We start from the raw sequence: 70820 nt of genomic DNA on the forward strand, positions 1-70820 counted from the left end.
GCGCAGGGTATCCACAGTGCAAGAGCCCACAAGCACACAACCACAACAGGCATTTGCACACGAGCCCAGGATGTGTGGTGCCTGCAGGCATGTGCCCAGGACCCATGGTGTCCACAAACGTACCTATGCCTTTCACATGGACTCAGACACAGGGTGTCCGCGACGCAAGCATCCACGCACGTGCCCCATGCCACATGCACACAACCACGAAGGGTGTCCATACACAAGCCCGGGACACATTGTGCTTGCAGGCATGCGCCTGGGACTTTTGGTGTTCACGAACGCATCCACGCTCTTCACATGGACTCAGACGCAGGGTGCCATGACACACGTGTTCATGCGTGTCCTCCCGTGAAGCAGAGTGTCCATACATGAGCCCAGATACATGATGCCTGCAGGCATGTGCCCAGTACACATGGTGTGCACCCACGCCCATGCATGGCACCTCCTGCTACTGTTTTCAGAGTCCACAGCTGTAAACACACACATAGATCCCTTTTCTCTGCTCACAGACCAGGTGGGGAGCACATGCTCGTGCTCACAGTCACACGGCAGACAGGTTGGAGAGCACACTCACACCTGTCCAGGGGTCCACAAAAGCAACCTCCATGACACATCTACCCCCAGGCTTAGAGGGTGGGAGGCCTTGGGGACTTACGGAGGGGGATGGGGCACAGGGGCTGGGGCTGAGGCCAGGCTGCTGCAGGAGGGTGCCCCTAGACGCTGGGTTGGCTGGTGACTCAGAGTTAGCATGGCAGCCAGAGTCATCTACCCTTCCACTCACCCATCATACTGTCAGCCAGGACAGTAGCATTCCTGTTGCCACCAGATGGCCCATCAGCAGCATGGGGACATGGGGTCATCCCCTGAACTTGCTGCCATGCCCTCTGTGGGGAAAAAATTCCTCATGATGCGTGTTAACATCAGTGAGGAAGACTGCACCAAGGCACATCACGTGGGTGTGGGCCCCTGCCTTGGGGCCTTGGGGGAGATGGGGCTCAACCCCGACACAGCAGGGCAGTGGGTGGGGAAGCCGAGGAGCAGCATGGGGTCCGTGTGTGGGAATGACTGAGAGGAGACAGCAGGGCTGAGGGGGGGTCTGGCTAAACCCACCTCACAGGGTCCTTGCTGCAGGCAGGCAGGGTGATGGGGACGGTGGAGGATGAGGGACTCCATCGGATGTCATTGAGGGTGAGCAGATATCCAGGGTGTGGGGTTCTGCCTAAAAGGACTAAGTCAGGTTCTTTATAAAATTGGACCATGTAAGCCAGGTGCAGTGGCTCATGCCTATAATCCCAGCACTTTGGGAGGCTGAGGCAAGAGGATCTCTTGAGGCCAGGATGGGGAGACCAGGCTGGGCAACATAGCAAGACCCCATCTCTACAAAAATGAGAATAAAAATGAGCCATCAGACACAACTACAGAAGTGCAAAGGTCAGGCCTGGAGGCAGCGAGTTGGCAGCAGCCTGAGGGTAGGACTTGCGTCTGCTCACGTACCTGCCGCCTCCAAGTTCAGATGCACTGGCCGTTCTCGCTGGGGCCATGAGCCGGGCAGCTCCCGGGGCCCGGCACCCCAGGCCTGGACTCCTGGGCCTCTGCTCACTCCAGTCTCTGGCACCTTTCCCAGGAGGGGCTCTGGGTGAGTGCTGGCCCTGTAGGTCCCTCGGCCTGTCGGGAGAGCCACCCAGGACAGGGGCTTCAGACCCCCAGGCACTCTCAGCTCAGGAGGCCCAGCCTGGTTTCCTGCATTCCAGCAGAGGGCCAGATCTGACAGGGCAGCATTCCTCTCGCAGAGCATGCCCGGGGCGGCCGCTCAGCACCAGGCCCTGCTGGGAGTCTCACTGGGCAAAGGCGCCCAGCGTCCAGCTGCCTCCCCTGCAGGACCCCAGGAGCATGACCTGGGCTGCCAGGTGGCCTTGGGAGAGCACAAAGAGCTGTTTGTCTTCAGGCTCAGGTGAGGAGGGCCTGCCAGGAGGCTGGAGTCAGACTGACTCCTTCTGACCCTATGGCTCCCTCTTCCCAGCAGCTTCAGCTGGTGCCTGCCCTCTCTCAGCCTCAGCTTCCCCACTGCCATCCATCCGCTCAGTCAGTTTTTCCCAGAGTGGTCACTCATGGACTCTGTTATGCGGCAGGGGCTCGAGCCTCCACCCTGCCCGGGAGGGGCACACAGTCAGGAGGGAACTCGGGCAGGCAGCCGTGGGTGAGGCCCAGGACAGACGGTCCAGGGAGCTGTCAGCATCCAGAGCTGCAGTCAGGGAAGGGGACCCAGGTGAGGGGACCTCCGAGATGGGCTTTGCAGTGTGACTTAGAGTTCACAAAGTGAGAAGCGTGTTCCCTGCCGGAGGGTGGTCCTCAGGGGCCTGTGGTTCCAGGGTCCCATGACTAAAGCCTGTGCCCAGGAGAGATGAGCAGGGACAGGGTGAGGGCAGATGGGGCCAGGAGGCTTCCACAGGGTAGAAGCTTTGGTTACAATGACCTTTCCTCTTCCTGCAAAGCAGTGGCCCATGGGCCAGCCCTCCCACACTCCCTGTACCTGCCAGGCTTCGCAACAGCCCACAGAGACACACAGAGCCCCCTGCCCAGTATCTCAGCTCCTGTCGCCAGGTATCCCAGTGCATGGAGGCTTCAAGAGGCAGAAGCCCTGTGTTTGGGAGCAGGCCTGCTGGGGACCACTAAGGGTAGGGGTCCCTCATAAGCCTTGGGGGGCAGCCTCAGTGGCCCAGGCCACTCAAACATGGGAGCCAGGCTGGTGGACAGGGCCATGGCCCCACCCAGAGTCCCCCAGCACTGGGCTTGGGCCCCCGCTTCCTCCAGGGGAGACCACGTGGGTGACTGAGTCCCATTTGTCCCCTCCAGCTCCTCCCCTGCCCCATGGGTCCTCCCTCACCCCCCACAGCCTCAGTGTCCTCATCCGGGAGATGAGCTGCCAGCCCCTCACATGCAGGCTGCAAGCCATCTGCCACACTGTGGGAAATCTCTATTTCCTGGGTTCTGCAGTGTGGGGATGAGAGCAGGGAGACAGGACAAAGAGGAGGGGCCCTGAGACTGGCTCTCAGCCCTTGGTGCAGGCCACAGCTGGATTGGGGTATGGGGCTCAGGCCCAGTACTCTGTATCCAGCTGACCCCCACAGGACATTCTTGTAGCCTCCCCAGCAACAGAGAGCTCCCACCTCCAGGGACAGCCCATGGCTCTGGGGTCGCCATTCCACAAGTCAGCTGTGCCCAAGACGGAGGCCACCAGCTCCTGGCTGGGGATCGACCTGAGGTGGAAACAGCGCTGTCTCCTCCCTCCAGGCTGAGTGGCTCTGGATCTGGCTGTTTCCAGGGATAGAGCCCTGTTGCCTGGCTCAGCCAGCCTCATGGCTGTCTAGAGAATGCACGGATGAATGAACGAATGATTGACCAAACAAATGAATGAATAAATCAATGATTAACTGAACAAATGAGTGAATAAATGAACTAGTGATTAATCAAACAAATGAGTGAATGAACTAATGATTTACTCAACAAATTAATGAATGAATAAACTAATGATTGGACAAATGAACAAAGAAATGAATGGATAAGTGCACAAATAAACAAGTGACTGAACTGATTGAATGAATGAACAAAGGAATCAATGAATGAACAAATGATTGAACAAAGGAATGAATGAATGAACTAGTGATTAATCAAACAAATGCATGAATGAACTAATGATTTACTGGACAAAGTAATAAATGAATGAACACATGATTGAACAAAGGAACAAATGAATTGATAAATGAACTAAGGAGAAAATGAGTGAATGGCTGAATGAATGAACAAATGAATGAGGCACCTGGCCAGTGAGGAGTGAATGCATTTGTCCCTTCAGCAGATATCTGACCACCAGGGTCAGTGTTGCTGACAGGCCAGGGCCCAGCTCAAGCCCCCGTTTCCTTTTCTGAGGAGTATCCCCAGGTTCTCATCCTCCCAGTGATTCAAGGCCCCTGCCTGTGGCCCAGTCCCCCAGCCAGCACTGGGAGGGTCCCACCTGCCTCTTTCAGCCATAGCCCCATGTACACCCATGGGTCTCCTCCCTCACCTATTGACCCTGAGGTGGGTGGCAGGAGATAAGAGAGCTGACCACCACTGGCCCAGGGATCTCACACATTATAAAAAAAAAAAAAAAGTGCCTCAGTTTCCCCACCCCATTGCCCTCCTTTGGAATTTCTATGAAGCATACGTGGGGTGATGCACATGTGGCACACACACACGGACGGACACACACACAGTCACACAGCCACACACAGACCAGGAAGTCACGCACAGAACCTCGAAACCTCACGAGACCACTGAGGAGCCCGTGGCAGAGGATGCCCTGCCTGTGGGCAGCCCACACACTGACAGCTTCCTGGGGCCCACAGTGAACAAGGCCCAGGCCCCTAGGCAGACACACGCAGAGGATGAACAGGTGGATAGTGGCAGAGGAAGGAGTGGATCCCTGGATGGCTGCCTGGCGAGTCAGGCAGGTGGTGTGGGTGGGGTGGGGGTCATAATGGGAGGTGGGTGGATGAATCCTGGGAAGTTGATGGGGCTGGTTTCTACCATGGGGGACACCACAAAGCTCCAAGCTTGGCTCAGGAGGCTGGGCACAGAAGCCCATCCTTGTCCCAGCTCTGCAGACCCCACTGTCCTTGCCAGCCCCACCCTCTGCACCTCCCAGTCCTTTCAGATATTTCAGTCCCCAGGTGAGTGCTTCTGTCTCCTGACACAGGTGCTCCTGCCCACACATGTTCTCATGCAGCACACTCAAGTGCAGGCTTATGCACACAGGCCACCTCTCACAGCTAACACAGGTCAAGTGACAGTGGGCCAGGGGGTGCAGGTGGGAGAGCTGGAGAGGGGGGTCTCAGTGAACCACAGGGGAATGGCCAGAGCAGGGGGAGGGGCGAGGATGAGAGGAAGGGATGGGGTAGCTCCAACAGGCGTATGACAGCAGGGTCACAGGCTGTACCCCCCTGCCTGGCCGCTGACACAGGGGGCCGGAAAGGTGGCACGGGGCAGAAGTGCAGGGCACTGGGCCAGGCTGAGGACCTTCTGCTGCCCTGGGGAGAGCCGCCCCCAGCCAGCCCCTGGGTGACGGGCCCTTCCCTAGATGCCACTGGTTCACCCCTGCCCTCCCCAAAGTCACATCCTAGGCACCCCTGCCCTCTGTCACTTCTCCTTCCCTTGCGAAGTGTCAGGTGCAGGTGCTCACGCCAGGCTCGGCAGCCCCCAGTCTGCTTTCCGGCTTTCTCTTTTTCTGTCTCTCTGTTTCTGTCTCTCTGTCTCTGTCTCTACCTCTCTGCCACTCTCTGTCTCCCTCTGTCTCTGTCTCTCTGCTCCCCACCTCTGTCTCTATCTTCCCCCCTGTCTCTCACTTTCTCTCTCTCTCTGTCTCCCTCCATCTTTCTCTGTCTCTCTCCTTTCCTCTCCCTATCTCTTCCTCTCCCTGTCTCTGTCTGTCACCCGGCATGTGCCTCCCACTAGTGTCTATGTTCAGCTGTTTTCCTCTGGCTGTGTGAGGGCAGTGGTGGGTGCAGGGGCGTCCCATGCTGCTCTGCTGTTGACGTTCCTTCATCCAGGGCCGAGAATGTGCTTGGGCCAGGGGTAGAAGGTGGGGCGCAGGCAGCCTGCAGTCCCACAGGAACTCGTGCAAGAAAAACTCTCTGAAGCTGGAGGGCCCACACACCCACCTTGGCTGTGGGACGGAGAGAAGCCCCTCCAGGTTACACCTCCACCAGGCAGCCCAGCCTGAACCTCTTTTCCACGCACTTCCCCGACTTCCACAGCCTCCCCACAGCCCTAGGTCACTGGCCTATGCCCCACCATGCCGGGACCAGACCCCAGAACACCTCCCACCTGAAAGTGGCCTTGAAACACATGCCTCAGTCACACTCACAACAGACTGCAGGCAGGGCACCAGCCTGGTGCCACAGCCCACCAACAGCGTGTGGCCAGGCCAGAGCACAGACCCACAGGAGCCATGCTCAGTGTCCCTCCCTCAGTGTCAGCCCACAGAGGCTGGTGGCCATGGAAGCAGGAGAGACAGGACAGTGAGATAGACACATAGGGACAGACAATATCAGTGTCCCGGCTCCACAGGGTCTCCATGTCCGTGAGGTGACCTGGGCCATGTGTCCCCTCAGTGTTCTGTCTTTCCACAGTGTCCCCATGTCCACGGAGGGGGGCGGGACGTGGGCCACACATCCCCTCCACATCCCATCCCTCCACAGCATTCCCATGTCCACAGGGGGACCTGGGCCACGTGTCCCCTCCACGTCCCATCCCTCCACAATGTTCACGTGTCCATGATGGGACCTGGGCCACATGTCCCTCCACATCCCGTCCTTCCACAGCATTCCCATGTCCACAGGGGGACCTGGGCCACGCTTCCCCTCCACATCCCGTCCCTCCATGGCATTCCCGTGTCCATGGGGGGACCCGGGCCACATGTCCCCTCCACATCCTGTCTCTCCACAGCACTCCCGTGTCAATGCGGGCACCTAGGCCATGTGTCCCTTCCAGGTCCTGTCCTGTCCGTGCCCTGTGCTCCTGCCTTTGGGGCTGTAACTTTCCATTTCTTGGCCCAGTTCCAGGCTTGTCAACAGCCTCTGGCAGTCTGGAATTGGACATTCTCAGAAGAGGATCAGGCATGGTGCCCATTGGGTCTGTGCAGTTATGTTGTGCCAACTGTTTGCTTTTCCCGCCATTTAGGCTCATTCTTGTGTAAAAGATTCCCAATTGCACAAGAACCTGGCTGGTCTTTCAGGGTGGGTAACTGGGACTAGGAGGGCCCCAGCCCTTTTTCTTTCAGGCCTTTGAATTGGTAGAAGCTCAGGGTCAATAGGGAGGGATCTCCAAGTGACCTTGGAGCTCACAGACCCCAGCAGAGAACCCCCCTCCAGCCCTCCTGGTTACCTCCCCGGCCCAAAAGGTCCATCGGGGACTGGCCCTGGGAGTCAAGGAAGCTGCGATACCTCCCCCTGCAGAGCTCCCCTTCCTGGGGAGCCTGGACCAGACCCAGCCTCTCCCGAGCCGCTGGCCAGCTCTCCAGCTCTGATCCGGTGAGCTTGACGTCATGAATTCAGCAGCACTTCCATGAGTACCCCTCCTCCCCTGTCCCAGCGACCATGCTAGACCAAGCAGTCTGTGGGGCTGCCTGGCCTCTTCCTTGGCTGTACCCAGGGCACATCGGGCCTCCCGTCCACACCAAGCCCCTGCTGGGGACAGGCACTGGGACCTTCCGGGCAGCCCACCGGCCCTCAAAAAGCCCCTCTCCCATGGGCATCATCCCCGAAGGCACCTGGCCCAGGATAGACACGTTGTCTCTGAGAGTGGTACCTAGGCCTGGGCAGGCAATCCCGGGAAGCTGCCTGCAGGAGGAGGTGGCATACTTGAGTCATTTGTGATGGGAGTTCCACCTGCAGGTGAGAAGGCCAGGAGAGTCCAGGCAGAGTTCCTGGGCCTGGACAGCATGTGGGCCATAGGCAAGGCAGGGACACTGGCCTCAGGAGTCAGAATATTGTCAGGGGGACAGATGGAGGGGCAGACTTGGGTCAGGTGCCCGCCCGAGGAAACTGAAGTCCAGCCCTAGGTCCAGGTATTAGGGAGAAGGTGGGTAGGGACAAGACAATGGGGACCAGCCTCACGGTGGAGAAGCTTGGGAGGAGGGTGGGGGTGCCCACGACAGAGCCCTAGGACGGGCTCCTGAGAGGGCACAGCTCCACCCCCCACCCCCCAGGCTCAGCCCACTGCCCACTCCTGCATCCCCAGGGATGGGAGAGGAGACTCCCCTGATCTGAGGCTGCTCCCAGGGGAACAGGGACGGCTTACCCTGAGCCCTGATGGCCAGGCCAGGCGGGTCTCTGTCTCTCTATGTCTGTGTGTCTGCCTCTGCCTCTCTTTGTTTCATTCTGTCTTTGTCTCTATTTGTCTCTGTCTTTCTGACTTTGCATCTGTCTCTGTCTTATTCACTGTCTGTGAGTGTGTGTGTGTGTGTGTGTGTGTGTGTGTGTGTGTGTGTGTCTGTGTCTCTGGGTCTCCCTGGTCGCCTGGGGAGGTCCTGCGGGTGATGTGGCCTGGTTCAGCCTTGTTGGCCGTGGGGAGGGGCCTCTCCTGCTGGCCCCGGCCTCCTGGGCCTTGGTCTCCCCACCCGTGCATTGAGGAAAAGAATCATTGGTCTAGGATAACAGAACTCTTGCCGTCCAGAGGCTGGGGACCCAGGGCCATGTGTACAGGCAAGGACAGTGGGCAGAGGGCTCCATCCTGGAACTCTCGAGACAGCACCAAGCAGGGGGTGGGGCTGACCAGGGAGGGAGGTGGCCTCGCATTGCCTGGAACACCCAGCCTGAAAGAGCAACTGCTCCCCAAGCCGAGATCAGGGCAGCAGGGGCCAGGCAGGGCTCAGGAACCCGGGACATGCCAGCCTGGCCTGTCCTGTGGCGCCGCCAGTCCCCCATGCCAGGGCTGCCTCAGTGCTCCTGCCATCCTCTCCTCCAGCCCCACTGTGGGCACCAGTGGGGCGGGGATGCCTGATCATGAGCAAGGAGGGGCTCCCCAAACCCCAGGCTGAGGCTGGGGGCTCCAAGGAGATCCGAGACAGTGTGGGGCAGGGGGGGTACTGGGCAACCGGCATATCCCCACATCCTACAGCTCCAAGGGAGACCTGTCCTTCCCGCAGCCCTTGAAATTCGAGCCTAAGAGAATCTAGACCCAGGGCCTGGCCTCTGCAAACCCCAGGGTGGGACCCTGCCCACCTCACAGACCCACCCCACACACAGCTGGCTCTGGAGCCCCACCTGGGCTGTTCACAGACTAGCCAGGCCCCGGATGATGGCCGGAGAGGGGCGCCCCTCCTCCCACACAGCAGACCCCTCAGCCGAGAAGGTGCAGCCCCACGGGCACCACAGGGCACTCCTTGCCCAAAGGCCTCCGGGTGGAAAGGAAGCCAACACCTCATGGCAGGAGAGGAGCCCACGCCTGCCTGGGGTGTGGGGGATGCAGCCCCACCCTGGGATCTTGGAAACACAGCCCTACCCTCGGGTCTGGGGGACGTGGCACCACCCTGGGGTCTTAGGGATGTGGCCCCACCCTGGGGTCTGAGGGGCACAGCCTCACTCTGGGGTCTGGGGGACATGGCCCTACCCTGTGGTCTGGGGGATGTGGCCCTACCCTAGGGTCTGGGAAATGTGGCCCCACCCTGGGGTCTGGGGGACATGGCACTGCCCTGGGGTCTTAGGGATGTGGCCCCCCTAGGGTCTGGGGGACACAGCTTCACCCTCGGGTCTGGGGGACATGGTCCAGGGGATGTGACCCCACTCTGAGATCTGGGGAACACAGCTCTGCATTGGGGTCTGGGGGATGTGGCCTGGGGGATGTGGCCCCGCCCGGGGGCCTGGGGTACACAGCCTTACCCTGGGATCTGGGGGACATGGCCCCGACCTGGGGTCTGGGGGACGTGACCCTACCCTGGGGTCTGTGGGATGTGGCCCCGCTCAGGGGCCTGGGGTACACAGCCTCACCCTGAGGTCTGGAGGATGCAGCCCCACCTTGGCTCTGGAGACACAGCTGTGATCACAGGGCTGGCAGCTCCCAGAGACCTAGTTGAACCCAACCTTGGCTCTGCCCTGGTCCTCTCTGGGCTGTGACCTGGGCATGTCAGGTGGAGGGGTGGCCAGAAGCGCACAGCTGGCCAGGCGGGTCATTCCCCATTCCTGCTAGAGCATGCCCAGCCGAGCTCCAGTCTAGACCCAGCTGTTCATGAACCCTCTGCCAAGGCCAGGTAGCCCTGTGACATCCCGGCTCCCAGCTGCAGTCCTTCCCAGCCTGTCATGGGGACAAGGCAGTTGGGCCCTCCCTGACCAGGGAGGCCTCATGGGCCCCCCAGCCCTGCCCTGGGTCTGCCAAGGGGACTTTGTGCTCTGGGTGCAGACGGGGCGGGGGTGTGCATCCCCACCATGCCACTGGGGCTTGGCACTCGGCCAGTCACCCTCGGCTGGGGGCAGCAGGAGCCAGGGCAGCAGGGGGTTAGCCAGGTGTCAACCAGGGGATCTCCTGGGGTCAGTGGGCACCAGCTGAGGGCAACATCTCCATGGGATCCCGGGTGGCGGTGGTGTTCCCTGGAAGGTTCGCTGTGGCTCCCGTCTGTGCCTGAGCTCCCAAGAGCATCTGACCCTCACATTCCACCAGGGGGATAAGAGGGCAGCTCTCACAGGGCCCCAGCCCTGGACTGGGGAGGGTCATTGTCCCCTAAGCCTGGAGGTGCTGTTCAAGGTGGGTGGCTCTGCAGATGCCCCTGTCCGGCCCGGTGGGCAGCCACCCTTCCTGCTGTGAGCCTCAGGCACAGTGCCCACAGCCAGCCCTTCTGTGGGGACGGCAGCCAGAGGCTCAGGAGTGGGGCACAGTCCCTGGCAGCTCCTAGACCACTCAACATGGGGTGAGAGGCCCACAAGCCCCGTCATCTTCACACACAAGGCTGCAGGGACTGGTCTGGGGAGCTGGGCACCCCTCAGGGTCACTCCAAAAGCACCCTGGCTCCAGTCTCTGTGTACCTGGGAGCCTCAGTGCTCCTCCTGGGCTCTGCTCCCTCCTAGACTCGAAACTGCCAGGGCACCCGGGCCCCTCCTCCTAGGATCCCTGCCCCTGGGCAGCCCCTGCCTCACCTCTCCCTTCAGGGCCATCCCTGGGAGGGGTTTTCCCAGCAGCCCCTGGACAGAAGGAGTGGGCCTACTGTCTTCTTTCGTTCATATGGCATTTGAGCATGCATTGGGCCACATGCATTGGCCAGTGTGGAAAAGGAGCTGAGAGGCCAAGTCAGGATGGGGTCTCTGCGCCATGCCAGCAGGGTTCCAGCCTCCTCCCAACCCCATGGTTGCAGATTGGTGGGGTCCTCGAGGAACCAGCATTTCCCAGCTCCCCAGTTCAAGTCACACACTTCGCAGAGATCAGCCCCGCTTCCTCTGGGAGGGCAGTGAGGACTCCTGGGAATAGCCTGGCCTACCCCCACCCCAGGCTGCAAGGGCCCAGATGCCCCCATAAAACCTTCACGACCTCCACATGGGCCTGGGTTTCATATGCTTGTCCCCGATATGTAGGCCTTGTTATTTGGCACTGAGGACGCCCCTGGGGCCCCATAATGTCACTGGCCGCAGACATTCGGTGCCTATTTCCACCATTCAGAGCTGGCCACCCTGCCCAGGCCCTCGCTGTGGGCCAGGTCGGGGGCAGCTTGTTGCTCCTTCCCACTTCCTGTGTGATTCCAGGAGCTCTAGGCCTCTCTGGGCCTTCCAGTGGGCCCCGTGGAAAAAGCTCTGCTCCCAGCTGGCCAGGCCCAAGCTGAATGCCCCTGGAGGGACCCACGCCCACGTTGGAGGCAGGAGACTCGAGCGTTGGAAGTACAGGATCCAACTGCCTGGGGGTCTCCAGCTGCCCATAAAGGAGTCACAGTGACACCTTCTGGCTCCATGCCCGCTTCCCTGGGGAAGGGTCCTGTGGCCAGCATGGTGGGCACTGCCTGCCTGCCCTGGCCAAGCTGCACAGGGGACCCACGCCCAGGGAAGCTGACCACGCCATGGACTGAGGCGCAGGGCCCTACCCAGCACTGCCCCCGGAGGCTGCCAGGGGACTGAAGCTGGAGGAGCTTGGTCTCCATTGCTAGCCACAGAAGAGTCCACACCTCCAGCTCCCGCATTAACCGAGGCCGAGCAGACAGAAGGGAGGGGAGCCGCCAACTCCCAGTGCTAGAACTCCAAGTCCTGCCCAGGCATGGGCTGCCAAGCCTCCCACTGCAGTGGATCCCTTAGGAGGCACTCAGCTCAGCAGCTCACTGGGTTTCCTGTCCCTGTGGCCTGGCCCTGTCACCATTCTTCAGCCCCAAGGTCCTCCTGGCAACTCAGGTCCCTCACACTGGCTCCACACAGTGCCTCCCTGCCTTCCTGGCCTCCGCTCACCGTGCCCGCCACCCTCCTTCTCCTCCCTCCTCCTACTCCCTCCCTCTCCCTACTCCCTCCTCCTCCCACCCTCCCCATACTCCCTCCTCCTACCTCCTCCCACCCTCCTCCTCCTCCCACCCTCCTCCTCTCCCCCCTCTTCCTTCCTCCTCCCTCCTCCCTCCTCCTGCTCCATCCTTCTATTTCCTCCTCCTCCCTCCCTCCTCCTACTCCCTCCTCATCCCTTCTCTCTCCCTCCTCCTACTTCCTCCTCCCTTCCTGCTCCTCCCTCTCCCTTCCTTCTTATTCCTCCCTCTCCCTTCCTTCTTATTCCTCCCTTTCTCTCCCTCCCTCCCACTCTCCTTCTCCTCCTTTCCTGTTCCTGCCTCTCCCTCCCTCCTCCTCCCTCCTTTTTCCTCCTCCCTCCCTCTTCCTCTTCCCTCCCTCTTCCTCTTCCCTCCCTCTTCCTCATCCTCCTTCCTTGTTACTCCTCCCTCCCTCTCCCTTTCCCTTCTGCTTCTCCCTTGCCTCCCTCCCTCCTCCTACTTTCCTCCCTCTCCCCTCCCACTCTCTCCCTCCTTCCTAGAGGCTGCTGTCTTCTGCTGCTGTCCTGAGCAGCACAAGACATAACCAGGCCCATGCCCATTTGTCTTTTCACAATGGCAGGCTTTTACTGATGCTATTTCAATTATAAAAGCCACGAGCTGCAAGGAGTTCCCAGGGAGGCAGTGCTCCTTAGTACTTCCAGTTCACCGGGTTGTCAGGGCCGGCACCCAGGCTCAAGCCACCGCACAGGGCAGTAGTTACTGCATACCTCGCATCAAAGCACCTTAAGCCATGTGTAATGGTATAGATTAAGCATTCCACAACCAAGTGACACCTAACAGCAAGAGAAACGGGACAGGAAAAGGGGTCAACAATCTGGTCCAAGGAGAGCCACATGGACAAGGAGCACCCTGGCCTGACCCTAACGGATGTCAGCATCTTGCAAAGAAGAGGCCTTGATGTGGCAGAGACTCGGCCTGCGGATGCTGAGTCTGACCATGAGTGACAGCAGGATGGCATCTGTTACGAAGGCCGCCTCGAGCTGGTGAAGCCCTGCTCTTTTTATAGCCACAGAGTCCTTGGTGAGGACGGATGGTAAACAGTGTGCCTGGCTACGCCCTTATCTGGTGGGGGACAGCCTCTGGATTAGGCGAACGTCTGGTCCCTGCTGGCCTGATGCCCTCTCAAGTGCAGGAGGGAGTCTTTTCCTAAGAGGGAGTGACTATGTGAAGAGTGCTGTGCACACCTGTGCAGCTTGTCCCATGCCCCACCCATGCCCGAGCAAACCATGCCAGCCTCCACACGCGCATGCCAGGCCCGTCTTAGTGACCCTGGCACCTGGACTCCCAGCCAGGCCGAGAGAAGCCCACTCCTCCCGGCCCCTCGCCAAGGGGCTGCCTCACCCACAGCCCACAGCCACCTCACCAAGGGTGGCACCCTGCAGGTCCCTAGGCCTCCTTCTAGATGTGGCTAACACCTGTTCTGCCACCTTGGGGGCCACTGGCTCAGAGTTACAGGGACATCAAGGCTGCGCTGGCTGTGTGGGGGTCCCTGCCACTCTGTGTGGGCCAAGTGCTTAGAAAGTCCCCAAGGGGCTGGGCACAGTGGCTCATGCCTGTAATCCCAGCATTTTGGGATGCTGAGGCAGGAGGATTGCTTGAGCCCAGGAGTTCGAGAACAGCTTGGACAACATAGTGAGACCCCCATCTCTACAGAAAATTAAAAATTAACTAGGTGCAGTAGCACATGCCTGTGGTCCCATCTACTTGGTAGGCTGAAGTGGGAGGATTGCTTGAGCCCAGGAGTTTGAGGCTGCAGGGAGCTGTGATTACATCACAGCACTCCAGCCTGGGCGACAGAATGAGGCCCTGTCTCTAAAAAATTAAATAAATAAAATAACAGGACCTACGACCATGCCATGGGCCCCTACGCTTAAAGAATAAACTGTGTTCTAACTGTGCTACAAGGATTTTCTTTTGCTCCAGCAGCTAAACAAGCACTGGCCTCCAGCTAAGCAACGTTAAGACAATTGCAGCTTACCCAGCTCACAGAGGCTGACTCTCCGACCCCCTGCTCCACCAGCCATGACGGCAGCGTTCACTGGACAGGATACTAACTTCAGGAGCTTTCTCCTGGTGAGAGACCACGACCGTGGGCTGGTCCTGGCCAGTTTACAGAGGCTGTGCACTTGAGCACCTTTGAGTCCTGGAAAGACCTAACTGGGATACATTTACATGTGAAGCCTCCACCCCAAGGTAAGCATGCGTCACATGTCATGTGCATGTGTGTTCCATGAACATGTGTGAGGGCCACCCTCATGGATCTCCATAGCACTCCTGTAGCCTGTGGAATATGTGTGTTTGGCCCCTGGACTGCACAACCCTTCTCCATTCTCTGCTTCCTCCCAACCAGCTCCTCCCAACCAGCTCCTCCTCATGGTCTGTGCTGCCCCTGCACGGCTCCCTAGAAGCTGCTCTGGCCATACGCAGGCTGGCCAATGACCTCCAAGGCCCAGTCCACCTGCCAAGTTCTTCCTTCATAATGCTCACCGTCAGTCCCCTTGTCCACAGCCTCTTCCACCATTAGAATGACTTCCAGAAAACCAAAACTAAACAGTATTGATTGGTGTCATGTATTTGTAAAAAGCAAAATATAAATGCACCAATGAGAGTAAAACATGACCCCAGATTCCTTCCCTGAGAAGTAAACTGTGCTAATCCTATGTGAAATTTAATCCAGGCCTCCCTCGTGCATTCTATAGGATCCTGGGGTTAACATACAGGCCAAGAGAATTACAGTTTATTTAATTATAGGGCTCCCTTAAATGAATAGTGTTGACTGGAAATATGTTCTTTAAATTATGGGAAGGAAGTAAGGAGAAAAAGAAAGAGGAAAAAAGAAAAAAGAAAGGAAGAAGGGAGGGGGGAAAGAAGAGAAAGAGAGGAAGAAATAAAAGAAGGAAAAGAAAAAAGAGGTGGGGGAAGGAATAAAGGAGAAAAAGGAAATATGAAAGGAAAAATGAAAAAAAGGAAGGGAGGGAAGGAAAAAGAAAACAAGAAAGAAAAAAGAGAAAGAAGGGTGAGAGGAGGGAGCGAGGAGGGGAGGGAGAAGGGAAGAAGGAAGGGAGGAGAGAAGGAAGGGGGGAAGGAAGGGAGGGAGGAGGGAAGGAGGCGAGGAAAGAGGGAAGGAAGGAGGGAGGGAGAGAAGGAAGGAGGGAAGGAAGGATGGGAGGGAGGAGGGGAGGAAGGAGGGGAGGAGGGAAAGAAGGAGGAGAGGAAGGAGGGGAGGAAGGAGGGAAGGAAGGAGGGGTGGGAGTAGGGGAGGAAGGAGGGGAGGGAGTAGGGGAGGAAGGAGGGAAGGAAGGAGGGAAGGAAGGGAGGAAGGAAGGGAGGAGGGGAGGGAGGAGGCAGGAGGGGAGGGAGGAGGGAAGGAAGAAGGAGAGGAAGGAGGGGAGAAAGGAGGGAAGGAATGAAGGGAGGAGGGGAGGGAGGAGGGAGGAAGGAGGGAGGGAAGGCAGGCAAGTGAGGAGATTATCTGGAAGGATCACTGAGGGACCCTGAGGTAAATCTTTAACATGTCAGGTATGTGTTGTTAAACACTCCTTCTTCTGGCTGGGGGCGGTAGCTCATGCCTGTAATCCTTAGCACTTTGGGAGGCCAAGGTGGGTGGATTACGCGGTCAGGAGTTCAAGGCCAGCCTGGCCAACACAGTGAAACTCCGTATCTACTAAAAATATAAAAACTAGTCGGGCGTGGTGGTGGGTGCCTGTAATCTCAGCTACTCGGGAGGCTGGGGCAAGAGAATTGCTTCAACCCAGAAGGCGGAGGTTGCAGTGAGCCAAGATCGCACCACTGCACTCCAGCCTGGGTGACAGAGCAAGACTCCGTCTCGGGGCGAGAAAAAAAAGCTTCTTCCATTAAAATAAATGGGAGGATAGGAGCTGAGATAGGAGCCTTTCAGCCCATGCTGGAGGCTCCTGCTGCAGGCAGTCCCAGCCCCAGGCGTCACTGTGCTGGGAAACTGTGACGCTGAGAGGTTTCTGCTCCGCTCCTCCAGGGTTCAGTCCTCGGAGGATGGTAAGTGGGCTCCAACTCACCCACCCTCAGCCCAGCCTCCTCCCTAGCTGTCTCCATGTCGAGGTCTTTATTTTTATCTTAACACAAGGACCTGCTTTGTTTTTTTTTTGTTTTTTTTTTGTGCAGAGACTCACACAGGCTGGCTGTCAGGCCATGGCTATCCCTGCCTCTCTGCCTCCCTGCCCTGGCTGCAGGGCCAGCCCCGCTGCAGCTGCTGCCCGATTCCCTTCCTCACCACCCAGGGGAGCTGCTCCTTGGGACCTCCAGAATTCCTCTCCTTGGTTTGTGCCCTTGTTTTGTGAAGCACACCCTCAAATCGTTGACTGGAAAAGATGTGAGGGCGATGAACTTTTCTGGAATTTTCCTGCCTGAAAATGTCTTTATTCTAGTTTTTTAAAAGCAAGCTTGGCTAGGCGTGGACATCTAGGTTGCAAATGACCCTCCCTACGAGTTTGCAAGGGGCCGCTGCATTTCAGCCCAGGATCCCTGCTGCAGATGACAGGACTGATACTCCGGGCTTGATGTGCACATCAGTTAGGAATGACTTGGGTGGCAGATGACAGAAAACAGCCAACTCTAGCTTAAACAAACACACTTTCATTTGTTTTAAATCACACACACAACAAAAGCTTTGGCCTGGCGTGGTCGCTCATGGCTGTAATCCTAGCACTTTGGGAGGTTGAGATGGGAGGATCACTTGAGCCCAGGTGTTTGAGATCAGCCTGGGTAACATGGTACAACCCAGTCTCTACCAAAAATACAAAAATAAGCTGGGCATGGTGGCACCTGCTGTCTTTATAAAACTCATATAAAGCTGGTGCCTGTGGTCCCAGCTACTCGGGAGGCTGAGGTGGGAGAATAGCTTGAACCTAGGAGGTTGAGGCTGCAGTGAACCGAGCTCTCACCACTGCACTCCAGCCTGGGTGACAGAGCCAGACCCTGTCTCAAAAAACAAAACAAAACAAAACAAAACTAGGGTTCATGCGAGAGCACCATGAGGTCACTGGAGCCTTTTCTATTTTTGCTCTGTCATCCTTAATGGGTCTCTTCCTTACTCATGATCTCAAGACAGTTGCGGTGACTCCACCATCACATCCTGTGGCCTATGCAGGAAATGGGTGCAAGGGAAAAGATGTGCTGAGCAAAATGGGCAGGCTTTCAGCAAAGCTTTGCCTGCTTGCTGGAGAAGAGACCTTCTCGCTGTAGGAATTTATCATGACATCTCATTGTCCAAAAGGGTGTCAAGTGCCCACCGTAGATTCTCCTACAGCCAAGGAAAAGCTGACCTATTTTTTTCTCACTAGATTTCTTGGGCTTTATATTTCCAATTTTTATTGAAAATAATTACTTCACTGGCCATATTTTTGTTTTCAGTAGTTTACTTTTTCGTTTTATTGTTCCTTTTTTATAGATCATTTTCTTTTTCTTCTTCTTTTTCTTTTTTTTTTTTAGACAGATTTCATTCATATTGCCCAAGCTGGAGTGCAATGGCATGATGTCGGCTCACCACAACCTCCGCCTCCCAGGTTCAAGTGATTGTCCTACCTCAGCCTCCCAAGTAGCTGGGATTACAAGCATGCACCACCATGCCTGACTAATTTTGTATTTGTAGTAGAGACGGGGTTTCTACATGTTGGTCAGGCTGGTCGCGAACTCCCAACCTCAGGTGATCCACCCGCCACGGCCTCCCAAAGTGCTGGGATTACAGGTGTGAGCCACTGCGCCCGGCAGATGATTTTCTTTCTTTCCTTCCTTCCTTCCTTCCCTCCCTCCCTCCCTCCTTCCTTCTTTCCTTCCTTCCTTTTCTTTTCTTCCCTTCCCTTTTTTGAGACAGAGTAGTGGCATGATCTTGGCTCACTGCAACCTCAACCTCCTGGGTTCAAGCAATTCTTCCACCTCAGCCTCCCAACTGGCTGGGACTAGCAGCGCCCACCACCTGTAATTTTTAAAAATTTTTGTGCAGAGAAAGGGTCTTGCTATGTTGCCCAGGCTGGTCTTGAACTCCTGGACTCAAGTGATCCTCTGGCCTGGGTCTCCCAAAGTGCTGTGATTACAGGTGTGAGCCACTGCCCTAGATGGTATTTTTTTCCTCAGGTCTTCCTAATGATACTGATTAGAGTTTATTTAAAACTCTTGTCTGTGCCCTGGATTATTTCTGTTTCTTTCAGCATCATTTTTTGGTCTGTCTCCCTGGAGCACTCACATTGATTCTGTGGACACATAAATCAGACCACATCTCACTTCTGCCTCAAACCCCTGACATCCAGAAAGCAAGGAAGTCCTCAGAGACTCAAAGAATCACAATGGCATTGCATTGAAACACACTGAATTTGAAAGAAGGAAGGACCCACGCATCTTTAGCAATACTAAAAAACAAACACAAATAAGGGAGGGAGAATTTTCTTTCCTGAATGATGACATCTCATCGGTGTAGCAGGGGGAACAGAATGAGAAAGCTGGAAGTGCTGATGTCAGGACTAAAGCAGGAGCATCCGTGGGGCCCAGGAGCATCGCCGTTCAAGGGCAGCTAACTCTTCACCTACCGAAGCAGGCAGTCCCCGAGGACGAGGCACGGCCTTGATTGGAGCCTGGATCCGGGAAAAACACAAAAAGCAAGAGCAGCTCAAAGGAACACCACGGGAGGGAGGATAGGGCAGGACAGTGCAAACGCTGTGGGCCCCAGCCCATCCCGTCACGCTGTCACACGTGAAAGGAGAATGCCGATTCGCGTACGGTACCAGATGCCTCCAACTTCCTCTCTAAGGGGCCAAAAAGCAAAAAGACATGCATCTTGTTTTTAGAGACAGAAGAGAAGAGAGATCAAATGACTACAGCTCACGCCGGAACAACGTGGGGGTTAGGGGCGCCAGCCCCCATGCAGTTGAAAATCCCCACCTAAGTTTTGACTTCCCCGGCACTGAACTGCTAACAGCCTCCTGCTGACCGGAAGCCTTGAGGAGAATATGAACAGGTGATTAGCACGCATTCTGCATTATCTGTGTCACATACTGTGTTCGCACAATACAGCAAGCTAGAGTCTAGAAACGTTAGTGGGAAAATCCCAAGGAAGAGAAAACGTAGTTCCTCTTCCCTGCATGGAATGGATCCTCCTAAAGGCCTTTGTCCTCCTGGTCTTCACGCTGCAAGGCTGAGGAGGAGGAGGGAGGGGACTTGGCCTCACTGTCTCAGAGGTGGCAGAGGCAGGAGAAAGTCCGCATGTAAGGGGCCCACACAGGGCAAATCCATGTTGTTCAAGGGCCAGCTGTAAATGTGAACAGTTGGTGAATCCTGGTGCAGGATGCTGGGCGCCATGGCAGGCAGACCCTCAGGCATCCTGTGACCCCTGTGCCCCAGGCTCTTGCCCTGACCTGCTTCCTGCCCAGCAGAGCAAAGCAGCGGCGCACCCCCCCCCCCACCCCTGTTGGCAGCTCCACAGACTTCGAGGCCCCTCCTTCCAGCATACTCTCTCCATCACCCCCACCTTGGGAAGTGGAGGAAGCCGCCCCTCAGAGAGGCCCTCCTGGCAGGTTGCTGAGGATGGCCTCGGGGGACAGCTCCCAAGGACCCAGGCCCTCCCTCTGACAGGGCACGGTGCCTGGAAGCAGAACCTGCCCCAGGCGAGCTTCAGATGAGACCCTGGCCCTGGCTGACACATCAAGAGACCCCGGGTCTGAGGCCCCAGTCCCCTGAAATGGGTGCTGATAAGCCTGTGTGGGTGAAAACCCGTGCACATGCACTCATCTGCCACCCAGCCCTGGACAGACCCAGGGCACCTGTGAGAGCCACTGCTCTCTTCCACAGCTTAGGACTTGCTGCAGAAGCCAGGGAGGACTGGCTGCAGAGCTAATGCCACCCCTGGAGGCCTGGCCTGGGCCACGCCCCACCCCAGCCCCTTCCCCTGTCTCTCCCCTCCTCTCCCTCCTCCTCTTTTAACTCCCCTCCTCCATCCTCTCCCCTCTCTCCTCTCCCCTCCTCCTTTCCCCTCCCTCCCTGCTGGGGAGGCCTCGGCCTCTGGCTGGTAAGCACAGCGGGAGCCCCCAGCTGTTGCCATGGATGTGGGCCCAACACAAACACAGGATGCTAGGCTCCCCTGCCAGCCCTGGACCCCCCACCTCCAGTCTGGCCCTGCACAGGGTTGGGTGGGCAGATGAGGTCATTGCCATGGGAGCCCCCTCCGCAGGGCTGCAGGGGGAGTGTTTATTTGGTCTTGTTTCCCTGGCAATCTGCTGGACCCCTGCTCCACTCCGTCCACCATCCACGGGGGCATTCCGGCAAAGCCGCCCAGCCAGGCCCCGCTGCCCTTGGTGCCTACGCCAGCCCCTCCACCTGGCCTGGCCAGCCCCACAGCAGACCCCTGCCCAGAATCCCAGGCTATCAGGCAGGGGCTGCCTCGCAAGGGGTGGATGGGGAAACTAAGGCCCTGGAGCCTGGCAGAGGCAGGACCAGGCAGGGCCAGGACTCTGGTCCCCAGCCTAGGCCCTCTGCAGCCCCCAGAAGTGGCCTGCTCTTTCCCGATCAGCCCTCTGGGCCTGGCTGACCCAAGGCCGCCTCCAGGGAGGTGACAGCTCTGCCCAGCATCCGCTCCTCCAGGGCCAGCCAGCTGCTGTATGCATTAGGCAGTAGGCAGTAGGCGGGGAGGGGCTTCCAAGGAGCACAGAGGCTGCAGAGAGAGTGAGCCCAGTGGGGCTTAGAGGAGCAGGGGCTCTAGTGCACGTCAGGGGCACTAAGAAGACAGGCAGCATGGTCCGGGGATGAGATGCAGGACAGATCGAGGCCACCCCCTTGTGAACAGCCACGCCTGGCCACAGGATGAGGCCCACCTACATGAAGAGGCCCCAGGAACAGAGTGTGCATGCAGAGAAGGTGAACCCCTGGGACCCCAGGCCCCAATGCAGGGGCTGCAGCCTACGTAACCAGGTGGGGCAGGGAGTGAGTCTGAGCCTCCCACACCTCCAGACTCCTGCACCCCGGGGCCTCCTGGGCCACCTCCTTCTACCCTGACAGCAGCTGCCTCAGGAGCTGGCCCCAGATTACCCACAGTGTGCAGCCTGGGCCAGACCCCATGGAGGCAGTGAGGACATCATCCTGGGGTCCCTAACAGTTCCCAAGGTCCATGACACAGGAAGGGCAACACAGGACCCCACCACGGCCTGTCTGGGCTCTGGGGCGCCAGACTCACTCTTTGCACCCTCCCCTCCTCCTCCTCGTCCTTCCTCTTCCCTCCTCTCCTTCATCACCTCCCCTACTCCTTCTCCCACCCTTCCCCCTCCTCCTCTCCACTTTCTCCCTCGTCTCTGAAGTCAGCCTGGAAGGCCAGGCAGGATCCCACCCAAACCTTCCTGCTGCACACCCCAGGCCCTTCTGAGACATTACCTAACCGCGCCTTCTTACCTAATCCCCTAGCCATCCCCTGCCGCCGCCTGGAGTGGAGCCAGATGCCTGCCACCGCCCCAGCCACCCGGGCCCAACCAGCCTGGGCTCAAGCCTGGGCTTGCCTCTGGCCACCTGTGTGTCCTGGGCCTGTCTCCCACCTGCGAATGGCACCTGAGACTGCTTGGCTAAAGTAGCTCCACGCCCTGTGGGCCCTGCTTTCCTCACCCCCGCAAGCCAAGATGGGGATGCCCTGTCGTCTGGAAACTGCCCAGGAGCATCTGACCTGTGCTCGAGCAGGTAGGGAAGCACCTCGTGGATTCTAAGGTGTCTCCACCCACCTGGTGGATGTCGTTGGACAGGGTGGGCCCAGGGCCAGTGGGAGCTTGTCAGCTGGAGGAGACCAGAGTGGGGTTAGGGGCCAGGCCTCAATCACCCAGGAAAGGCGAGGTAGGAGGCTAGAAAGGAGATGAGCTATGGCTCAGCTCACACCTACAGCACTCAGTCACATGTGTGCATGCAGAAACAGATGCATGACACAGACATATGGACACGTGCATGCATGCACCCACATGGACACAAACACCTGTGTGCAGAGACACACATGACACAGACTCATGCACACACGCATGCACACATATTAAGGTAGCTGCATGAATCCAGCCACACATATGCACACATACATGCACTCACACATGTAGACAGATACACGGACCCAGCCATACATACATACTTGAAGAGACACACACAGACACAGATGCATAGGCCTAGCCATATACGTGGATGCATGCAGACACACAAAAGATACACATATGTATGCACATGCATGCACAGACACCAATGCATGGAACCAGCCACACACATGCATGCAGACACACTCGAGACAGACATGCACACATGGACACAAATGCATGGAGTTAGCCACATGTATGCATGCACACATGTGGACACATGCACAGACCCAGCCACATGTATGCATGGAGACACGTGCACAACACACACATGCATGCTCACATGTGGACAACACAAACCCAGCCACACACACATGCATGCTTGCATATAAATGCACACAGACATGTGGACACATGCACAGGTACACAATACCTGCAGACACAGATGCACTGACATGCAGACCCACACGAATCCAACCTCACACACACACATGTGCAGATGCAGACCAGACACACAGAGCATCCACCATACACAGGGAACCCTAGCCCACACACTGGACCCAGGACAAAGGGGGAGGGTTGGCTGTGCACAGTGGCCTGTCCAGCCAGTCCACCCACCAGCGACTTGTCTCCTCAGCAGCCTGGCCCCCGCCTGCCTGTCGCCTGCACCCGGATTGAATTCAGCTATGGTTTCACTGCTGTCACTCAGAAGAATGGTCTCATTCAGGCCACCTGCTCCCTGGCTGGACAGCTCACATCCCCCTCCCGCGTGGGCACAGAGGCCCAAGCCCCTGACCACCCTGCCCTCCAGAGGCCTGTCCCTCCAGGCAGAGCTATCCAGTGTGGCTTCACCCAGCAGTGGCCAGAGGCTGAGGGCCAGGGGCCGGCACCAGGAAGCCCCCACCGGCCTCTTAGTAGGAGCTGTGGCCATGGGTCTGGAAAGGAAGCCTGGACTGTTCCCATCAGGGAGATAATCCCACATTCCTCAGTGGGCAGCCCCTCCCTCTCCGGTGCTGTGGTGGGCGTGGACCTGGATGTCCGGGAGGGCACAGACCAGACGCAAGGTGGCAGGAGAGGGGCAGGCAGCGTCTGGAAGGGCCAGTGAGGGGTTTCCTGCAGGGCATGTTGCAGCAGTGGGGGACCCACGACATGGGCTCAGAACGGTGATGGAGGCGAGAGGAAGGTGAGGACTGTGGGCTGGGAACCGGCTCCAAGTCAGGGAGGTGAGGGGCTGTGCCCAGAAGACCCCAGATGCAGGGCAGGGGGATGATGAGGCCCTGCTGGGGACCCAGCACTACAAGAGTGAGGGGCCTCCTTCAGCAAGAGGCTGTAGGCAGGGGTGGGATGGAGCTAGGTGTCTGAGAAGACGGGGCTGGACAGGGCTTCCTGTGGCACCTCAGGCTCTCCAGCCTGGACATGGGAAGCACAGAGACCAGGGTCATCTGGGGCCATACACGCAGCCTGGAGATGCCTGCCCAACAAAGGTGCCCAATGTGGCTGGGAGATGGGGCTTCTCCCCTGGGGTTCCTTCTTAGGTCCTCCTCCTCCCAACGGCCCTCCTCCCCAGGGCTCTCATCCTCCTCCCCAGGTCCTCCTCTTCCTCAGGGCTGTCCTCCTTCTCCCCAGGGCCCTCCTCTTCCCCAAGTCCTCTTCCCAAGGGCCCTCCTCTTCCCCAGGCCCTCCTCTCCAGGGTCCTCCTCCTCCCCAGGGTCCTCCTTCGTGGATACCCCTTTTCCCGAAAACCTCCCCCTTCCTCCTCCTCCCTGGTCCCTCCTCCCAATTTCTCCTCCTTCCCAGGCACACCTCCCCCAGCCCACCTCCTCTCCAACCCTCTTTCTTGTCCTCCTCCTCGCAGAGGCCAACTCCTAGGCCTCCTCCTCAGGCCCTCCTCCTCGTCCCAGGCCTACAGAAGCCCCTGTGAAGGCAGCAGACTGAGATGAGGCTATAATTTAAAATACATTTATTTAGTGTTTCCATTTGTTTCTGGTTCTGTGACACAAAGCTGTTAAATAAATACATTCTCCACAGTCCCTCTGGGACGGGCCACACAGATGAGGTAGAGAAATCATTGCACCCACGGAGACTCGGAGCACAGACAGGGCCCCTCCCACCCACCCACACCTGGCCAGAAGCCACCTGGGGGTCCAGGTCCCTCGTGGCAGGGCCCGGTGCACAGAAGGTGGCTGGGATCCCCTGGCCAAGGAGCGGGCTGAACCCCTCCCAACAGCCCTTTCTCCTCTACCGCCCCTCGGAAGAGAAGCGCATGAAACAGGAGGCTCCGGCTGAGTGGCCTCTTCATCCGGCAACACATTCGAATATATATTTGTATAGAAACCAACCAGCTAGCAGACATTTTTGGTCTGCCTTGTTTAAAAAAATACTTTTCTGAATATTTATGACATAGAGCTAAATGTGGTATTTGATTAAAAATAAAAACCTTCCTCTGACTTGACGCCCTTCATAGACCCAATAGTGACTGAGTGACAGTCTTGTCATGTCATGAGGGTGTGGCCAGCTATGCTGCTCAGGGTCCAGTGGATGCGGACACTGCAGAGGGCACGGGCTACCACCCCCACCGCTTCTAGCCAGGCTTCACCAGGCAAAGGACAAACCCAGCGTTTTGCACCCACACTGTGGTATGGGGATGCAGCTGCAGGCACGTGTCAGGGTGCTCTCTGAACCACAGGAGAATAAAGGTTCTTATGTACTATAACACAGGGACGGCGGAGACCCACAGCAACATAAATAGGTTTTCTTTTAAAAACGCAGACACCCCGGCTTTCTGGAGACCTTGGGGCTCTGAGACACCTATTCACTCAGTAGTTCCTGTATCCATACCAGCAACCCGCCCAGAACCCAGCCCACAGCCATCAGGACACCCACAAGATGGAGCCCACGGCGAGAGGCTCTGGGAACCTAAGGCACCGCCATGCCACTGACAGCACAGCACGGCCAAGCTGACCATGCCAGTACACACACACACACACACACACACACACACCACGCCAGCACACATTTACACAACACATGCTTACATTGACCACGCCAGCACACATGCACTCACAACACACGCACACGTATGCACACTGACCGCGCCAGCACACACACTCTCACAACACACACACACACACACACACACACTACACCCTCAAACCAAGCCAGGTCAGTGCAGGTCACCCTGTCCCCAGCACACACAACAGCAGGGCCATAAAGCATGGCGTTCCATGGCCAGATGCGAGCCCAAGACTGCCTCCACCGCATCTGTCCCAATCTGTCCCCCAGTGACACAAAGCAAGTAGCTTCCTCATGACATGACACGAACCAATCAAAGGACTGCCCTGCCCCCTCACCATGCCCACCCCTTCCCACCACCCCCAGCCCGAGAATCCGCACCGAGCTGCCTGGAGGCCGGGCCGTCTGCCCACAGGGTGCAGGGCAGGGGCCGCCGGCTGGCCCACCACATGGCAGTGGCTGGCTGGCATGGGGTGGGGGGAGCTGGCTTCCAGAAGCCCCAAGGGCTGTGGCCAGACTCAGCTCACTGTATTTCCTTAACTACACACATCTATCTCGATTTAGTGGTTTCAAACGACTAAGCAGATCAGAGGCAGGGTTAGGAGGGAACATGTCAGGGACAGAAGGCGGGGCCCTCCCAGACTGGGGCTTGGCCGAGAGCGGGTAGCTGCAGCCCGGGAGGTGGCAGGGATGGAGAAAATAATAATTATTATATTAGTTAAATAATCATAATAATTTAAAAGTCACTGATATTTACTCCAAAGAGAAGTGCTCAATGTCAGAGGTCGGCAGTGTCCCCCGAGCCTGGGCACCTGCATGGCTGGGCCCTGGGAGTGCAGAACAGGCTGCGTCCTCTTCTAGTGGTTTGAGTCTCTGAAGACAGTGCTGGTGTTGGGGCAGCCTGGGCCAGGCCAGTCCCCAACGGGTGGCCCACACGGAGGCCACATGGTCACCAAGGTGCACCTGCCACCCATGCCTCAGAGGAGGTGGGGAGGGAAAGCCAATGGATTGGCATAGGGAGCCGCTTCCCAGGAACTGGCGTGTTAGGGATGGGAGAAAGCTCAGAAAGCATTGGTGCAATGCTCTCGGGTCAGAGGGAGGAAGCTGAGGCCCAGAGCACAAGCAGAGAGGTTGCATACACCAGACCAGAGCCAACTCCCGCCTCTGGGTCCTGGAGAGGGGGAGACACAGGGCTTGGACAGCCAACTCAGAGGACCCCCGGCACCCTGCTCCAACTGTACGCCCCAACATGCTAGAAAAGCCCCTCAGTCCTTGCAGGTGTAGACCTCTCACGCTGCATGCATGGCCCTCACCCTGCATAGCAGGGTTGGCCAGGCCCAGGGACTCGTCCCTTGCAGGTGTAGACCTTCTCACACTGTGTGCAATGCCTGCACTCTGAGCAGCAGGGCTGACTGGGCCCAGGGCCTCAGCCCTTGCAGGTGTACACTCCTCACACCGTGTGCAATGCCTGCGCCATGTGCAGCAGGGCTGGCTGGGCCTAGGGATTCAGCCTTGGCAGGTGTAGGCCCATTCATGCTCTGTGCAATGCCTGCACCCCATGCAGCTAGGACTGAGCCCAGGAACTCACCCCATGCTGCTAGGGCTGAGTCCAGGGACTCAGCCCATGCAGGTGTAGACCCATTCACACTGTGTGCAATGCCTGTACCCCACGCAGCTGGGCTGGTCGAGCCCAGGAACTCAGCCTGTGCAGGTGTAGACCCTTCGCATCGTGTGCAATGCCTGCACCCTGTGCAGCAGGGCTGGCGGGGCCTGGGAACTCAGCCCTTGCAGGTGTAGACCTCCTCACGCTGCGTGCACTGCCTGCACTCCACATAGCAGCACCAACGCACCTGGCACTGGCAGGGCCTCGTCACCACCCGGCTCTGTGTGTTATGGCCGCGGCCACAGCAGATGCTCTCACAGTTCTTCTCGCGGTGGCACCTACGGCCAGCGGTGCCCGGGGAGAAGCGGCCGGCCAGGCAGAAGCTAGGCGAGTCGTCCAGGTGCACCAGCTCTGGAGTGCGGGGCAGTGGGTCGCTGCCGCCTACCCCCAAGGCACGGCCCCGTGGTGGGGAGATGGCGCCTGCCTCACCGGCAGCTTCGTTGGTGGTGCTGCCCACCTTGAGTGCCGTCTCATACTTGTGCTTCAGATGCTTGCCCACCTCATGGAAAGGCGCCAACTGCCGCCAGCAGGTCCGCACCGTGCACGAGCCTGACACACCGTGGCACTTGCAGGTGGTCTCCACCCCAGCCTTGATCACCTGGCAGGAGGGCACGGGAGGGAGGGCAGTGTGAGGGCTGTGCAGGTGGGCCCAGTGAGCAGACCCTGCCCCTGACCCCCAGAGGGACCCCGCACCCCCACCCAGTCCCAGGCCCTGCTGGCGGGCATCACCACTGCACATCTCACATAAAGCTCAGTCTCCCGGCTCGTGGGGCTGTCTTACCTCCTCCAGGCTGCCGACTGCCCAGGACAGAAGCTCCAGGGCCGGCACCTCAGCCCCCGGGGTGGCCACCCTTGCATCTCCACAAGGGGAGGCTCCTGCCTGATGTCCACTCTGCGTCAGGGGCTGCCCTCAGCAGGGGCTGGACCTTCTGCCCCCATGCCCACAATCCCAGTCCTGCCAGGACTTCACATCTGCTCTCAGCACACAGCTCGCTGGACAGGTGAGGACAAATGTGACCTCATCTAGTGGTGTATGTCTGAGCTGACCGTGACCTCCCTACCCCTAGTATCGGGAACCAGGTGCTATCGCATATGCAGACGCGACCCCCAACCCACAGGTGCTGAGGATCAGCCTGCTGGGGAGCCAGTGAAGGCACCGCAGGCGCAGGGAGGCCCACGCTGCAGGGGAGAGGGGCTCTTGGGGAAGAGAGAGCTCCTTATACCACAGGAGAGTGTCCAGTCTGGCCCCAGAGTGGGGTGTACCCCTCACCCACAGCAAGGAGGGCCAGGCACCCACAATCCATACTGGGGGCTGCCACAGAAGGCTGGCTGGGCCTGCCCCCTCCCAGGACTTAGGGCCCCGCCTGCAAAGACAGGCCTGCTGGGGAGGTCCCTTCCCAGGTGGGACCCAAGCCAGGCGGCTCTGCTCCCACGCCAGCAGCCCCCAGGAGGGCCGGCTCAAGGAGGATTAAGAAATCCAGCCACCTCTGGCCCGGCAACCGAAGAGTCACATTTAATGATGCTTCGCAGAGAAACCCGGACCAATTTAATTAAAATGTCGCTGACCCAGGCTCTGTGGAGCTAATGGAGCACCCTTCATGTTCCGACTTCTCATTAATCTCTTACAAAGCAGCAAAGGGGGAAGGGGGGTCATACACAAAGGAAAAGAAAGGGCCTTGCTTGGGGCTTGAATCTGCCTTCGAAGGGTCTCCCCTGCCCAAGAAGGAGGAAGAAGGCACAAGAGGCCTAAACAGGGGAGGCTGATCCTTTAGTAAGTGGGTGACTGGGTACTCTGACTTCTCAATCAAGTGGGGCTCAGAGCAGGGCCGGCTCTATTTACCTCACCCCTCCCCAGGCTGGGGCTCTACATTCCCAGCCTGCCTGGCAAATGTGAAGATGAAGGCAGGAGGGAGAAATGCTCCTCAGCTTCCAATAGAGGTGTCAACCCTGCCCACCCCTGTTCAGGAACTGCAGAGATGCTGGGGGCTCTGTGCAGAGTGGGGTTACAGGTCCAGCCCGGACTCCCCCAGACATGTGGACCTGGGCACTGACAGGCTGCAGGTAGCACGAAGGATGACCAGAGAGCCGGGGTCACCCCGGGTCAGCTACCCCAACAGCCAGTGGCCCCTGGAAGAGCTCAGGAGAGAGCCCTTTTACCTCAAAGTCTGTAGGTCGGGATCCTGTCTCTCAGAACAGAGGCCTGGCCACGGAGAGGCCTGGTGGGGCAGAACGAGACTCCCCTGACTTGGGTGAGTGGGTTCTATACCCCTAACCCTTCCCTGGGATCCCCTGCCCACCATGCCTCCCACCTTGGTCTGTGGGGGGCACATCTTCCTCCCACCGGTCTTGGTGACAAGCCTGCCAGCTGGTTGACAGGTGGGGCCCACAGTGCCATGATCCTGGTTAGACCGCCTAACCAAGGAGACCCTCCTGGTGGCCCCACAGGGACCGTGGGGGCCCCTCTGCAGGCAGACATGGGGCACTCCTCTACAGAGAACCTAGGGTACCTCTCCCTGGCTAGTGCCCCGTTTGGTGGGTAGGGAGCCTTACGGGTATGAGAGGCTCCAGGACCATGGCTGGCACTGCACGGCCTCCACCCTCCTGCAGGGGGCCACTCCACTGTGTGCCTGCCCACCCTGCTGCAGCCCCGCCCCCAACCCTGCACCCTACCCCTACCCCCCCATGCTCTTTCTGGCCCTCCTTCCCACCCCGCCAGCCCCAGGCCCCACCCCCATCCCCCTGACACTCTTTCTGGCCCTCCTTTCCCACCCCACCAGCCCCACCCCACTTGCCTTCACACCCACGAGGTTGTTGTGGAAGTCCACACGGGCTCGCAGATCTTTGCTTGACCGTCTGCCCAGGAATTCCTTGACAAACTTGCTGCTGTACTTGAGGTTGTCTCCGCAGCCCCCCCACTGCCAGGCCTCACGGTTCTCCAGGTCGGGCGCCTCATCGCAGGTACAGCGCTCCATGCGGCCCGCGCTGCACGCCTTGGCCAGTGCGTGCGTCAGGCCAGCCGAGGAGATGGCATAGAGGAAGGCAGTCTCCTTGAAGCCTGGGGTTGGCAAGGGCCGGTCAGTGAGCCCAGGCTGCCCAGAGTTCCCCCTTCACTGTCCTGCAGCCAAACCACCCCAAGAGTATGAATCCCATGTAGGGGCTCAGAGCATCTTTCCTGGTGCTGCACTCAGGACAGAGTGTGGGTGTGCCCTGGGCACCACAGGGTAGGAAACGCCCAGGTGTCCCAGGCGCAGGGCTGGCTGGGGGGAGAAACCAGAGCCCACCATGGCCGTGGCTCTGGTTCCGTGGTCACAGTCCCCATCAGGGTCTCAAACCTCCCAGCCTCACCATGGGGCCATTGGCAAGGCCTGCCCTGCCCTGGGCCTTGGTTCCCCAATTTTTAAACAAGCTTATACAGTGCAGTGGCACATGGCTGCAGCCCCAGCTACTCCAGAAGCTGAAGCGAGAGGGTTGCTGAAATAGGTGGTGGAGAGCCCCTGGGAGGGGGCGGGAGGAGGCCGGGTGGGAGGGTGGCTGAAATAAGGCGGCAGAGCCCGCATGAGGGTGGGAGGGGCAGGAGGAGAGTCTGCACAGGCATAGCCCACTGGGCACTGGGCCATCTGGCAGGAGCTGAGGGCTGTCGGGGCAGCCCCGGGTAGCCTGGGGCCCCGTCAAAGGCCGAGTCAGCATGTCCTGGCCACCAGCAGCGACTGTGCCTGTGCCTAAAGCAGGGCAGGGCAGGCAGCACTCAGGGAGGTCCAGGGGCTGCCCTTTCCAGGGCCTAGGCCCAGGAACTCTGGGCAGGTTGGGCTCGGAGTCCCCAGGAGCGCAGCCTGAATGGGGCCTCTTGGGATATGGACAAGGCCTGGGCTGCCACCTCTGTCTGGGGCCTTCCTGAGAGCCAGGCCGGCCACACTCACCTCGCTTGAGCAGGCTGGCCCGGTAGCGGCCCTCCAGCGTGCAGTTCCAGCGCTCAAAGCGGAACTGGAACTGGCACTCAAGCGCGCTCATGCTCACGGCCTCCACCAGCGTCTCTGCCACGCCTGGGTCCCGGCGGCACATGCGCCGCTGCTTCCGCTCCAGCTTCAGCCGGTCGCAGGCCTTGTAGTGTGCCTGGGCGGCCGCCTCTGGCTCCAGGGTCAGCGGGAGGACAGTCAGGGGCTCGCTGCCTGTCAGCCTGGGCACAGAGAGGCCAGCATGAGCCCGGCCCCAGGAAGCCCTGCTGGAGCCTGGCCAGGTGTGTCGGTGGCCAGGGTACAGGGGACAGGCGTGTCCATCCGGGGGTGAGAGGGGCAGAAAGAATCCAGGATGAGCCAGGCAGGGGACGGGGAGGCGAGAAGGGCCTTGGCCCCCTGCACACCCATGGCTCCCACTCCAGCAAGCATGGTCTCAGCAACCACAGGGCTGTCTGCTGCCAACTCGACCCCCACAGTTTCAGGGAGTCTAGCTGACTCTGGCTGCACTGGACAGATAAGACCCCCACAACACACACAACATACGCAAGAGGACAGCCCTGCCTAGGGCTGTGGGCAGGGAGGAGGCTCCGGAGCCTGAACCCCAAGCTATGCCTGATGGGCATCTGCCACATCCTCCACCCTCTTTGGCCCCAGCTGACCCGCAGGACCCCGCTTGAGGTCCCCCTACCCTCTGCCATGACCTGCTGGGATGTCCACAGTCCTGTGGCCCCCTGCAGCTTCCCAGCACTCCTGCAGTCTATGCATATGTCCCCAGGTTCCGGCTGAGGTCTCCCCACCTCAGTGCCTGGGTGTGGCACTGGGAAGTGGCTCTTGGTTCTCTGACACTCTACCCCTCACTTCACCAAGTCTGGACATCCTCCTTTGCAGGACAGACCCCAGCTAACCTATCCCCATAGGCCACCCCTGGGGGCCTCTGAGCTGATGCACACCACCCTCCATCTTTACACGAGGCCTTGCACCAGCCCCCAGCACTGAGGACGCATCCCCAACCTCAACTGCTCCAGGAACCCGGCTCCACCCCACTGGGTGCCCCCTCCCCACAGCGGGCTGCTGGCTCACCTGCTGCTGCTGCTGGGCTCACTTCACAGGGCTTCCCTCACACCCCGCCCTGGCCCAGCCCAGCCCATATTGAGCCAAGAGCCCTCGACCCCAAACCCTGACCCCGCCCCCATGTCACCTGTCTATCCTGGGACTGACCAGCCATGCTCTGCAGATGTGTGTCAGACCTGCCAGCCCAGTGTCCCCACATGGGTGGACTGAATGTCAGGGGCCCCAGGCACGGCCACCTCAAGCCAGACTCAGCCCTCCAGCCCTTAGGAGGGTACCCGCCTGGACAGGGCCAGGGCTCGGAGGCCCCTCCCGAGAGCATCACTGGACACATGCTGCCCAACCCACCCCCAGCAGAACTCAGCAGAGAACAGCAGACTCAGGACCTTCTGGGAGCCACCGGGGTGCCAGCTTGGGAAGGCTCCCCCCACACCCTCACATGGCCCTGCTAGATCCCACCACCCACCCCGAGGGAGTAGGTCCTGCCCAGGGGTATGGAGGGGAGGGGCCCAAGAGGCTCCCTATCACACCCCATCAAAGGCAAGGCCACACAGGTGACCCCAAGGCTACTGAGGGGCACCTGCCTCCAGGGCCACAGGCGCAAGCCACAGGGGGAGCAGGTAGAGGCCCCAGGAAGGACCCCACAGCCCCTCCACAGGAGCCACCCGCCTGGTGGGCGTGCTGAGATACCCTGCCTGGCCAAGCTGACGTCCTGCCCTCTAAGCTGGTGTCTGCTCCTCCAGGATGCTCAGAGACAGCCTGAGACCCTGTGAGCCCTCGGAGTTGAGCCAGAGTTGCAGGCAGAAGGACCTGCAACGGCCCCCCACCAGTCAGTGAGCCACCAAGGGGTGCCGCGGAGGGGGTCTTCACTTGGAGAGGCCATGCCCAGGATTCAGGACACACACCTATGTGCCAGGCTGCCAGGGAGTGGGTAGAGGAGGCGCCCAAGGGCCCTTCTAGCAAATCCCCAAGGTCCCTGAGGCACAGGCCCCATGCAGCATAACGGGTCCCATGGGGAGGACAGGAGGGACCAGCCAGTTCTCCGAGCCTGGACACTGCCGTGGGCTGAGGTTGGGAGAGGCCTGGGTGAGGGAAGGAAGGGCAGTGCACACAGGTCCCCTCAGATGCCCTAGGGGTCAGGACAGGAGCACGGGGCGGCACTGTGGGCATCCATGCACAGACACCTCCAAGCCCCAGGGCTAGGGATGGGATGTCCCAGGACAGCTGGGCACACAGAGCAGGACTAGGGCGGGAGGCAGGCTGGGGAGTAGGGCCAGGAGAGCTGCACCTCACACACAAGGGCAGCTTGCAGGTGGAGACCTCCATCCCCAGACGGAACACCACAGCTGTGACCAGAACAGCCCTCAGGAAGACGATAGCCTCCCACCTGTGCCTCCCCAGGCCTGGACCCGCCAGGATCCACGAGCCCCAAGCCACTGTCCCAGAAAACCCCTACGGCCAGGCCAGCATGGGACCTCCACAAGCTGCAAAACCCAACTGTGGGTGTGGACAGGGGACAGGGGGAGGGGAGGCGGAGGGCGCTAAGAAGAGGAGGGGAGGGGAAAAGGGGAGAGAAGGAGGGTAGGGGACGAGGGGACAACGGGAGGAGGAAGGTAAGAGGGCAGGGGAGGAGGAGGAGGGGGAGGAACCCCATCTACTCAAGCCACCCCTCCCTCCCTGTCAATGGGGACTGAGGATATCAGCCTGCCCTGCCCTCTCCCTGTGACCCACCACCTTGCCCACACTGGTCAGTGTGAGGCCCGAGCACACCGGGGCACTGAGAGCTGGTTTGACGGTGACTAGCTGAGTCCTCCAGCCTTCCCTAGGGCGCCCCTGAAGCAGGCAGACAGCAGGGCAGCTGCCCTCCCCTCTGGCCCCAGGACACCCCTCTATCAGAGGCAACTCCCTAAATGCAGCTACAGGTGACTGACCCTGATCCAAGGCCAGGCAGGGTGGGCAGGGTGGGCCGTCGGCACTGGCAGAAGGGTGTGGAGGGAGGGTGGCCCCAGCCCAGGAGTGGCAAGGGATGGCCTGAGGCCCAAGGGCTACGCCCTTCCCTGGAGTAGTCACTGAATTCTGTGCTGCCCTGGCCATGGCCTTCTTAAGCTCCTGCCCCCTCACCTCTCCCACCCTGGGTAACCCCTGCCCCATGCCTCCTTCATTGTCAGGGTGGGCTCCACATATAGCCAACTGAGGGGACTCACAGCCTCAGGGGGTGCAGGTCGGAGGATAAACAGGCAGACCACAGGCACCACAGGGCATGCTGGGGAACAGGATGGACGATCTCAGAGCCTGGGCCCAGCAGAGGGGGCCCAGACCCTCCGGACAGGCAGGGCTCCCAGGTGGGGCTCTCTGTCTGCCACACGACAGAGCCACAGAAGGGCTGAAGAAGGGAGGAGTGGCTCCCAACACAACCTCAGAACAGAGAAGCTTTCTTCTGTGAGACTCAGAAGTCACTGAAAAGTGAATATATTTGACTACTTAAAAGTATAAAAATCTCTGCATAGCAAAAAAACAAAGAAGAGGCAGCGCAGAGTCCAGAAACCAACAGACAAATTACATCTGGGGCAAATGCCTACAACTCACACCCCAGACCAGGAGCTGGCGCTGTGCACGTGTGTGTGTGTGTGTGTGTGTGTGTGTGTGTGTGTGTGTGTGTGTGTCTGGATGCGTATCTCTTCCTATAAACCAATAACAAAGGAATCGACTGAAGACAGACAAAGGGTATAAACCCACAGGCCAAGGGAAGGAAACCAACTGGCTCTTCAAACCCATGAGCCGACACTCGGCCCCACTCCAAGACATTCTGTGCCTGCCTTCCCAGCTGCTCCAGAGGCCATGACGGGAGGGTTGTTTGAGCCCAAGAACTGGAGACCAGCCTAGACAACATAGCAAGACCCCATCTCAAGAAAAAAAACTATATTGATACATTATGCTTCATTAATTAATAAGCACAAATCAAATGTCTGATGAGAATATTGTCAAGGACACGGGGAGACACTCTTCCACGGCTGGAATTCCAGACTGACGTATCTAGGAAACTTTAAAAATCATCCACTGTAGTGGTCTGAATGTTTGTGTCTTCCCCAAATTCATATGGTCAAACCTAACACCATCAAAGTGGTAGCATTAGGAGGTGGGGCCTCTGGAAAGTGATTAGGTGATGAACAGGATTAGTGTCATTATGGACCCCAGGCTGGGTGCAGTGGCTCATGCATGTAAACCCAGCACTTTGGGAGGCCAAGGCGGGAGGATCACTCGAGGTCAGGAGTTCGAGACCAGCCTGGGCAACATATTGAGACCTGGTCTCTATAAAATATTTAAAAATTAGCCAGGCGCAGTGGTGCATGCCTGTGGTCTCAGCTACTCAGGAGGCTGAGGCGGGGGAAACGCTTGAGCTTGGGAGGCCAAGGCTGCAGTGAGCTGTGGTTAAAATAATAATAAAATATAAATAAATAAAAGGGACCCTAGAGAGACCCTTGCCTCTTCTGCCATGTGAGGACATAGTGAGAAGGCACTGTCTATGAACCAGGAAGTGACCTCACCAGACACAGAATCTGCCACACCTTGACCTTGGCCTTCCAGCCTCCAGAGCTGTGAGCAGCATACTTCTGTGTTTTACAAGCTCCTAGGCTGTGGTGTTTTGCCATAGCAGCCTGCGTAAACTAAGATGCCCGACAATTACAGATACAATCACATCTTTCTGGAAGCACAGCCTGCACGTGCATTGTACCTTCCCAGCATGCCATTCAACACAGCCTTGTTATAGGAACGTGCTGGAGACAGCAGGAAAGCAGCTGGGAACGTCAGATCCACACGCTCTGTGGCGTGTCACGTGGTCCATGAGCAGCCAGCCACCCCATGTGAATCCATGCCGAGTCGCGCCCCAGGTGTGCTCAGTGGACAAGCAGAGCCCAGCAGTGGGTGGATAAGCTCAGCAAGGGCTGCATGTGGGTGCACGTGTTTGTGGCTGCACCGGACCAAGCAAAGACCCAAAGATGGAGGAAGCACATTCTTCCCCACACAGCTGTGAGCTGTGCCGGCGCACAGATGGCCTATCCAGAATCCATGGAACTCGCTCCACACTCAACAAATGGCACAGGCCTGGGAGGTGGGGGCTGCAGTGAGCCACAGACACACCACCACACATCAGCCTAGGTGACAGACTGAGACCATCTAAAAACAAACAAAAAAACCAATCTGCATCACCCCGGTTTATATAAAGGTGGCAGCAGCCATCCTGGTCTTGTTCTTCATCTTCAGAGGAATGCCTTCAACATTTCAGCATGAAGCCTGACGCACACACACCGTTTCAGGCCACAGAGGCGCCCTTTAGTTCTTAGTTTGCTAAGAACCTTTAAAAATGATAAATGAGGCCAGGCGCAGTGGCTCACGCCTGTAATCCCAGCGCTTTGGGAGGCCAAGGTGGGAGGATCACTTGAGGTCAGGAGTTTGAGACCAGCCTGGCCAACATGGTGAAACCCTGTCTCTACTAAAAATATAAAAATCAGCTGGGCATGGAAGTGCACGCCTGTAATCGCAGCTACTCGCTTGAACTCAGGAGGCAGAGGTTGCAGTGAGCCGAGATCATGCTACTGCACTCTAGCCTGGGCAACAAGAGTGAGACTCCGTCTCAAAAAAAATCATAAATGAAAATTGAATGTTATCAAATGTCATCCCTACATCTTTTGAGTTATGACTTTTCTCTCATCTTCCTTCCTTCCTTTCTTTTTAGAGGAAGAGTCTCACACTGCCACCGAGGCTGGAGTGCGGTGGCACAATGACAGCTCACTGCAGCCTCACTGTTGCAGTGAGCTACAGAAACTGACCAATGTTCTGTGGAAGTTTGTCTTCCTAGACTCAACCTGGCCAGGACGGGCTCCATCCTTTTCTATGGGGCTAGATGTCTTCTGATAGTGTCTTCCTGGGATTTTCACAACTGTGTTTGTGATTTTCTTCTCTCTAGCTCTTCCCACTGAGTTTCAGTGCCTGTGTGAGGGGTCTCCTGTTTAATTTTCCTAGAAGAGTTTCTATCAGATGAGAATTGTATCTTCTTAACTGTTTGTTCTGAAGAACTGGCCATGAAGCCATCTAAGGACTGAGCTATTCTTGGCAAAAAGATTTCCTTTCTGATCCAGTTTCTTTTTTCTTTTCTTTCTGAACAGCTTTACTGAGATACACAGGCACACCTTGAAGATGATGTAGCCTTGGTTCCAGACCATCGCAATAAAGAGAAGGTCAGAATAAAGCAAATCACATGAGTTTTTTTGTTTCCCAGTGCTTCTGCAAGGTATGCTTACACTATAGTCTTTAAGTGAGCAATAGCATTATGTCTTAAAAATAATACATATACTTTAGTTAAAAACACTGGACTGCTAAAAAAAAGCTAACAATCATCTGAGCTTCACTGAGTTGTCATCTTTTCGCTGGGGGAGGGTCTGCCTCCATGCTGGTAGCTGCTGACTGGTCAGCGCGGTGGCTGCTGAAGTTTGGGGTGGCTGTGGAAATGTCTTTTTTTTTTTTGTATCTTTAGTAGAGACGGGGTTTCACCATGTTGGCCAGACTGGTCTGGAACTCCTGACCTCTTGATCCGCCTGCCTTGGACTCCCAAAGTGCTGGGATTACAGGCATGAACCATCGCGCCCAGCCGGAAATTTCTTAAAGCAAGACAACTATGAAGTTTGCCACATCAATGGACTCTCCCTTTCATGAAAGACTTCTCTATAGCAGGTGATGCTGCTTGCTAGCGTTTTACCCACAGTGGAACTGCTTTCACAATTAGAGTCACTCTTCTCAAACCCTGCCACTGCTTTATCAACTAAATTGATATCAATTCTAAATCCTTTGTTGTCATTTCAACAATGTGCACAGCATCTTCACCAGAAGTAGATTCCATCTCAAGAAACCACTTTCTTTGTTTATCCATAAGAAGCAACGTGTCATCCATTGACATTTTCTCATGAGACTGCAGCGATTCAGTCCCATCTCCAGGCTCCACTTCCAATTCTCGTTCTCTTGCTGCTTCCACCACATCTGCAGTGACTTCCTCCCCTGAAGTCTGGGATCCCTCAGAGTCATCCATGAGGGCTGGAATCAACATCTTCCAAACTCCTGTTCATGTTGCTGTTTTGACCTCCTCCCGTGAATCATGAATGTTCTTAAGGCATCTAGAATGGTGAATCCTTTCCAGCACGTTTTCAATAGACTTTTCCCAGATCCATCAGAGGAATCACTGTCTATGGCAGCTGTAGCCTTATGAAATGTCTTAAATAATAAGACTTGAAAGTTGAAATGACTCCTTGATCTATGAGCTGGAGAATTAATGCACATTGTGTTAGCAGGCATGGAAACAACGTATATCTCCTGGCACATCTCCACCAGAACTCTTGGGTGAACGGGGCACTGCCAATGAGCAAGAATACTTTGCAGGAATCTTTTTTTCTGAGCAGTGGGTCTTCACAGTGGGCATAAAATATTTAGTAAACCAGGCTGGGAACAAATGTGCTGTCATCTCAATGACATCTTTGTTATTCCATTTCTAGAGTACAGGCAGAGTAGATTTGGCGTAATTCTTAACAGTCATAGAATTGTTGCAATGGTGAATGGGCATTGGCTTTAACTTAAAAGTTACCAGCTGCATTAGCCCCTATCAAGAGAGTCACCCTGTCCTTTGAAGCTTTGAAGCTAGGCATTGACTTCCCCCCTCTAGCTATGGAAGTCCCAGATGACATCTTCTTTCAGTAGAAGGCTGTTTCATTTCCACTGAAGATCTGTTGTTACTGTGGCCCCCTTCATCAGTGATCTTAGCTGGATCTGCTGGAGAGCTTGCTGCAGCATCTCCAATAGCACTTGCACTTTTATGTTAGAGACTGCTTCTTTCCTTAAACCTCGTGAACCAACCTCTCTTCGCTTCCAACTTTTTTTCTGCAGCTTCCTGGCCTGTCTCAGCCTTCATAAAACTGAAGAGGGTTAGGGCCTTACTGTGAATTAGGCTTTGGCTTAAGGGAATGCTGTGACTGATTTGATCTTCTATCCAGACCACTCACACTTTCCCCCATATCAGCAATAAGACTGTTTCACTTTACCATTTGTATGTTTACTGGAGTAGCGCTTTCCATTTTCTTCAAGAACTTCTTTGCATTCACAGCTTGGCTAACTGAGGCCCAGCTTCCAGCCTGTCTTGGCTTTGGACACGCCTTCCTCACTAACCTTAATCATTCTTTGCTTTAAAGTGAGGGACATGCGACTCTCCCTTTCACTTGAACACTCAGAGGCCACTGTAGGGTTATTAATTGGTCTAATTTTCATATTGTTGTGTCTCAGGGAATAGGAAGGCCTGGGGAAAGGGAGAGAGATGGGGAATAGACTGTCGGTGGAGCAATGAGGACATAAAACGTTTATCAATTAAGTTTATTGTCTTACATGGGCACGGCTCACGGCACCTCATAATACTTACAATAGCAACAGCAATGATCACTGACCACAGATCACCATAACAGATATAATCATGAGAAATTTTGAAATCTTGCAAGAATTACCAAAATGTGACACACAAGCAGGAAGTGAGCACACACTGTTGGAAAAATGGCCCCAAAGGACGTGCTTGTGGCAGGGCTGCTACTAACCCTCGACATGCAATGGCACCACAGAGCCAAGCACAGTGGAGCAGGGTCAGGCTGCAGCTCACACACCACAAACTCACCCACTGCAAGATTCGCTGTGAATTCACCGATATGGGCAACTATCACCACAGTCAGAGGCAGGGCCTGCCATCTCCTCAGAAACTCCCCCAGCCCTGATCCACTTGCTTTCTTGACGGATTTGCCTATCCTGGATATTTAAGTGGAATCACACAGCATTGACCTTTTGTGGCTGGCTTATTTCACCGAACACAATGTCCTCGAGGTTCATCCGGGCTGCAGCCTGTGTCAGAACACCCCTCCTAAGGGCGAATCCTATTCCATTGTGTGAACGGAACACGTTGTGCTCATTCATTCACGTGCTGAGAGGCACCTGGGTTGTTCCATTTTCCAGCTTTCATACCTGATGCCATTATGAACATTCACACATGTGTTTGTGTGGACATATGTTTTCACTTCTCTTGGGTATACACCTGGGAGTTGAGCTGCTGGGTCACAGGGAAACTCTGTGCTTAATCCCTTGGGAACTCAGATGTTTTCCAATGTTGCTGCACTTTATATTCTCAATGCCCCATTTTCTTTAATTATTATAGGATTAATGAATATTTCTGTATCTTGACTTAGTTTCTATTACTTTTCTTTTCTGGTTTTGTCAGTTTCATCTAAATTTTCAGATTTATTGTCATGAATCTATTAATTGCTTTCTCCTGTTTTTATCTGAAGAATCTGTAGGGATTCCCCTAGACAGGAAACTAATGCAATGAGCCTCATCTTTCTGGATTAGTCTCAGATACTTCCAAGAAGTGAGCTGTCATCTCTACGGCATGTCTACTCTTACGTAATTACTGTTGGCACTATTTCCAATGTCTTCCTTCTATTTCCTTTCATGTTGGCCTGTAGTTCTCTCTCTAGCTTCTCAACAGTACTGTGTGTTCTAGTTTCTCTCCTCTTCTAAAATGTGCACTTAAAGCTATCACTGTCATCATTTCAGTTGCTCCTAAACTGTAGCCTCAGTCACAACTTCAGGTCACGATGCAGAGCCTGAGTCACAGCCTCAGGGAGCTCTACAAAGCCTGAGTCATAGCTCCAGTTCACCATACAGAGCCTGAGTCATAGCCTCAGGTCAGCTCAAGCTGATCATAGTGGGGGCTGTGACCCCAGTCACAATCTTAGGTCACCATAGACAGCCTGAGTCACAGACTCAGGTCACTATAGACAGCCTGAGTCACAGCCCCAGTTCACCACACAGAGCCTGAGTCACAGCCCCAGTTCACCATACAGAGCCTGAGTCACAACCCCAGTTCACCACAGAGTCTGAGTCACAGCACCAGTTCACTATACAGAGCCTGAGTCACAGCTCAGTTTGCCATACAGATCCTGAGTCACAGCCCCAGTTCACCACACAGAGCCTGAGTTACATCCCCTGTTCACCATAGCAGAAACTGTGACCCCAGCCACAGCCTTAGGTTGCCAAGCAGACCCCAGATCACACCACCAGTTCACATACAGAGCCTGAGTCACAGCCTCAGTTCACCATACAGGGCCTGAGTCAGACTCAGTTCACATACAAAGCTTGAGTCACAGCTCCAGTTCACTATAGTGGGGACTGTGACCCCAGTAACAGCCTAGGTTTCTGTTTGCCACAGAGAGCCTGAGTCACAATCTCAGGCTGCCAGAGACCAAGTCACAGACTCAGGTCATGCTGCAGAGTCTGGTTCACCATCTGGCCCTCTCCTCCTTCTTCTCTCGAGATTCCCTCTGTGCCCTAAGCCCTCTGAGTTGGTGAGTTCTCTCCCCTCCTCTAACATTCTAAATCCTCTGTCCTTGGAGTGTCTCTTACAGGGAAATTAGACTAACCCCTAACCACACTCCAATCAACCCAGCCTTTCGCCTGGAGCAGTTCATCCCCTAGGGTCTGGGGCCTCAGTTTACTCTCGTCTCATCCTTTCTGTTGACCATGCCTGTCCTGGGTTTTTTGATCCACTTTTCCTCTTTTTGGGTTTTTGTTGTTGTTGTTGTTGTTGTTGTTGTTATTCCACATTTTCCCTCTGCTCATCTGAAGCTGCATAGTCTTTTTTGTAATTTCCGCGGTCACCTTCAATGCTATACCATGTGTCTGTGACCTACCTAAGCCTGATGCTGGTCAGTGCCTTCTCTACCTGGGCAGCACAGGGCCAGAGAACACATTCCCATCGACACTCCCACCCTGAGTTATGTGCTAATTGCGTGTTTTACCTCCATTTGGGGGCCCAACAAGACACTGTTTTATCAGTCAGCACTCCCTCCTGGCACCTTCAGAGCCCATGCTCTGCCCTCACTCCTTCCTGCATCTTGTTATGCAGCAGGGCCTCCGCCTCCTGAGGTTGGCGCCAGCTTGTTGGTGTCCTCATGCTTCATCTGTATTCTTCTTTCTTGGATGGCTTTCATGATTCTCTGTCTTCAATCTTGTGCAGTTTTTCTTTTTTTTTTTTTTTTTTTAAGATGGAGTCTCGCTCTGTTGCTCAGGCTGGAGTGCAGTGGCGCCATCTTAGCTCACTGCAACTTCCACCTCCTGGGTTCAAGCGATTGTTCCTGCCTCAGCCTCCTAAGTAGCTGAGATTACAGGCGGCTGCCAACACGCCCGGCTAATTTTTTTGCATTTTCAGTAGAGACGGGGTTTTGCCATGTTGGCCAGGCTGGTCTCAAATTCCTGATCTCAGGTGATCCACCTACCTTGGCCTTCCAAAGTGCTGGGATTACAGGCGTGAGGAACTGCACCTGGCCACCCAGCTAATTTTTGTATTTTTAGTAGAGACGGGGGTTTCACCATTTTGGCCAGGTTGGTCTCAAACTCCTGACCTCAGGTGATCCACCCACCGCAGCCTCACAAAGTGCTGGGATTACAGGCATGAGCCACTGCACCCAGTCTTTTTTTTTTTTTTTTTTTTTTTTGAGACATGGTCTTGCTCTGTTCAGGCTGGAGGGCAGTGGCGCTATCTTGGCTCACTGCAGCCTCCACCTCCAGGACTCAAGTGATCCTCCTTCCTTAGCCTCCCAAAGTGCTGGGATCACAGGCATGAGGCACTATGCCCAGCATGCTGTGTGCTTCTAATGTGTCATGTTCCAGGGTGAACTTATTTTTACTTTTGGCCTGGGAAGACACTGGGCTTCTGGAATGTTCTTTACAGCTTTATTCAATTTCGGAAAACTCTCATCCTCTCCCCTCATACATATCAGCCCTGTCCCACTCCCGCACCCTTCTTGGCTGCCTCCGGCATGGCCTCCCCGTGTCGCCGAGGTGTCCTGCCCTCTGTCTGACATCTCGCCACCTCTCTGGTATACTCTGGGTAATTTCTTCTGACCTATCTGCCGGTGTGCTAATTCCCTTCAGCTGTTTCTAATCTGCTTTTAAATCAGGCCATTACTTACTTTTTTCCCCCTCTAGCTCTATTTGGTTTTTCCAAACTTGCTGGGTCAGTCCTTGTGGTTTCCCGAGCCTTGCAGCCATCCCCAAGTGTCTTCCTTCCTAGAGGTAGAGTGAGGAGAGCCGCTGCACTCAGCACCGCTGCTCCGCTTCCTGGGCTGCGGCTGTCTTTTCGAGGCCCCCGTTGTGTTTCTGTGCAGGCCTGGTTAGCTCTGACCCCGGGCTGCTCACTGTACTGAGGAAACAGTTGGCAGAAACAAGTTGAAGGAGAGGATAAAGGTACTACAGTAGGTGGAATGGCGTCCCCCACCAAATGCGTCTAATGCAACCTCAGTCAGGGGCCTTATGTGGAATAAGAGGCATTGCAGAAATAACTGAGATAAGGATCTCAAGGCAAGATCATCCCAGACACGGTGGGCTCTTTAGAGCCAGCGGAGGCTGTCCTTATAAGAAAAAGGAGAAGACACAGAGGCGGATGAGAGGGCCACGTGAAGATGGAGGCAGGGCGCAAAGTGGCCAGTCACCAGCCAAGGAGCCCCACGGTTCGCAGCCATCACTGGCAGCTGGAAGAGGCAGGAAGGACCCTCCCCTCAAGCCTCCAGAGGGGCATGGCCCTGCGGACGCTGTGATTTCAGACTTCTGGCCTTCAGACCTGAGACAGAAGTCCTGTTGTTTTAGGCCAGCCAGTCTGTGGTGCCTGACAGCAGTCCCAGGACACTAGCACAGATTTTGGAAAGGACCTCATTATGTGCACACCAGCCAGGCTTCTAGGGCCACCTGCAGTCCCAGAGCCAGGCCACCCAAAACCTAGCATGAGGCCAGGGCCTGGGACCACGTTGGTGACTCAGGCCTCAGCGCACACGTGGTGGCTGTGCCCTGCCCTGGGGTCCACTGGGGCTGTAGGAGGGTCTCCTCTGAGTATTCTCTCCTTAGCGGGCCCTGGCCTTTACTATGCACCCTCATCCCATGAGACCAAACCAACTTCACACTTTCTGGTTCAGCATCTATTCTTGCTATTTCTAGAGATCCCTACCAACCATTTCATCAGCTCTTTGACACTTACAAAGTTAAATACACACACACACATGCACAAAGACAACAACACACCCACACAAACTCCCCCACACACACCCACACAAACCCCCCATACACACAGATACACCCATACATTCATGTGTACACACAGACACACCCATATGACCGATAAACCCAGAGATGCACGCATACGCTCGTGCAGACACACAACCCCCCACATGCATACATGTATACACACATGCACACACCCATCCAAACGCAAACACACATACATGCACACACATACATATACATGCATGTACACACGTAAGATCCATGTAAAAATTCAGCTTTAGTTGTTTCAAGCAGAAAAGCCTCTGAGTCTTGTGGGCCTGTTGCTGAAAACGGGCATCTATGCTCTCCAGTGTCTCGTGTCTTCATGTCCTAAACTACCTGGTGAGTGTGTTTTTTACTCTGCTACACTGGCAAGAAACTGAGGTTCAGGGGATTAAACAGTGTAGCGGCCTGTGCAGCCTGTGAGTACAGAGGCAGGGCTGGGACCTGAAAGTGGCCTCTGACCTGGCGGCACCCCTGCCAGGCCCATGGCAGCACCAGTTCATGACTGCTCTCCCCGGTGAAGGGCCCGGATGACGACGGCTCCACGGGACACCCATACCCCTCAAGCCCCAGCCACCTCCCACCTCTGACTGTTGTTCCAGGTGCAGCCATGCAGGAGGACACAGGCCAGTTGGAGAGAAGGAAGACGTCTCAACACCCATACGTGGCTGCGGCTGCCATGCCACAGGGCACACAGAACAGTTCCACGCTGCAGATGGGGCCGCAGACATGCTGGTCTCAGGGACCATGGGGAAGGTGGCTCCAGGGAGCGGTGACCCGGCCACCTCCTTGAGCCCTGGAAGCTGGCCGCGGTGGTCAGCACTGACCCCTGCAGAAGCTCCATGGAGACCATTCCCCAGCCCCACAGGAGTGGAGCTTAGCACACATGGTGCTGAGTCTGGGGATGGCCCCCTGCTCCTCGGGCTAGGCCTGATGCTGCCATGTCCTGGCTGCTTGGCGACTGGGCCACCCTGGAAGGACCCAGACACTCAGACACCTTGCCCTGAGCCTGAGGGCAGCCAAATGGGCCTTGTCCCCAGAGAGAACCTGAGACACACAGGGTTAGCCACCCCACACTGCCCGGTCCCTAAAGCCACAGGCTCCTTCCGGCTCCCAGCACGATAGACAGGAAGTCCTACGGAGGGAGCACACATCACCAAGGCCAGCCTCCGACCTCCCTGCCTCCTGCCAGCAGATCTAGCCACCCTGACCGGGACCCAGCTTTCTTCCCCAGGCTGGGACAGAGGGAGAGGAGACTGCAGTTCCAGAAGCCACAACGCCCCACCAGCAAAACCTCAGTCCTGCCAGGCAGCGTTTAATTTCTGTGTGAAACAAAATCAAAACAAATTCTAGCACTGAGAAACCAGGGCTGAGATCAACTCTCTACCGTCCCGTGGTCTGCAAATCAACCCACCCCTAGCCCAGCTTCCAGCCCAAGCACGTCTGCTGTGTCCCTCAGGGATGTAATGCCACCAGGGCCCAGCTGCACCCAGGAGGAGGTGGGACACATGCTGCAAGGATGGCAGGGGTGGCCTGTGCAGATGCCCAGGTGCCTGCCAGGCGAGGCATCCTCCGGCCTGACAGAAACACCCCCCTCCACCCTGCTGAAAGCACCGTGTCCCACGGCAGCCCCTGGAATAAGCCCTGCCCTGTCTGTGTCTGCAGCATCCATGGGGTCCCCCAAACCAAACCACAGAGGCCAGCCCAGCTTCCCCAGGGCACTTGGGCTGACTGCCCTTTTCTGGGGCAGGGTCCTGGACCCCAGAGGGGGCATGGCTGGTCTGTGGGCTGCAAGACAGGCAACCAAGGCTGCACACAGGACTCCTGGGGGAAAGGTGAAGAGCAGAAGCTTCCAGGAGGCCTCTGTGCTCAGTGACCACAGCCCCCCATGGCCTTCCCAGACAGCCGCAGACCCACACAACTGGTCAGCAGGACAGCGAGAGCCATGCAACCTTCCAGCAGCCACCAGTGTCACCTCCCACACTGTCATCCCCTCTGGAGATCACTCTCCTGTGGGTGTCACAGAGGGGGCATCCCAAAGTCCATCTGGCTCCCCTCCCCACCCACAGTGACTCCAGGGCTGCAGCCTCTGTCCCCATCAGGCCAGGTGGGATGCCGGCCCTGACGTTCTCCAGCTCTGGGAGGCTCTGGCAGCAGCTCCTCCTGGGCCAGACCTCCAGCCCACTTCCCCTGGCTGCACTGACCTCAGGTATCGCTAAGAAAAACAAATGCAGCCTGCGGCTTGCCTTTTTCCATCGTCCCATCCGGCCACCGGTCCTGAGGTGCTGCAACTGCCAGCTGGACAGCTGGGCTTCCTCTGGCAGGCAGCGGCGCCCAGCCAGCCAGGACCACGCCGGGAGGGCGACAGGCTCCAGGGAGGGCCCAGGCTGCAGGTCACGGAGCTGGGGCAGCCCAGTGCCACCCAGGTCAGCAGGCACAGCAACACCATCCCCAGCCACCTGCCACCCTGCCTGGCCTGGACCACGGATGTACTTGAAAATGACCCCTGAAGGAAAACCAGGGTCACATCCCCGCTGGGGCTGCACTCCGCATGGCTGCTCTGGTGGGGCCATCAACACCTGGCCTACCATCCACACACAGGAAGGTGCGGCAGCCTGGCAGCCACGTCTGCACTGCACTACGTCTGGCCACAAGTGCAGACACAGCCCTGCCAGAGTCAGGGTCCTGTAGGACCCGGGGCTGGGCTGTCAGGTGAATGAGTGACACAGATCCACCTGGCAGGGAGAGCCTCAGGCTTGAGGGAGTCTTGGGGTAGGGGGGCACACAGAATGCAGCTTGGAGAAGACCCCACAGGGACCCTTCTGGCCAATCCCAGAATTGGGCGAACAGGGAGAGAAGGATGCATCTGAGGAGAACACAAGGGGACCCTCCTGGCTGATCCCAGAGTTGAGCGACCAGGGAGAATAGGATGCCTCTGAAAAGACCCCACGGGAACCCTCCTGGCCGACCCCAGAGTTGAGCAACCAGGGAGAGAAGGATGCATCTGAGGAGACTCCACGGGGACCCTCCTAGCTGACCCCAGAGTTGAGCATGCAGGGAGAGAAGGAGGCATCTGAGCAGTCACTGGGCTTCGTGAAGAAGCAGCAGCCGGGGCCGACCTCGAGGGACAGGTGAGGCCCTGGGAGCACAGGGGAGATGGCACCGCTGTGCCCCAAGGGCCTCACCTGACCCTTGGGGTCGGCCCCATCAGAGGTCAACTTCCAGCCAGAAGGCATGGGGTCTGGGGAACCCCCACTCCTGGCTGGCCTTCTGGGTTCCGGGGGCCTGGCTCAGTCCCCAGTCCCACAGACACTCCTGTGGGAGCCACCCTGCTCCGAGACAACTGCACCGGTCCTGACCCCACCGCCTAGCACAATGCACAAAGGGAGCCCGTGCCGCAGCCGGGATCGGGTGGCGCGACCAAGGCCTGTCAACAGGTGTCGCTTTCCCGCGGCCCCCACCCTCCCACAGGCATCACCTCCTCCCTGCCCCAGGGTCCAGAGCCTCCAGGAGGTATCCGTGCCTGTGTGCTCTTTCCTAGGGGAAGAGTCACCCACACGCTTCTTTGATGGCCAAACCCCAGAGCAGGGCACCCCCAGCCCGGGCCATCCCAGCAGCCGGCGGAAGGTCCCAGGCCAGGGCAGGCACTAGGGCCCTCTGTAGCCTGCAGCAGGGCAGGAGCAAGAGGAGGCCAGCTGTCTCCCCAACCAGACGTCTACCGGCTGTGGGCAGGACATCTGCTCCCTCAGCTGTGGGAGGCCAGGCGCTGCTGCTCCGTCCTTACTGCACACCCTCCACACCCTCCAGGGAGCCAGGACCCCCAAGCAGGTGGGGCAGGGAGAGGCTGGGGGTTCCAAGGCCCCTGGGTGCAGAGCAGGAAGGAGGATGGCCACCAGTGCCTGCAGGGGCCATGAGGCTGACACTCCAGACCCTCCCACTTACGGCCCCACTGTCAGGGAAGCCAGGCACCTGGGTCCCTCTACTGGCCACGGGGTCCCAGGCCAGGAGTCCTGGAGAAATGCCCCGAGTTTCCACTGCCCCTGTCCTCTCCTTTCCATGCTAAGAAGTCGCCAGGGAGTCCCCTGGCCCCCAGGGCCTCTCTTCTCAGCCCTCTGCTGAGGTCTGCCCCACTGAGCCACTTCCATGATCTCTCGAAACAAGGCAGCTGCCTGGCCCCTTTCCTCCCTGCCCTTCTGGCCCTCCAGAGCACTCTGTGTGGCCGTTTTTCCTGATGCCAGGCCCCACGTGCTTCCTGGGGTGTCCTAAGTTGTTGGAGGGGGCGGGTCTCCAGGACAGCGCCTGCCCAAACCTAAGCCTGAGCTCTCAGCTGCTCCCAAACCCCCTGGCCCACAGTGCTCAGAGCACCCGACCCAGGCCCCAGCCAAGGGGTCACCCCAGATGCCGCCTTCTTGCCAGCCCCTTCCCAGGCTTCTCTTGCCCACCACACAGCCCCATGATTCCACACCTCAGGCCCACCCCTCCTTCTCCAGCCCTGCCAGGGACCCACAGGTGCCCCTCGTCCAGGCAGCCAGCTGTGCCCCAGGCCTGATGCTCAGAGAGGCAGAGCCATGGGACCAGGCAGGGTATGTCCTGCCCACAGCCGGCGGCCTCCCTCTTGGACCCTGCGGGGTCTGATGTTGGCACTAATGTGAGAAACACATCCCCTCCCCACGCCCGCGACAGCAGCCTCTCCGCAGCCTCCTCTGAGAGTCCCCTGAGCACCCAGAACTGCCCCACACCAGGCTCTAGGAAATGGGGGATGTCCCAGCTGCCCCCACCCACCCAGTGGGGCTGCCAGGGTGTCACTGGCTCCTTGTGCAGGGGTAAGAGTGCCCACAGGCTCACAGGTCTAGAGACAAGGTTCTCCTCAGCCCAAGGAGAGATCCAAATATGTAAAGAGCTCTCATAACTCAACAGGAGAAAGACAAGCAGCCCCACTAAAAACAGGCAAAGGAGCTGCATGGACATTCTCCAAAGAAGACACATGGCCCATGAGGCCACGAAAGGATGCTCAGCGCCACTGGCCACCTGACAAATGCAATCAGAGCCACACAAGGTGCCATTCCACACCCACTAGGATGACTGCAGTAGAAAATAAAACAGAAAACTAGTGTTGGCGAGGAAGTGGAGAAACAGGCCTTTCTGTGCTGCCGGCAGAAATGTAAAATGCTGCATCCAGAAGGGTTTGGCAGGGCCTCAAAAACCTAAATGCAGGCGGGGAGCAGGGGCTCATGCCTGTAACCCCAGTACTTTGCGAGGCTGACGCGGGAGATCACTTGAGCCCAGGAGTTCAAAATCAGCCTGGACAACATGGTAAAACCCTGTCTCTACAAAAAATAAAATTTAAAAAAATTAGCCAGGATTAGTGGCTTGTGCCTGTGGTCCCAGCTACTTGGGATGCTGAGGCGGGAGGATGGTTGAGCCTCTGAGGTGGAGGCAGCAATGAGCCTTCATCACATCGCTGTACTCCAGCCTGGGTGACAGAGCAAGACTCTGTCTCAATAAAACAAAACAAAAACAAAAACATCACATGCAGCGTTACCAGTACCTCCACTTCTAGGTATGTACCCCAAGAACTGAAAACACACACACACACAAAACCTCACATACCAATGCTCACAGCAACATTATCCATCACAGCTAAACGGTGGAAGCGATCCAGATGTCCGTCAACTAATGAACGGGTCAAAAAATCTCTCGGAGAGTCTTCCAGTCGAGTCTAACTCAGTTGTAAGAAAGAAGGCAATACTGATGCGTGCTACAACAGTGATGCTGAGTGAGAGAAGCCAGGCGCGGAGGCCACACGGCATAGGATTCCATTTCTAGGAAACGTCCGGGACAGGCAGACCCGCGGAGAAAGAACGCAGATGAGTGGTTGCCAGGACTGGGGGAGGGGAACCGGCAGCGACTGCCTAATGCGTGTGAGGTTTCTGGGGTGAGGAAAATGTTCTGGAATTAAACAGTGGTGAGAGCTGCATGGCCTGGCAAATGAGGTACTTGAAATCACAGGGCTGTATACATTAAAAGAGTGGATTTTACAGGACGTGAGTTACAGCCAATAACAAAAAGCCTCGGCCAGCCCTGAGGCCCACCAGGCCCACAATTCACAGTGGTCACTCCCTCCAGCCTGGCTTCTGGACCAGTTCCAAGCACCTTTCCAGCCCCGATGGCTGGCTGTGGGGCCATGGCCGGGGGCACCTCAACAATCCCTCAGTGCCAGCCTTGGTTATGCCTCTTCCAGGCAGGCCTCCAGGCTACTGAGGCCCAGAGAAGGGGGCAAATTGGCAGGGCCTGGCCTCCCACCATCGTGCCCCCCAAAGTAACCTGCAAATGTTTCCTGAGTGATGTAAACTGCAAGGGCCACCACCACAAAACAGCCTCAGGGTCTTTAAAGAAGAACTCCAGTGGGAAGCCTCAGCCCTTGTCCCGAGCCAGCCCGGGACCCCTAAGGAAAGGGCTGCAAGGTGCCAGGGAGCCAGGCAGCCTAGCAGCCAGGGGTGGGGGTCCAAACCCCGCTGGGCAGGAACAGGCCCCAGGCCCAGGCCCAGCCCTGACTCCATATCCAGAGGGTCTGGGCCCAGCAGAGGAGCAGCCCCGGCGTCTAATCCGGATCTACCATCTCAGCTGAGACCACAACCCAGCAAGGGTGAAGCGAGAGGGGCCTCCCAATGGAGGACAAACCATGTCCTCAGACCACCACCAGGCCCACCCTCTTGCTGTAACCTTGGGGAGAGGGTCTGAGTCTGCACCCCAAGTCCTCCCTATGACCTCGGGCCGGCCTCCCTGCTTACCCCTCTGTCTAGAAGGGCTTGGGGCCAGGCCAGCGAGGAGGCACAGGGACACAGCCATGGGAGAACCAGATGGAGATGCCACCTGCTAGCCAGGCCAAGGTGCAGGGCCAGGCCAAGGGGGAGCCTCTTCCCCAGAGGGGGTCCAGCCTGGTGGCCAGAGGCCTCTAGGAAGGCAGCGGGCGCCAGCCAGGGTTGGGTTGCAGCTCAGGGAGCAGGCAGGGAGGGCTCCCGTGGGTCCACGTGACCCTCCCCCAGGCCAGCCTCTCCTCTCCGGGTTCCTGGGCTGTAACTGGAGCCGCGTTCCTGCCCGGGAGCCTCCGTGCCAGGCAGAGCTTTTGAGAGGGGGAAGGGAGAAAACGGCCCTAGATCCCAGCCCCTTCTCCCTGCTTCCTGGACTGGAGCTGGGAAGGGCCACCCCAGCCCCCCTCCAGCTCCAACCCCGCCTGGCCTTTAATGCCCTGGGCCACCCCCTGCCTTTGCTGGGCCAGGAACCACAGCAGGAGAGGCCTCCACACAACCCAGCCTGGAGCCCTTTGTACCCTGCTTCCCCTCCCCAGCCCAATCTTGGGAACTGACTTAAGGGGGGCCCAAGGCCTCCAGCAGCCCAGATGGAACCTGGCCTGCCCTGACCCAGGATGCCCCCCAGCCCCTAGTTCAGGAAGGTGCTCATTCTCCATCAGTCAAACAGAGTCCTAGCTGCCCTCTGCAATGCCAGCTGTCCCCAAAGGCAGCACGCTTGCCCTCTGGACTTCCCACAGGGCAGCTACATGGAGAGTTGCCCTCAGACAGGACTCAGGAATTCTCCCTTGATGGGTCCTTTTGAGCCAAGAAGCAGGGCCAAGGGGGCCCGGCCAGAGAAGCCACAGCAGCACTTAAGTCCTTGCTATGCGCCTGGCACCAGCCTGGACTTACTGTCTGCAAGAGAGCTGAAACACACGCACACAAAGCAGCAGAGCCCCTTGACCTTCTCCAGGGCACAAAGCCCAGAGATAGGTCAGAGAAGGAGAGGCCAAGACCCAGCGCCACCCCGTCTCCAGGAATCGGATCACAGCAGGGACAAAGCCACTGCAGCCCGAACAAGCCCAGGGTGTGTCCCGAGCCCAAGAAGCAGAGCCTCCGCTGGGCCGGAGAGCAGGGAAGCACAGCTGGCTGACAAGGCCACGGTGAGTCACCACGGACCTGTGGCCCTCCCTCCTGCCCTCCCGGGTGAGGCTACGGGCTGCACAGATGGCGTGCCGTGGCGTGCCAGCCCAGGCCCAGGGCCGTACCCACAGTTGGAGCCAGGAGAGGGCTGCGGGTGGGGGCCCCAGGGAACTGAGACACCGGGCTGACCCTGGAAGACGACCCAGAAGAAAGGAACAGAGAGAAGAAAGGGGGAGAAAGAAAAACACAAAGGGAAAGTTTCCCATGAAAATATTTTATTTTCTTTGAGAACAGGATACACCTGCAGGGCTCCTCGGCCCAGGCGGCCTCTCCCTGCCCGGGCGGGTGCCAGATTCCTGGACCAACGGGGCCCTCTGCCGGCCAGCCCGCCGAGCGCTGGCGCTCAGGCCAGAAGGCCGGGAACAGGTGACCGGCGGAGGGCGGCGGCCCGGCCGAGTGAACGGCCCAGGGCGTCCAGGTCGGGGGCTGGGATCCGAAGGCCAGCCAGGGCTCCCAGCGGCGGCGCTCGGGGTAGGAGGCGGGAAGGTGGCGGGGAGGCCAGGGGCGCTGCCTCGCACGGCGCCACCCTGCACCTCAGCGCGCCCAAAGCGCAGCGAGGGTCCCTGTAAAGGTCGCTGGACCCGGCATCCCAGACCTCGGAGAGGAGGAGGAAAGAAGGAAGGGAAAGAAAGAGAGAGACGCGCCGACAGCCCCGCAAAGCGCTGCTGCAGAGACACGCGAGCACGGGCAGTGACACCGCGGGACGCCCCGGCCGGGCCCTGCGCTCCCGGCCAGGTCCCATGGACGCGCTCCCGCGGGCCGGGGCCCGAGCCACAGCGTTAGAAGCAAAGCGCAAGAAAAATAAATTCCTCCAGCTTGGAGGATTTCTCTCTCTCTCTCTCTTCCCCGTTTGGGGCTCAGCGCGAGGAACATCTGGATTTTGTACGTATTGTTGTTATTGTTAAATTAACTTCTCGAGAAGAGAAAGGAGGGGAAGCTGCTAGGTGGGCGATGGCCAGGGGCTGAGGACTCAGGCTCCAGCCTTTTGGCAACGACACAGCGGCCCAAGGAAGTCGGGACCTGATCCCAATCCCTAAGCGCGAGGCAGTCCTGCTCACGGAGGCGGCGGCGGCGGCGACTACGACGACGACGACTCGGCGGTCACGGAGGACCGCGGCCCGGCGCAAGCCCGACGGGTCCACCCGCCTGCCTCTCTAGCCGTGCCGCGCGGCGGCCGGAGCGACGCGCGCGCCGCAAACAAATAGCGCCAGGCAACCCGGCGGCCCCGCCGCGCCCCGGCCCCAGCCACCCCGGGTGCCTCAGGGACTCCGGACGACCCCGCCCCGGCCCTGCCGCCCCCGCCCACCAGTGCGCGCCGGCCGCCGAAGGCACCTACCCGAAGTAGGCGGCCGAAGGGCGCAGCGCGGCGAGCAGCAGCGTCAGCCCGAAGGCCGCGGCCAGCCAGCGCGCCAGCGGGGACCCATCCAGCATCTTGCCGCGCCTCGGCGGCCGACCATCGCGCTCCCAGCTCCGCGCAGGGCGCGCCGCGGCCGCCGCCCTCTTATAGCGCCCGGAGCGCGGCCAGCTGGGCCCGGCCCCGCCCCGCGCCCGGGAGGGGATCACGCCGGCGCCGGGGGCGGGCCGAAACCCGAGCCGCGCGCGCCAGCCCGCCAGCCCCTCCCGGCCACTCGGGGCCCCGGCCGCCGCTCCCGGCGCGGGTCTCGGGCGCGCCCTGCCCGGAGGGGATGGAGGACTGGGAGGCGGGGAGCGGTGGGAACCGAGGGCGGGGCGTGCGAGAACCCGGGGCGACCACGGCGGGACGGCATTGGGGGGGCCGGGGGCGGGCATCGGGAAGTGGGTAGAGCGTTGGGGGCGCGCAGTGGGAGCTTGGGGCGGCCCCGGGGGCGGGATTGAGGGGGAGGGGAGGGGAGGCGTTGGCGGCCGGGCTAGCCGCCGGCGGGGCTCCAGGCCGGGACGGTCGGGGATGGCTCCACAGAGGACCCGGCCGTCTGCCACGAGCTGGGCGCTGCGCGGCTGCTCCGGGGGAAGCTTGGTGAGGAGTCGGGCCAGCCGGTGATGCCTGCGCCTCTTGCGCATGCTGACCCCCTCGAGGAGCGGTGCCAGAGAATCGCTCCTTTCTGGCGGGGACTGTGGCCGCTTTCGGCCTGGGAATGAAGCGACGTAGCCTGCTGGAGCTGTGAGGTGAGTAGCTCTACCTTTTCGGGTCCTGGTGGTCTCCCCATTCTTAAATTGTGGGAGTGGAGCTAGCGGCTAAGTCAATGCCACACCAGCCATCGGGCGACGCCCTTCTCAGAGCCTGTTTCCTGACCGGGACTGGGAGAAAGAGGACTCCTGGGATGGAAGGTGCACGCCTAGGCAGCTAGAAGCGCACAGTCACAGCCCAGGGACTCGTCCCCTCTGCTGATACGGATTTGGAGCTGCTTCTGAAGCAGAATGGTGTCAGAGGACCCAGAGCTGGCATTAGGATACAGGTGCACACATTCCAGACAGACCCGGGGGTGGCGTCCAGGAGAAGGCTTGTAAGTTCCCTGGATGGGGCCTCTGTGACATGCAACAAAGGCCATAAGAACAGGGCTTGGGGTCCAGGCTGGCGGTGGCATGCCTGCCACCTGCAGACCCTGGTCAGTGCAGGATGGTGCCTCCAACACGGGCTAGGCTGCCAAGGCTGAGGACACAGGGCCAGCGAGCCTGCCCAGCCACGTGCTGCAGGGGCCTCGAGACCTGGGCTGCAGTGCCAGCTGTCTAGGCAGTGCCCTCTGCACCTTCAGGGACTGATTCTGGCACAGTGACCGCAGAGCCTGGGGGGTGGAGCACATGCCCCCGGAAGGCTGTGAAACCCTGCCAGTGGCAGCAACAGAGGCGAATATGAGGGGTCCTCAGAGGAAAAAGAAGATAGGAGCAGCAGAAAATGGCCCCCACGAGGATCTGAGCCAACCTTGCCACCCCTTGGGCTCCTGGCCCTGCTTCCCTGGGAAAGCCTGGCCATGTGGGTCACCCCAGTGAGCATGCTCTTTCTGAGTCTCTGATGGCCAGCTTGCCAGGTGAGCTCCAGGTGCATGTGGGGCAAAGCAAGGGTGGGGAAGGGAGGAGACCGGGCCTGGGCAGTCACTCCCTCTCGGGGCCTCAGTTTCCCCATCTGAGACCCATCCAACTCCAGCGAGTGGTGGCTTTTCTCCAAAGCATGATGTCCTGTGTGGGAACCCTGGCCCCTGGTTCTGCTTTTCCACTAGGTGTGACTGGTCTCACATCCTTCCCCATCCATAGGACCCCCCTCCTGTGGGGAGAGGGCACTTGTTTGTCCTCTGTTGCTCAGGGGGCTGGGCCACCTCTCTTGAAATGGGGCTGACTCAGCAGAGGGAGCACAGACGGCAGCCCAGCCCACCCAGGCTGCAGCGACCCCAGTGGGAGGCCCACCTGCCCCACGGCCATGGGCTCCAGTGAGCCCCCAAAGTCTGGCTCCAGCACCGGGAGGTGAGAGGCAGCAGAGGGAAGCAGACAGGATGGGAGACACCCCCCCCCCCCCCCCACAACGATGGCATGCTTAAAGGCTTGGAGGCTGCCTCCAAGAAGAAGACGTGTGAGATTGTAAATATGCATCACAAGCGCCTCCGGCATCACAGAGCTCCCTTCCACTGGGGGTGAAGCCCTCTCCCAGCAGCAGCTTGGTGGTCCCCAAGGAAGGAGGCAGCTGCCTGGCCGGCTGAGGGGCAGGGGGCTCTAGTCCCAGTCCTGCACTCTCAGGACCACATTTGGTACAAGAGGGTGCTGAGACGGATGATCTGACATCCATGGACTCGGGAAGGACCCTGCTGTTTCCCCAGAGAAGGGAGGCCATCATCATGGCAGCTTTTGGTGGTGGTGGGAGTGGCAGGCCAGCCCTGAGTGGCCCCACCAGACCCCCACTTGAAGTCCCGGCCCAGCCCCAGCCAGGAGCCTATCAGAATGCCCAGGAGCCCAGGGCATGTAGCTGACAGGACCCAGGGCAAGTGGTTGGTAGGGCCCAGTGCCCGAGGCAGGGTAATGTCAGAGATACACCTGAGGTCTGGCAGGGCTGGCTCAGCTCTTACCTCCCTGCACCTAGGATGATGGTGGCAGATAGAGGCAGTCCCCTCAGCCTACCTGGACCCAGGGAGAATCACACCCCCTCCCACGAATCTCCCAGGCTCAAACTCCCTTTCATGTCAGGCTGCCCTCACCCACTGTGGCCTGCCTGCTGTCTCAGCTGCTAGTGGCCCTTCCCAGAGGGCAGCATTCACCTGCCCAAGGGCACACGGTGCTAAGAAGGCAAGCACCTGCTCCCACCCCCTGCTTCTCTCAAGCCATATCCAGACAACCTTGGGCACAGTGTGAGGGGGAGACGTTTCCCAGGAAGTGTGGGCTTTATTCTCATCTGCCATGCTGCAGTCTGGCCCCTATGTTTCTGTTGGAGAAGGTGGGGCTGGTGGTTCTCTGGCTGGAAGGTGCATTGTACCCCACAACTCCCTATGGCCTCCCAGGCCTAAGAAGCTCTGCAGGTAAGGGATGGCTTGTCCAGGTAGGCAGGACAAGCCATCACTGGGCCCACAGTCAGGTGAACAGAAGTCTACCTCCAGTCAAAAACAGGCCAGGTGTGGTGGCTTACCCCTCTACTCCCAGCACTTTGGGAGGCCAAGTCTGGAGGTTCATTTGAGGCTCAGAGTTTGAGACCAGCTATAGACACATAGCAAGACCCTGTGTCTATAAAATAAAAAATAAAAACAAGCAGGCCAGGCGTGGTGGCTCAATGCCTGTAATCCCAGCACTTTGGGAGGCTGAGGTGGGGGGATCACCTGAGGTCAGAAGTTAAAGTCTGGCCTGACCAACATGGTGAAACCCTGTCTCTACTAAAAATACAAAAAAAATTAGCCAGGCTTGGTGGTGGGTGCCTGTAATCCTAGCTACTCAGGAGGCTGAGGCAGGGGAATCGCTTGAACCCAGGGATCGGAGGTTGCAGTGAACCGAGATCGTGCCATTGCACTCCAGCCTGGGCAGCAAGAGCAAAACTCCATCTAAAAAAAAAAAAAAAGAAAAAGAAGAAAAACAGATTAGCAAATTAGCTGGGCCAGGCACAGTGGCTCACACCTGTAGTCCCAGCAATTTGGGAGGCCAAAGCAGGAAGAATCACTTGAGGCCAGGAGTTCGAGACCAGCCTGGCTAACATGGCGAAACCCCGTCTCTACTAAAAATATAAATAAATAAATAAATAAATAAATAAATAAATAAATAAATAAATAATAAATAAATAAATAAATAAATAAATAAATAAATAAATAAATAAATAAAATAAGTTAGCTGGCCATCATGGTGTGTGCCTGTAGTCTCAGCTACTCAGGAGGCTGGGGTAGGAGGATTGCTTGAGCCCAGGAGTTCAAGGCTGCACTGAGCTATGATTGCACCACTGCACTTCAGCCTGGGCAACAGTGAGACCCTGTCTGAAAAAAAAAGAAAAAGTCCAAGCTCCTCAGTCAAGTCCCAAATTTGAGCCAGTTTGCAGACCCAGAACCCCCTGGATGGAGGGGAGGCTGGGCCCCCTTGAGGGGGACCCGCTGCGCTACCAAAAACTTAATTACCTTTCTCCCAGCCTTCCCCAAAGGCACTTCTGACCTTTTACCAGGGTGACCATGCAGTGGGGAGAGGAGATAATCAGACCTTTCAGGGACAGCTGGACACAGCCCTGCACCGACATTGATTCCAGGAGAACCAGCAGGTCGCCGTGGCCCCAGGCACAGCAGGGGCTTGTAGAGGTCCTGGAACCCATGGAATTGTAGCTCAGTCAACTCCCAGTTGGTCCCACAGCTCCCGGAGCCCCTCCTGTGGTGGTTTCCCCAGCTCCAGATGTGTAATTGTAATGGATGCGCTGGGCAGCTGGCAGAAGCCCCAAGGGATTGCAAGAAGTGTTTAAGGCCAGGCTGGGTTTTCCCTGCCCTACCCCCAACTAGGGTTCAGCATGCTTTCCAAGGGGTGGGGGAGGCACAACCCTGACAGGTTGTGTCAGCGCCAGGGAGGAGGTGTGGGCTTAGGAAGGAGCCTGACCACATAGAGAAAAAACCCCAAAAAGTAAGCTGCCTGTGAATGCTCATCATGTCCAGGCGCTCTTGCAAACATCCGTCTTCGTGCAGACCCCTGCCCTGTGAAGTGCTGAATCCCCCACAGCTGCAGACCCTGACTATGCCCACATGAGACAGCATGTACAGGGGCTGCCTGAGCTGCCATGGTGTCTGGGTGCTGCTGCGACGCCCTGCTGGGCAAAGGCAGCCGCCCCCTGAGGCCAGGCTCATCCTGACCCCCCTTCCAGGCCCAGTCTGGATTCCTCAGGGAAGTGGTGTGGGTTGTGAGGGGCTTGGAGGGCTCTGGGCTCACACCCCCCCAACGGTGGGCCCCTCTCGAAAGCCAAGGTGCCCCCACCAAACAGAAGCAACTCTAACATCCTTCGATCCACTCAAGTCACCATGTGGCTGGGCAGAAATAGGTGCTTGTTCCCCCAGGCCTTGCCAGAAAGCTCAGGAGGCGGGACCCTTGGGAAACTGAGCGACGCCTCCACCCCAGGGCCACTCCTGCCCCTCTGTCCCTGGCTGTGCACAGCAACTGGGCTGGGTGAGGATCCTGGCGGCTCCTATCTCCACCTCTCCAGTCCAGTGATCCAACCTCCTCAGTCCCATGCTCCCTGGGCCAGAGTCACAGAGAGAGAGAGATGGAAAGAGAGACAGAGATGAAGATAGGAAAGAGAATGAGAGACAGATGGAGAGACAGAATGAATGAAAGACACAGAATTAATGAAAGATGAAGAGAGAGAATGAGAGGGAGACGAAAGAGACGGAGAGAGATACGAAGACAGAATGAGAGACAGAATGAGAGGGAGACAAAAGGGACAGATGGAGAGAGATACGAAGACAGAGGATGAGAGACAAAAAGAGATGGAGAGGGAAAGACAATAAATGAATGAGATAGAAAATGAGAAACAGAGTAAGAGCATGTGAGAAAGAGACAGACAGCATGAACCAGTGAGAGAAAGGGAGCCTTTCCCTTGGGACAGGGAGGACAGAGAACAGGAATCCCCATGGCCACAAGCCGCTGATTAAACCCTTGCAGGAGGGGTGTGCAGCAGGGCTGCCTGAGCTGCCACAGTGTAGGCGCTGCCAGGATGCCCTACTGGGCAAAGGTGCCCCCCGCCACCACGCCCACCAAGGCCTCGGAGAGCAGGGGGAGGCCTCCTCCCCAGCTGATGTGCTCCTCTCTGGACCTGGCCCAGCTAACAGAGTACATGAGGATGGGGTTCCAGGGAGCTGCACACCACTGCTCTGAGCTCAAGAGGCCATGGGGAGGCCCAGGGCGGGGAGGCTGTTGGCACCGCCCAGGGAGGGGGGGGCAATCTCTTGGGTGGTCTTGGAGGAGTGGGGCGAGAGGCTGCTTATCAGGAAATGTTGCCTCCTTGGGAAGGTTTATGACGCCAGGCAGGGGGTGTCCCTAGGGGAGAGGGCAAAAACCACTCATGAGTCATTTGAAATGGAGCTGGACAAAGAGCTCAAGCAGAAGCAACCCACCCAGACTGCCAGCCATGGGCAGAGTGAGCTCACGGGCTGCGCCGTGTGTGTGTGTGTGTGTGTCCGGGCTCACAAGGCCAGGCCTGGGAGGCTGAGCCCAGCCCGGGGCGTCTGCTGAGCTCAGCTCCCTGCAAGGCGGGGCTGCCCCCTGCAGGCCAGCTAGAGAAGGTGCCTGCATCCCCGCCGGCGCGCACACACGCCTCAGGCAGCATCCAGCACAGGACCTGTCCTGCTTATTCTCATGGATAGCACCATGTCCTCTGTCAGATGCATGCTGGACACTTGCATAGAAATAGTGCAGAGAGACCCTTGGTATCCGTCCCCCGGTTTTCCCCAATGGTAACCGCTTGCAAAACTCTAGGACATTATGACAGCAAGAAGTTGACATTGTTACAGGCACTCATTTGTGTGTGTGGGTGTTTAGTTCTATACTAGCTTCATGTGTCCACCGCCACAATCAGGATACTGGACATTTCCATCAGCACGGGACCCCTCATGCTGCTGTTGCATAGACACAGCGCAACCCAGGAACCCACTCATCTGTTCTCCATCTCTCATTTTGTCTTTTCAAGGATGCCATTTACCTGGAATCCTACAGCAGGTAACTCTTTGGGATTCACTTTTTTACTCAGCAGAATTCCCTTGAGATCCATCCAAATGGATCAATAGTTCTATGGAAATCAATAGTTCATGACTTTACACTGCTGCATAATATTCCATTCTACAGATACACCACAGTGCATTTCACCACTCACCCATGGAATCTGGGCTGTTTCCAGTTTCTGGCTGTTACAAATAAAACTGCTATAAGCATTCATGTCCATGTTTTTGTGAACATAAGTTTCCTATCTCTAGGAAATATGCCCAAGAAAGCAAAGACTGGGTCACCGGGCAACTGCATGTTGAGTTTTGTAAAAATCTACAAACTGTCTTCCAGAGGGGCTGTGCCAGCAGGCACATTTTACACCCTCACCAGCAGTGAAGGAGTGATCCAGTTTCTCCACACACTCACCAGGATTTGTAGTTGTCAGTTTTTTATTTTAGCCATTCTGATAAATGTGTCATTGTGGGGTTAATTTGCATTTTCTTCATGGCTAATGATGTTGAACATTCATGATTTTTATTTGCCATGTGTGTATCCTCCTTGATGGAATGCCTGTTCATCTTTTGCACATTTTCCTTTTTATTTTAATTTTTAGAAATATTTTAAATATATATAATTTATTATTTTTGCCCATGGAGGCAAAAAGCCTCTGAAGGTCCTGAGAACATGTGCTCCTGCCCACTCTCTAACTGGATTTTTAATGTTGAGTTTTGAGAGTTCTTTATACATTTTAGGTATAACTCCTTTGCAAATGTGGTTTACAAATATGCCCTTCCAGTCGGCAGCTTGTCTTTTCATACTCTTCATATGGACTTTTGCAGAGCAAAACTTTTAAATTTGATGAAGTCCCACTTAACAATATTTCCTTTTGTGGATCATGCTTTTGGTGTCAAGCCTGAGAACTCTTTGCCTAGCCGTAGATTCGGAAGATTTTCTCTCATTTATTTTATGTGTTTTATAGTTTTACAGTTACATTTAAGTCTGTAATCCATTTTACGTTATTTTTTGGATAAGGTGTGAGATTTAGGTTCAGATTCAGTTTTTGTTGTTGTTGTTGTTTTTGCCAATGGCTATCCAGTTGCTCCAGCACCATTTGTTAAAAGGGCTGCCTTTTTTCTATTGAATTGCTTTTGAACCCTTATAAAAAGGGTTCAGTTGTGGATATGTGGATGGAGCTATTTCTGAGTTCTCTGTTCCATTGATCTATATGTCTATCCCTCAGCTGTTACCACACTGTCTTGGTTTCTGTAGCTATATGCTGTAGGAAGACTTACCATCATGTACAGCAATTCTTCTCATTTTATTCTTCTTTTCTAAGATAATTTTATGTAGTTAGGGTCTGTGCCTTCCATACATTTTAGAATAAACTTGTCTATACCCACAAATTGGCTGAGGATTTGATAGGAACTACGTTAAACCTACAGATCAATGTGAGAACAATTGGCATCTTTGCTATTTGAGTCTTCCAATCCATTAACATAGTATTCCTATTTATTTAGGGTTTTTGTTTTTTACTTCTTTCATTATCATTTTGCAATTTCAACACACACTTGATCCTATACATGTTTTTGTTAAGTGTAACTGAATATTTCATTTTCTTTGGAGTGATTGAAAATGGTGTGTTTTTATATTTATTTCAGCTTCCACATGTTCACTATAAGTATATAGAAATAAGATTTTTGTGTGTTGATATTTTATTTTGCAGCCCTACAGAACCCATTTATTGGTTCTACAAGGTTTATTTTTTAGGATTCATTGGTATTCCTATGTAGATAATCATGTCATCTGCCAATAGGAACAGTTTTATTTCTTCCTTTCCTATCTGTATGCCTTTTATTTCCTTTTCTTGCCTTATTACACTGGCTAGAACTTTCAGTACTGTGTTAATAAGAGTGATGAGAGCTGACATCCTTGCCTTGTTCTTGATCTTATGGAGAAAGCATTCCTCTTTTATCATTAATTATGACATTAGCTATAAAGATTTTTATATTTTTAATATAAAATATATTTTTAAAGTCCCCCTCTGTTCCTAGTTTGCTGAGAGATTTTGTTATTAATGGGTGTTCCTATTTTGCTAGGAGATTTTGTCATTAATGGGTGTTAGATTTTTCCAAATGCTCTTTCTGCATCAATACAATCATATGCTTTTTCTTCTTTAGCCTGTTGATATGATGGATTACATTGACGTTCAAACATTGACCTAGTCTTACATACCTGGAATTAATCCCACAAAGTCATGGTATGTAATTCTTTTTATATATTGCTGGATTCAATTTGCTAATATTGTGTTGAGGATTTTTGCTTCTAAGTTTGTAAGGGATATTAAAAATGAGTTGGGATTGATTCCCACCTCTTCTGTTTTCTAGAATAAATTGCATAAACTTCCTGGAATAAATTGTATAAATTCTTCTTTATTTTTTCTTTTTTAAAAAGTACATAGACAGATTCTCACTGTGTTGCCCAAGCTGGTCTTGAACTCCTGAGCTCAAGCGATCTTCCCACTTCAGCCTCCCAAAGTGCTGAGATTACAGACATAAGCCACCATGCCTGGACTTATTTCTTCTTTAAATGTGTAGTAAAAGTCTCCAGTGAAACCATCTGGCCTTGGACATTTGGGGAAGGAATGTTTATTTACATCAATTTTTAAAAAATGGCCATAGGACTATTCAAGTTGTCTATTTCATCTTGATGGAGTTTTGCTAGTCTGTCATTTGTGAGGAATTGGTTCATTTTTCCTAAGCTTCTGAATTTATGAGAGTAGAAGTGTTCATGGTGTTACCTGATTATTCTTGTAATGTTGCAGGATCTGTAGTAATATCTCCAGTTTCATTCATAATATTGGTGATTTGTGTCTTGTCTCCTTTTGTCTTTTTCAGTCTTACTAGAGGTTTATGTTACTGATTTTATTTTTTTATATTTTATTACTATTATTATTATTTAGATGGAGTTTCAATCTTGTTGCCCAGGCTGGAGTGCAATGGCACAATCTTGGCTCACCGCGGCCTCTGCCTCCCAGGTTCAAGTGATTCTCCTGCCTCAGCCTCCTGAGTAGCTGGGATTACAGGCATGCGGCAACATGCCGGGCTAATTTTGTAATTTTTTTAGTAGAGATGGGATTTCTCCATGTTGGTCAGGCTAGTCTCAAACTCACAACCTCAGGTGATCTGCCTGCCTCGGCCTCCCAAAGTGCTGGGATTACAGGCGTGAACCACCACGCCCGGCTCTGATTTTATTTTTTAAAGCCAAATTTTTGTTTCATTGATATTTCTCTATTTTTTTCTGCTTTTGATTGCATTTACTTATTTTTCTTGTTTTTATTATTTTCGTCCATCATCTCGCTTTTGTTTCATTTTGCTCCTCTTTTCCTAGTGTCTTGAGGTGGGAATTTAGAATATTGATTTGAGAGCTTCCCTCTTTTCTAGCATTTATGTCCCTCTCAGCACTGCTTTAGCTGAATCCCATATATTTTGATATGTTGTATTTTCATTTTCGTTTCCAAATGTGTACACACCAAACAACAGAGCCTCAAAATCCATAAAGCAAAAACTGATAGAGCTGAAGATGTAGACAAACCCACAATTATAGTGGAGGACTCAAAATCTCTCTGTCAGAAGTTGATAGAACTACTCTAAGAAAATCAGCAGGGATATAGAAGAACTCAGTAATACCATTGACCTGGAGGGTCTGCTTGACACTGATAGAACACTCCACCCAACAACAGCAGAACATACATTCTTTTCAAATGCCCATGGAACATTTGCCAAGACGGAACACACTAGACACCTCAATGAATTTAAAAGAATCAAAGTCACACAAGATGCACTCTCTAACGTCATGGTGGAAGATGAGGAGACCAAGCATGAAGCTGGCCAGCCCCGTGGGGAGGCAGGTGAGGTGCTGGGCCAGGTTTTGGTGCTCCCACTGGGTTGGCAGCCCTTCTCTCCCCAGATGTTCTCCAGACTTGAGATTCACATCTGCAAAGTTTCCTTTTTCATCTTGGCAGGAGCTTTGAGCAGTAATCCAACTAAAAGCAGCTCTAGATTCTGCCTGGCTCTTCACCTCCCCATGGCTGGGACCCCCGCCCATGACTATAGCTCCCTAGTGGGCCTCAAGGGGCATGAATTCCTGCATCCAGGCCCTTCCTGGTCTCAAGTACTTGTCTCTCCAAACCCCAAAGCAGCCCAAATCTAGTCAGGGGCCCCTGGTCCAAGGGTGCTCACTGATCCTCCTGGGAGGAGGGTGTGGGCAAGCAGGAGGATGCTGAGCTCTTCACTTGCTCATGGGCATGTCCCTGAGGGTGGGGCCAACAGCCTCCAGGGTTGGCTCTGAACTAGTAGCTCTTCCCAACATTTGACAGCCTCAGCCTTTGAGGCCAGGGAGGCCTGTGAGTGGCCCCTTTACCCCTCTGAGCCTCTCTGCCAAATTTAATTGACTCCCTGAGCTAAAACAAGATTCCAGGGAGTGTGGACCCCAGGAATATTTTTGTCTGAGATTTCGGTAAAGGAGCACTTTGTGTCTTTAAGCCTGGACGCAGGCACAGGCAGATCTGTCCCACCCAACAGTCAGCATGGGTCAGTGGCTAGGCCCATGGCTCCCTACTCCTGCTGCATCCTATTTTATTTTATTATTTTATTTTATTTTATTTTATTTACTTTATTTTATTTATTTTATTTTATTTTATTTATTTTATTTTTATTTTATTTTATTTTATTTATTTTATTTTATATTTTTTATATATTTTATTTTATTTTATTTTATTTATTTTTATTTTATTTTTATTTGATTGAGATAGGATCTCACCCTGTCACCCAGGCTGGAGTGCAGAGGTGTGATCATGGCTCACTGCAGCCTCAAGTTATCCTCCCACCTTGGCTTCTCCAAGTGCTGGGATTACAGGCATGAACCACTGCACTCAGCCTTCCTGCTGGATCTTTTGCCTTGGCCCCGCCCCCCACAACCCTGACCAGCCAGTGGGTGTTTAATGCAATACAAAAGGCAACATCCTCTCCTGCATGGACCCATCACTGAAGGTAGAGGCTGGGAGGTGGCAGGAGAAACCTCCGGGTCCTGCTGCACCTTCCTGGGCTGTGACTCTGCCTCACAGGAGCCTCATGTCCACCTCATGCCCATCTTCCACTCCCATCTTCCCATGCCACGAACTTCCAAGTCAACAGCTTTCAAGAAACGGTATAGGCCGGGCGTGGTGGCTCACGCTTGTAATCCCAACACTTTGGGAGGCCAAGGCAGGCAGATCAACTGAGGTCAGGAGTTCGAGACTAGCCTAGCCTAGCCAGCACAGTGAAACTCCATCTCTACTAAAAACACAAAGAATTAGCCGGGTGTGGTGGCAGGTGCCTGTAATCCCAGCTACTTGGGAAGCTGAGACAGGAGAATCGCTTGAACCCAGGAGCTGGACGTTGCAGTGAGCTGAGACCGTGCCACTGCACTCCATCTTGAGCAACAAGAGCAAAACTCTGTAAAAAAAAAAAAAAAAAAAAAAAAGACGGTATAACCAGCTCCCAAAGTGATGTGAGGTCAAAAGTCGAATTTCTGTCATTAGCAAGTACACATCTCCAAGCTGTTTACTTCTCCAATCAAACCCTCACTGATAGATACCCTGGGGTATGATGATAAAGACATCTTGTTTAGGGGCAGTGGCTCAAGCCTGTAGTCCCAGCATGTTGGGAAGCTCAGGCAGGAGGATCGCTTAGTCCAGGAGTTCGAGGCTACAGTGAGCTATGATCATGCCACTGCACTCCAGCCTGGACGTAGAATGAGTGAGACTCTGTCTCTTAAAAAATAATAATAATAATAAAGACATCTTCAGGTGTGAGTCAGCTTTGCAGTGGGCAAAGGTGCTGTAGTCTAGAATTGGTTGGTACGTAGTGGTTCTGGTATCCATATCCACATCATTATAGCAGGGCCGTCAGGATAAAACTGGGGTAGATTCCAGGGCTCTGAGAGAATATTTGGTCCTGGGGATCCTCCCTCCCCAACCAGACACAACCCCAGGCCCAGAAGCCAGTGTTACCCTGTGTATCTCCTTGCAAGCACCCAGATCTGGCCCCAGCTCAATTTGAGGAGGGGAAGGAAGGAGAAATGTTCCACAAAGATGTGCCAATGGGAAACCATTTGGAAGAGAGCAAATTAACTGTTTCCCAAATAAAAATAAAGTCACACCCTAGCTTATGCCATAAACAATTTTCAGGTGGATTAAAGAGACTTTAAAATAATTGAAATATAGGAAAGCTTTTTATTGATTCCAGAGTAAGAAAGCACTTTGTAAGCATAGGAAGAAAGTGTTGGTAGTATCTGGGTAGAATGATACAAAATTTTTGGTGGCCATCTGGCAATATACCTCAGAGGTTTTAATTTTGTCAAAGATTTGACCGAGTCTCTAAGCATTTATACTAGAAAAGTAACAGAGATGCACAAAACATTCTGCACAAGGGCAGTGATCAAAGCGTTATTTACAATAGTAAAAAGTTACAAGTATTATAAATGTCCCCCAGGAGAACATCTGCTTTCAAATAATGTTTCCAAGAAACTTTAACTGTTTAAAGACATGAGGAAATGTCTGGTGGAAGACAGCAGTTTAACCTGTTTACACTCACTGGTTTCTTCTTCCTTTCAAGATCTCACTAAAATAATCATGAATGAGTGAAAACATAGAAGACCCATAGGGACAAGTTGATCAGGAGAAGCTCACTCAAGAGATTACAACAAATCCTTGAAAGAAAAAAAAAAACAGATAGAGAAGAGATAACTGATAAGGCACGGCAGAGAGAGCTACAAGAGGACAGATGGCAGGGTCTCTGGGTAGCAACCTGGGACTCCGCTGAGGGCCACCAGGGCTGGGATGAGGATGGAGTGGAAAACAAGAGGACGGCTTAAGCAGCTGTATTGTGAGACTTCTACTCCAGCCAAGATTAAGTAAAAAGGATCAAATTTACCCTCCCTCCTGAAACAACTAAAAAATCTAGACAAAATGGATGGAACCACAATTTCCAACATTAGCCAACAGGCAGCACAGGACAACAAGCCCTGAGAGGGGACAGAGCGAGGTGGGTCCAGGCAGGGGCCAGTAGTCTCCCTGAGGAGACAGAGCCAGAGTCCCAGAGGCTGTTCTGGGCTGAGTCCTGACACTTTCCTACCCCCAAAATCCATATGTTGAAGTCCTAACCCCCAGTACCTTAGAATGTGACCAGATTTGAAAACACGGTCTTTAAAGAGGTGATTGAGCTAAAATGAGGCCATGAGGGGGTCCCTAATCCAATCTGACTGATGTCCCTATAAGAAGAGGAAGTCTGTACACACAGACACCGGGCTGCGTGTGCACAGAGAAAAGGCCATGTGAGGACATAGCAAGGAAGTGGCATCTGCAAGCCACAAGGAGAGGCCTCAAGAGAAACCAGCCCTGCCCACACCTTGACCTCAGAATTCTGGCCTCCTGAACTCTGAGAACATAAATGTCTGTTGTTTCAGCCCACCAGCCTGAGATATTTTATTATGACAGCCCAAAGCAAGCTGGCTGGAGTTCACAGGGCAGAAGACTGGAGAGGAGGAGGGAGCTTCAGAGGGCTGCCGAGTGTCCTCGTCAGGACTGATCAGTGCACAAGGGCAAGAAAACTACTTAAGACACGGGAAAGAACCACCTGAATTGCAGGAGAAAAAAATCGGTGGAGCTCACACAAAACTGGGAATAGGTCGCTAATATCCAGATCAGAAAACTTCGCAATTCATGGGACATTGAGAAGAGGACAAGAAGGACACAGAGATGGCCAAATGAACCCTTGACTATGAGTCACTCTGTGCTTGTTGAAAAACACTCAGAAGCAGTCTTTGAAAGGATCAGATTGCATCCCAAAACAAAGCTCAAAAACATTTAAAGAAATAACATTCAACAAGGTGAAGTTCACAATGCCAGACATCCAATCAAATATAACTCGGCATGCAAATAAACAGGAAAATATGACCCATAATGAGAAAAAAATTTTATCAACAAAAACAGATCTAGAAATGAAAGAGATAATATAATTAGTAGATAAGATCATATAAGCAACTATTGTAAATATACCCCACATGTCCAAGAAGATAGAGGAAAGCAAGAGTATATGAAGGAGGTCTGGGCGCGGTGATGCATGCCTGCAATTCCAGCATTTTGGGAGGCCCAGGTGGGAGGATGGCTTAAGGTCAGGAGGTTGATACCAGCTTGACCAACATGGTAAAACCCTGTCTCTACTAAAAATACAAAAATTAGCCGGATGTGGTGGCAAACACCTGTAGTCCCAGCTACTCAGGAGGCTGAGGAGAATCACTCAAACCTGAGTGGTGGAGGCTGCAGTGGGCCAAGATCACGCCAATGCACTCCAGCCTGGGTGACAGAGCGGGACTCTGGTCTCTCATACAAGAGGGAGCACACCAGACCTGATTGGCAAATTATTGTGCATGTCTATCCTAAGCTGTCTGAGGGGCTAGGGAGAGGTGGCCTGAAGGACTCATACAAGGTGCTTGTCTTTGTTTTGCCTAACTCAGAATGCAGATGGAAACATGGCAGATATTGTGTGTGTGTATATATATATCTACTATATATATAAAAATACTCTATATAATACTATATATAAAAATATATGTCTCTAGTGTTCATATATATATATATGTAGCAAGGTGAACTCGCATCCTGCAGATGCCTAGGGCAAAAGATTATAGTTGAGACCTACAATAAAACACTTAAGACCCAGTAGTAAAAGCTGGTGAGGGTTTATTTGGGAAATCAGGACATTCAAAAGCACCCATGTGTACAAGGGGATTTAGAAGGCCACATGCATGCCCAGGGCAAGATGCATGCTCAGAAAACACCTGAGGAGATCCTAAGCTTCCACTTTGGGCTGATCCCTAAGCTAAGTGCAGGTTTGGGTAAGTGTTGAAGGAGTGCCTGGCTCAGAGTCAATCTGCAAAGTCTGGGAGTGGTTATTTGGTTTCTGCTGTTTGTTTGTTTTTAGTTCCTGATATTGAAGGGAATCTCTGTCAAAACACAAGCTGAGGTGGAGTGCAGTGGTTCACCTTTGTAATCTCAGCACTTTAAGAGGCCAAGGTGGGAGGATTGCTTGGGCCCAGGAGTTTGAAACCAGTCTGGGCAACATAGTGACACCTAGTCTAAAAAAATTTAAAAATTAGTCCAGCATGGCAGCACACACCTGTAGTCCTAGCTACTCAGGAGACTGAGGTGGGAGGATCACTTGAGCCTAAGAGGTGGAGGCTGCAGTGAACCATGATCATGCCATTACACTCCAGCCTGGGTGATAGAGTGAGATCCTGTCTCAAAAAATAAAAATATAAAATAAAAAAACACAAGCTGAACACAGGCTATGGACAAAATGTCAGTGACTGAATATGGCAAGGAATACAGTCTTTGCAAAAGATAGTTTGAGAAAGTCACTATAGAAATTATCTGCTACAGCCTTCAACAATCAAAAATCCAGCAAACACTGGGAAAAGGGATAATCTGATTTCCAAAGTTACCACATTATAATATTTAAATGTCTAGTTTTCAAAATAATTACACAGCATAAAAAAACATGAAAATATGGCCTATTCAAAGGAACAAAATAGATCAAAACTGTCCCTAAGGAGCCCAGGCATTGGACTATTGGATAAAGACTGAAACAATGATCTTAAATATGCCCAAACAGCTAAAGACAATGAAAATCAGGAAAACCATGTATGACAAAATAAGACTCTCAGTAAGAGACAGGAATTACAAAATGAGACCAAACCGAATTTTTGGCATAAAAGGTGGGATAACTGAAATGAAAATTTCACTAGAGGGGCTCAATAGCAAATTTCAGCAGGCAGCAGAGTCTGCAAACCTGAAGGTAAGACAACTGAAATTATTACGTCTCAGGAATAGAAAGAAAAAAGAACAAAGAAAAGTAAACAGAGACTAAGAGCTGTGTGAGACACCATCAAGTGGACCAACATACACAGTTAGAGATTCACAGAAGAAGACAGAAAGAGGTATAAAGAATAGTTGAAGAAATAATGGCTGAAAACTTCCCAAATCTAAGGAAAGACATGAATATACATGTCCAAAAAGCTCAATGAAATTCAAGCAGGATAAACTTAAAGACACCCACACTAAGACAAATTATAATCAAATTGTTGAAGGAAAAAGACAAAAAGAAAAATTTGAAGGCAACAATATGAAAACATCTCATGCACAGGGGATCCTCAGTAAGATTAACATCTGATTTCTCATCAGAAAAATAAATGATGCCAGAAGGCAATAGGATAACATATTTAAATCTTGAAAGAAAAAAGAAAGCCCTGTCAACTAAGAATTCTATATTTAGCAAAAATTTCTCCTTTATTCTCACTTGAGAATAAAAGATAAATTAAGACATTTCTAGAAAAATGGAAGCTGAGGGAGTTTATTTTCAGAAGATTGTTCCTATAAAAAATGCTAAAGGGAGTTCTTCAGGCTGAAAGGAAAGGACATTAGACAAAATCAAAGCCATAAGAAAAAATAAAGAATACTGGTAAAGGTAATCACATAGGTAAATATACAGGCCACCACTAATGTACTTTTGGTATGGTTTGTAACATCTTTATTTTTCTGTATGATATAATAGGCATACACATAAAATAATATCTATATATCTAACTTTATTGGCATATAATGTATAAAGATGTAATTTGTGACAAATAATAATATTAATGGGGAGGGACAGAGATGTA

The 70820-nt window shown here is 55.1% G+C and overlaps 1 protein-coding gene across 1 annotated transcript; it reads right to left on the minus strand.

Annotated features, from left to right (window-relative positions):
• Positions 1-24038: 24038 nt before the first annotated feature.
• WNT9A (Wnt family member 9A) lies at positions 24039-53435 on the minus strand. The gene is made up of 4 exons (XM_032137705.2): positions 53296-53435; positions 30688-30944; positions 29563-29825; positions 24039-27368 (listed from the first exon to the last, which is right to left on the minus strand). Exons 1-4 carry the CDS (start codon positions 53388-53390, stop codon positions 26886-26888), a joined length of 1098 nt encoding a protein of 365 aa, XP_031993596.1. The 5' UTR covers positions 53391-53435; the 3' UTR covers positions 24039-26885.
• Positions 53436-70820: the final 17385 nt, after the last annotated feature.

This window comes from Hylobates moloch, unplaced genomic scaffold (genome assembly GCF_009828535.3).
Source record: "Hylobates moloch isolate HMO894 unplaced genomic scaffold, HMol_V3 SCAFFOLD_18, whole genome shotgun sequence".
Classification (NCBI taxonomy): domain Eukaryota; kingdom Metazoa; phylum Chordata; class Mammalia; order Primates; family Hylobatidae; genus Hylobates; species Hylobates moloch.

Coding starts and splice junctions, on each gene's coding strand:
- WNT9A (XM_032137705.2), bottom strand. CDS start 53,390: ATGCTGGATGGGTCCCCGCTGGCGCGCTGGCTGGCCGCGGCCTTCGGG. Junction 29,826..30,687: donor GGCCAGCCTGCTCAAGCGAG/GTGAGTGTGGCC, acceptor TGCCAACCCCAG/GCTTCAAGGAGACTGCCTTC. Junction 27,369..29,562: donor ACAACCTCGTGGGTGTGAAG/GCAAGTGGGGTG, acceptor CCCTCCTGCCAG/GTGATCAAGGCTGGGGTGGA.